At 40.5% G+C, this 71,002-nt stretch overlaps 6 protein-coding genes and 3 pseudogenes across 7 annotated transcripts; 2 read left to right on the top strand and 7 right to left on the bottom strand.

Annotated features, from left to right (window-relative positions):
• Positions 1–11,678: 11,678 nt before the first annotated feature.
• Positions 11,679–12,876, bottom strand: LOC127755445 (NAC domain-containing protein 77-like). The gene is made up of 2 exons (XM_052281124.1): positions 12,696–12,876; positions 11,679–12,556 (listed from the first exon to the last, which is right to left on the bottom strand). The coding sequence occupies exons 1-2, from the start codon at positions 12,874–12,876 to the stop codon at positions 11,679–11,681; spliced, it is 1,059 nt and encodes a 352-aa protein (XP_052137084.1).
• A 7,695-nt stretch (positions 12,877–20,571) lies between these two features.
• Positions 20,572–22,654, bottom strand: LOC127753935 (NAC transcription factor 29-like). Its single transcript, XM_052279387.1, has 3 exons — positions 22,286–22,654; positions 21,851–22,158; positions 20,572–21,607 (listed from the first exon to the last, which is right to left on the bottom strand). The coding sequence occupies exons 1-3, from the start codon at positions 22,455–22,457 to the stop codon at positions 20,912–20,914; spliced, it is 1,176 nt and encodes a 391-aa protein (XP_052135347.1). The 5' UTR covers positions 22,458–22,654; the 3' UTR covers positions 20,572–20,911.
• Positions 22,655–30,065: 7,411 nt separating this feature from the next.
• Positions 30,066–33,838, bottom strand: LOC127754355 (probable apyrase 3). Its single transcript, XM_052279857.1, has 8 exons — positions 33,528–33,838; positions 33,048–33,176; positions 32,105–32,161; positions 31,719–32,017; positions 31,355–31,446; positions 30,761–30,975; positions 30,424–30,607; positions 30,066–30,309 (listed from the first exon to the last, which is right to left on the bottom strand). The coding sequence occupies exons 1-8, from the start codon at positions 33,792–33,794 to the stop codon at positions 30,185–30,187; spliced, it is 1,368 nt and encodes a 455-aa protein (XP_052135817.1). The 5' UTR covers positions 33,795–33,838; the 3' UTR covers positions 30,066–30,184.
• A 3,183-nt stretch (positions 33,839–37,021) lies between these two features.
• LOC127754584 (probable apyrase 3) lies at positions 37,022–37,920 on the bottom strand (annotated as a pseudogene).
• A 461-nt stretch (positions 37,921–38,381) lies between these two features.
• LOC127754352 (probable apyrase 3) lies at positions 38,382–45,950 on the bottom strand. 2 transcript variants are annotated; one of them, XM_052279855.1, is made up of 8 exons: positions 41,833–42,950; positions 41,335–41,463; positions 40,295–40,351; positions 39,916–40,214; positions 39,500–39,591; positions 39,169–39,383; positions 38,805–38,988; positions 38,382–38,683 (listed from the first exon to the last, which is right to left on the bottom strand). In XM_052279855.1, the coding sequence occupies exons 1-8, from the start codon at positions 42,106–42,108 to the stop codon at positions 38,541–38,543; spliced, it is 1,395 nt and encodes a 464-aa protein (XP_052135815.1). In that variant the 5' UTR covers positions 42,109–42,950; the 3' UTR covers positions 38,382–38,540. The 2 variants fall into 2 exon arrangements, with proteins under 2 accessions (XP_052135815.1, XP_052135816.1); XM_052279856.1 differs by lacking the exons at positions 41,335–41,463; positions 41,833–42,950 and adding an exon at positions 45,688–45,950.
• Positions 45,951–46,657: 707 nt separating this feature from the next.
• LOC127754354 (probable apyrase 3) lies at positions 46,658–50,244 on the bottom strand (annotated as a pseudogene).
• Positions 50,245–50,725: 481 nt separating this feature from the next.
• On the top strand, positions 50,726–56,806 carry LOC127754583 (zinc finger CCCH domain-containing protein 55-like). The gene is made up of 4 exons (XM_052280159.1): positions 50,726–50,896; positions 55,569–56,119; positions 56,184–56,348; positions 56,467–56,806. Exons 1-4 carry the CDS (start codon positions 50,726–50,728, stop codon positions 56,804–56,806), a joined length of 1,227 nt encoding a protein of 408 aa, XP_052136119.1.
• A 1,717-nt stretch (positions 56,807–58,523) lies between these two features.
• LOC127754353 (glutathione transferase GST 23-like) lies at positions 58,524–59,637 on the bottom strand (annotated as a pseudogene).
• Positions 59,638–61,233: 1,596 nt separating this feature from the next.
• LOC127753859 (pentatricopeptide repeat-containing protein At4g18975, chloroplastic-like) lies at positions 61,234–64,006 on the top strand. Its single transcript, XM_052279310.1, has 7 exons — positions 61,234–61,374; positions 61,940–61,961; positions 62,048–62,164; positions 62,611–62,721; positions 62,878–63,021; positions 63,133–63,345; positions 63,536–64,006. Exons 1-7 carry the CDS (start codon positions 61,313–61,315, stop codon positions 63,743–63,745), a joined length of 879 nt encoding a protein of 292 aa, XP_052135270.1. The 5' UTR covers positions 61,234–61,312; the 3' UTR covers positions 63,746–64,006.
• Positions 64,007–71,002: the final 6,996 nt, after the last annotated feature.

Raw genomic sequence — 71,002 nt, 5'->3', positions numbered from 1 at the left:
GCAACGATCACATCCAAGGCGGTGGCAATGGTCACAAATGGCAGTGAGAGCAGACCGCCGCTTTCTTCACCTATGACTTATTCCCCAACGAATTAATTCATCTCCATCCAGTGTCGATGCCACCTGTTTCCGCAGCTCCATTGACGCCACACTCGCTGCTTCAGCACTCTCGTGGCTGCATCCGCTGCTTGTGGCAGACAGTTGTCTCCGGTGCCACTCACCATCGGTCGTCGCCGTTACCGTGGACGTCGTGGTCACCGCTACTATTCCTAGGGTTTTGGGAAGGGCATCCAACGTCGAGACAAAGTGGTGGCTTGGGTCAGGTTTAGTTGAACCAGATCCAACTAGATACATGTCACTGGCCTGAAGGGCATTTATGTTCGTTTGGGCTTTTTCTCTCTTTGTTTGGTCAAAAATGATAAAATAGTGATTGCAATGCATCCTCCAAAAAAAATACTAGTTTGTTTTTCTCTCCAGCTGTGTCATATTTTTTATGTGTCGAGCAATGAAGCAAATTTTCCATATCAAATTACTTTCTCTGTCCGAAAATTCTGGTCATTGTACCATCCCGAAGCTGTCAAAAAAAAAAAGATATCGTTTTATCAATTCAAATGTTTGAATCTGCTAATGATGGCTTTGAACAGTAACTCTACCACGTGTCCCTGAGTTGTGGAAGTATGGCAATCATAAAGTATCACTGGAACCTTCTGGGGATGCATGTACACTTAATTAAATAAAATGATAACTGAATCAAATGAACGAGGGTAACTTGATTATTTTTGTTGCTCACTAATTTGGGTCAGAAATCTTAAAGCGTCAAGAATTTCGGGACGGAGGAAGTAAATGGTTCTCCTACCAATCTTTCTCCCCAGTAGACGACTGTACAATGCAACATTTTTCAGTTGTACTTGGATTTTGTCCATGTGCAAATTAGAGAATAGAAAAAATAATAATACAAAATTAAAGTACATAGTTATGTGAGTCTAAAACATCATTGAATTTTGGAATCATTGATTTAGAAATGATCGATAAATCCAAAGTGTAGAACAGATCATCGTATAAAGCTGTCTCATGCCGTCAAGCGTGTCCAGTTAACCTTCATAAATCATGCAAAATGCAGGTCGTCGTCGTCTTTCTGCATGCATGCGCCTTCTCTCTCCATGCCAAAACCAAACTCTGATGATCAAGATTCAGTCAAGACTCAAGAGACCCGCATTAAATCCACGCACACAGCTAGGCGAGTGAAGATTAGTGAAAAGAAATCAATTATCAATTTCGCTAAATAACTGTTTCTAACATTTCAGATGGAAAATTGAAAACCACATTACTGTACTCCAATAACATTTCAGGATAATTTGGCCAGTATTCTGGAATTTCAGTTATCCGTTGAATAATGTGCAGTGACCTAGCTAGCTATATATCCAATCCGTAGATTAATTATTTCCCGATGTACAATGTACTGGACAGAGAAGCTTGATCCGAAAACTAACTGAACAGTTTTGACCCTTGAAAAAGAGTTACAGCGCTAAGCTAGCTAGCTACTTTGGAGAATTGAAATATATGGAATATTTGGCATTGTAGCCCGTATATACTTTCTGTGAACTGGACAGCTGGCTCATCTGAGATCCAACACGTCATCAGCTGCACGGCAAGATGTATGGCGTTGGATAGATGCAAGAAAAAGTATTCCATACCTAGCTGTACTACACAGTTCCCAAAAAAATAAAAAAAAAGTACTCCCTCCGTCCATTATAAAAAAATAAGTTTTAGTATTCAACGTTTAACCGTATGTCTTATTTGAAAAATTTGTAAAAAAATTTTAAAAGCTAAGTCACGTATAAAATACTATTCATATTTTATCATCTAATAACAACAAAAATAATAATCATAAAAATATTTTAAATAAGATGGATGATTAAAATTGGGTACTAAAGCCCACAACTGCGCTTATTGTGGGACGGAGGGAGTACTACACTAGTTAATGAAGAACCCCATGAATTTATCTTCTTTTCTTTCAAAACGTAGCAGTATATACACATGAATCTGACTGTATTATTTTAACAAAGCTAAATATAATAATATATAACTGTGGTAGTATATTGAGACATTGAAGAAAATGATAATTCTGAAATGTGTTTAAGGAATTTCTGGCCCAGCTCAGGAGTTTATCTTTCAACTGACTGCGCCTCGAAGTAATTAACGTTAATAAACTCTGGGACTTGGGCTTTTTGCCTCATACAGGTCTGTTCACTTTGATACTATTTTCAACCTTATCAAATTTTGGTAAAACTGTTAAAAAGTAGCTATATTTAGTTTGCTGCCAAATTTTGATAACTATATAAGAAATCCTGCCAAAATTTTAGTAAGTTATCAAAATTTTAGCAAATGCCAAAATTTTGGTAATGTCAAAATTTGGTAAGGTTTTTTTTTTTATCAAAGTGAATAGGCCCATAGTTTTATGGCCCAGTTTGCTATCCCAACTAAATGTCACACCCTAAAAATTTGACCAACAAAAATCAAAAACTCTAAAAATATGGGCCTTCAAAAAACTTTTTAACTAAATTGCATCATGCCGATTTGGTTCGACTATTTTATTGGATTTTGATTTCGGAGTTCATAGATCACGAATAAAGGAAAATTAATTAGGAATTAACCCTGAAATTAGATTGGTTAAAGAAATAAATAAGTTATAATCTAAAATAAAGATTATGTGAGGATAGAAATAAATAAAATATTATCGCGGCCATATTTGTATCAATTAGATTTAAATGCAATGGGATAAGAATTAACTCTAATTAAATTCAAGTAAATTACATAAAAATAAAATATGGGATAAATTAATCTAGAGTTAATCCATTGGTTGGAACAACACGAATATTGAGTAAGTTCATTTATGCAAAATTTAGAATTTATAGAATCAAATTTATATAAGAAATAGGCTAAAAAGGGGTTTAATGGAAAAAAATCACTATTCATCGGCCGCTAGGTGTTCGATCGCGTTCCCTAGCCCTAACCCCTCCACTGCCGCCCGTCGCGTCGCCGCCTCGCGCCTTGCGCTGCTGCCGCACCGCGTCGTCGTTGCATCGCCGTCGCCGTCGCGCCGAGCCCCGCGCCGCGCCGCCCGCCCGTCGCCATCGCCGCCGCTGCCGCGCGCTGTCGCCGCCACTGCCGCGCGACGTCGCCGTCGCCGTCGCTGTCACGTCACCTCGCGCCCTGCGCGCGCCGCCCGCCGTCGCGTCGCCGCTGCCGCCCGTCGCGTCGCCCTGAGCCCCGTGCCGCCGCCTCGCGCCTCGTGCCGCCGCTGCCGCGCCGTCGACGTCGCCATCCCGTTGCGCCGTCGCGTCGCTGCGCGTCGTCGCCATCGCCGCCGCCGCGCCGCGCTGCCGTCGCGTCGCCTCGCGCCGCGCGCCCACCACCTCGCGCCCCGCGCCCGTGCCTGTCGCGCGTCGCTCGCCGCCGTCCCGTCGCGCCGTCGCGTCGCCGCGCGCCGTCGCCATCGCCGCTGCCGCGCCGCGCCGCCGTCGCGTCGCCTCGCGCCGCGCGCCCGCCACCTCGCGCCCCGCGCCGCCGCGCCGTCGCGTCACCCGCCCTCCCCTCTCTCCCCTCTCCCCCTTATCTTTCCCCCTCTTCCCTATAAAAGCTCCACTTCTCCCCTCCGTTCACTCCATTCCCTCCTCCTCTCCTGTCACGCCCGGAATTTCTATCCAAAATTCCAAACGCTTACATGTGTGTTAAACCCTCGTCCAGGAATCAACCGAGGCACACAATAACAAATTGATAATAGAGTACAAATAAATAACTATTTAATATTCGCAAATAATAAATTATTACAGAGGTAGATAGTTCCTCTCAAAGAATAACCTTCTACGCAGCGGAAAAATAAAACTATAACAAACTACGGAACAGCTATGGCGACTCCACTCCACAGGCATCTTAACCAGAACAAGCTCAATCCTTCAGATCATCACCTTCGCTGAAATACTCCTCTTCTGATGATTGAATATTGCAAGAATGAGCATATGACATACTCAACAAGCCACACAGCAAATATGCAAGTGCACAGGATAACAAAGGATGGCATAATATAGCTCATTTGCATAACAGCATTTAACAAATATTTAAGAGAATAGTAAAACAGTTGTATAATTAATCAATATTAAATAAACACCATACAACACACCCGTGTTGCATAGGCCCAACCTCATTTGAACAACCAACCCCAGTTGAACAAATTAAACCTCCAAACTAGGAATATACCATTCCAAACCAGGAGTTACATTAACTAACACCGTTACCATTTAATGTGTAATATGAGACTAATCACGAAAAACATTGCTCAACTCACCCATAACCGCGGGTACGGCTATTCGAATAGATTAAACTCTGATCAGAGGTGTACCACTGTACCCACAAGACACAATCCCACAACATGTTACCATGCGCCTTAGTACCACCACGGTACCTCGGAAAAGAACTGTGACAATACCCCTCGCACAACACAACTCACCACAGTGCACCGTTCCTGGATCATAATCTCCCCCTCAAAACCAGAGGCAATGGACTCCCCAGCGACCCCCACGGACTTCTCGCCGCTTCACAGTCTGGCACACTATAATGAATCATGCCATACAAAAGATAAAGCCGTTGCCCACGCTGGCTTGTGGTTGGCACGGTAAATGTTTCACAACAGTAGCTCGCGAACCGGTCCTTAATTGTCATGAGCACAACCATCAAAACCATATGCTCACAACCCACCTTAACCAGGTTTTAATTAGCAATTATTTACCATCACACGATTAACCATCGTGAGCTACCATTGAATTTAACCATAATTAACAATAATAATTATATAATTTATATTTAACCCCTTTAGTTAGCTAATGTTTCTAAGCATGGCTAAGCAAACATACATATGGCATTTAGCTGAACCAATCCAATATATAAGGTTCATGCTAATCACATTATAACCCATAGGAAAATAAGATCATCTTCGGCCATTAATTAATTGGGAAAAGGTTCACCACCCGATGACATTCGAAAATAATGCATAAGTTGAAATAAAACATTAGCTTTAAACGGGTTCAACATGCTCAAAGGGTTGTTTGTGATCTGTGTGACTTGCCTTGGGCTTCCGCAAACGCTTCGGAACCTTCCTCAACGGAAACGCTCTCCTCCGGAACGTCGGAAACTAAAGCAATTAAACAAAAAATCAACAAAACAGTACAAAAACAAGCATAAACAGTATATGTGGATATTTTTAACATGTAGATCTTGATTTTAGAAAAATTTAGCAACTTGAACCACCTGAAACGGATCTACGATTATTTAGTTATGATTTTCCGAAGATTTAATCTATTAGAAAAACGGGAAAAAGAAAAAAAAAAAACCGATGATGACATGATGACATCATCAATGGTGGCCGGCTAGGATGGCAAACTCGCCGGAGATTGGATGATCGGCTGCGAATTTGGAGGACATGTACGCGTAGAGGACGACGAGACGAACCCAACGGTACTCACCCTCGAGTCAAACGACAAACGATGACGGCCGGCGACGAAGGGGCGGCGACGGCTTACACGGGGACGGCGGGCTACGGCGGCCGGCGGCTTCGGGGAAGGGGCGGCCGAGCTTCTCGTCGCTCCCACGCACCTAATGGCGGTGGCGGCAAGCGGCGGCGACGGCGGAGACGGCTGCGCGGCGGCGCCGGAGATGGCCGGCGGCGGCGGCGAGGCTAAGCAGCGGCGGCGCGGCGGCTAGGAGGCACGGGAGAGGACGGGAGTTGGGGCAAACGAAAGAGGAGGACTAGGGGGTCCTATTTATAGCCTTGGATTGAAGAGATCGGACTCCTCCCGCAAGAAATCGACTCGGGAAATCAAAAACTCGGTTTTAGAGATAAACTCGAAAACGAGTTCGATTCGGATAAAATACCCAACGATTTGCTCCGATTTTTGAGGGTAAAGATAGAGGAGAACGAGAGGATAAAAACCCCTCAAAAATCCGGACTAAAAGTGGAGAGATTGGGGCGGATTCGGAGGCGGAAGGCGGCTCGGTCGGCCGGCTCGGGCACGGCTGCAACCGGCCGGAGGTGGAAGACCACCCTGACAGGTGGGTCCCACCTGTCGGCGGTTGGGGAGGGAAGGGCGGCTCGGCGGCAGCTGGGCCGGCTTGGGCCGGCTTGCCCGCGAGAGAGAGGAAAGATGTTGGGCCAAAAACGGCCCAACCACTTAAGGAAGGGTTTTTTTTGAACTTTTTAATTAAAATAATTTGTGAAATGTTGTTCCAATTATTAAAAATACTTCCCTTGCTCAAACAATTCTCAGAAAATTCTAGAAAATAAAGGAACAAGCAAAGTATTTAATAAAATTTTATCTAGCTCATTTTTATGTTGAAAATTTTCCTAGATAATTAGGGTTTAGCTTGTAGGCTTTTAATTTTAATTTCTAAAAATGATTTAAACAATGTATTTTTACATTAGACGATTTTTAGGGCGTGACATCTCCTCTACCCACTCCACCGCGCCGCCGCCTTCGCGCCGCCGCGCCGCCGCATTTGAGCCGCCGTGCCGCTGCCCTCAGTGACGCCGCACCGCGCCGGGTGCCGTGTCGCCTGCGTCGCCGTCACCGTCGTCGCCGCCGCCACCGCCGCTGTCGGTAGGCCGCCGCCCCCTTCTCGCTTCGCCGCCGTTGCCGCCGGGGAGCGCAGCCGAGAGAGAGAGGGAGGAAGAGAGGAGCCGGAGAGAGAGAGAAAGAAAGAAAAAGAAAGAGAGGGAGAAAAAGAAAGAAAAAAAGAGAAAAGGAGAGAAAAAGAGAGAAAAAGAGAGAAAAGAGAGAAAAAAGGAGAATAAATAGGAATTTGAGGGAGATTAAGAAGTTTAGAAATTTTAAAATAATTAGAATTTAATTATAGATTAATTATAGTCTAGAATTGTAAAATATTAATATAATTATAGATTATTTTCGGTAATCTCTGTAAGTGATCGATTCGCGGTAGGAATTTAGATTTATTTAAGAAATAAATAATTATGTTGAATTCTTAGGAATGTACTTCTAAATCACAAAATGATTTGGGTTGAATGACCCTAAAATTGGAATAGCGTAGTTTCGTAAACTTTGTAGTCAACATAGAAAGTTCGATTCGCGTTCGACTTCTATTTTAGTTTATTCGCATTTTACTTGAATTCTAATTGAATTCAAATCATTTTGTCGCACGTAATTTTAGAGTTCGAGGGAGTTGTGGATCCGAACGAAGGTCAAAACCCGCAAGACTTCGAGCAAGGCAAGTCATCACTATTCCTTGATCATGTTGATCCCAATTGCGAAATTGTTTTGTTTACAAATAAAATTACATGCAATGATAAACATCCTACTTGTGATTATGCCATGCCTTGATTATTGTTTACCCTTATTCTTTCGTAACCATGTTTACGTATGAGTCCCTAGTCAATTATGACAATTGCTTAGAAATGCTATTCTAGAATCATGCACTCTCATATTTATCAAATGCTATATGCTCGGGCAATTACCTTTGGGAAGGTAATTGAGATGCGGCATGTGGAGACATGAGCGCCGCATTGCCATGATAATGATGACATGATTTGTGAAAGTAGGAATGAAATTAAACACTTGTTTTAGACTGGGGCGGACGGTGGATTTGGGTGGTATCTGGAAAAGGCTAGTACCGTCCCCGGTCAATTAAGGACCGAGCCATGAAGATAAGCATGAAACGACCCCCGTACAACCGCACTTCCGTATGGGTATAGACCTAGCGGACTAGATAGCCGAGCGGAGGCAGTATCTCTGCATAGATGGTTCACCCCTGAGTGAGGCAGGTGCGCTACGGTGGGACAGCCGTTGAGGTAGGGCCGAGAGGCGAGCCCTACATCGGTGTCGCCATTGGTAGGACTGCCATGAGTGTGTGAGAGAGAGAACTTAACTTGAACCCTAATTTAATATGTGTGTGAGACTTCTCTTTCCCGGGAGCGCCAGAACTCCTCTCACTGCTAGAAACATGGACGCCTAGAGTGCATGAGGATTTAAGTTCATGGAGCGGGTACTGCTAATGCGAGGTTATCGAAAAGCTTTGCCGTGACGCGTCTCATGTGTTGGGACGAGGCTCATGTGTTGGGCAGTCGCGGAGTGCGGGTAAAGTGTACATCCATTGCAGTGTGAGTAAACTAAATCTATTCGAATAGCCGTGCTAGCGGTTACTGAGCACCGGGACATGTATTACACTTGGCTAGACTCTAAATTCTTAATTTGTGTGGGATGGGATATTGCATGATGATTTCTATGCTGTTGGAGCCACTTCCTGAGAGGCTGGAAGGTGGACGTCCTCAGAAAACCATGACGACTCAATGGCGGGAAGTTATCCTCGGGATCACAATGGATGGTGGTCAGAACCGTCATTGTTTACTATGAACACTGGTACTAAAATTTGGTTAGTCTATGCTAGGTATTAGGTTTGTGAAAAGAATTACAAAACTTGCTTTGCGCAAAAGAACCATAGCCATTCCTTGAAATACTCCTACCATGTGCATTGTTGCTGTGATGGCTTGTTGAGTACGGTTGGTACTCACCCTTGCAATATATACACTTAATCAGAGGCCGGAGATGAAGCTTCGGAGGATCCCTATGCCTATTACCAGGAGGGTGATGAAGACGATGGCGCTCAGTAGGTCTTAGTTACGGTCGATGCCTGTGGCAATGGCGTGCCGCTGCCTAAACTTCGCTGCCTTATCTATTTCTGCTTTTGGAATGTATTCCGGACCGCTCGGTTCGATGATCTAAGACTACGCCTGCGGGCTTTTGATGTAATAATTCGCACTAGACTTTCGTGTATGTGCATTTGGTATTTCAGCTATGAACTCGTGTGTACCAGACTACTTGATCCAGGGAAATGGTACTGTTTACATTATTGATTCCTGTTATAAAAACGGAGGTCCACACTAAAACACCGGCCAGAGTCCTCTTGTTCTAAGCTAGACTCTGGATCAGAGTAAGGCAGTTAACAATGGTTAATTACGCTAAGCAAACATTATTAATGGCTAGTGGCATATATAATTACTGTTAGTTACTTCTAGAAACGGAATCAACCTTACGTCGATGTCATGGATAAACTTGTGACGTGGTGCTAGGGGGCGGATCTACAGTACGTGTAAGCGTCGTCGGTGTCCGACGTTTTTTTTTAAGTAAAACCTACAGTAAAAGTCTTTTACTTATCTATATATCATAACACTATAGTCTAAATATAATTAGCATGTTATAACACCGATAGATAGACTCCAACGAATCAATTTTTTTAGATCCGTCACTGCGTGGTGCAACACGAAGAAGATCCTAGTAAGCCCCATACATTTTTTAATTAGCTTTTAGTAAGCATGCATGCACAGATAATTAATCTATCATATGCTTAAGGCATCATGACTTTGCCAACCTGATTTTGGACGATTCAGGGACCGGGCCCTTCTTATCTGATATGATCGTCATCACTTTTTAGGCATTGCATGAATTGTTATTCTATCATAATCCGGCACTGTAATCCTATGACATTTCTTTAATGGAAATGCAGGACCATGTGCCCTTGCTCAAAAAAAAAGAAAATCCTAATCCGGCACTTAAACTAGGAGTAGTGCAGAAGCACCAATTATAACCGACCTTTCTAACATGCATGTGTGAGTGTGACTTAATCATCATGCTTTAGCTAGCTGTTTATTGGTGATTGCTTCAATTAATTATCAAATTCAATCCATGGGAGATTAGATGCTGTTGCTAGCTAGAGCCGTAGAGGTAGTAGACCGGACACACGATGGTTTGAAAGGGTTATAAGGATTAACAAAACGCTGTCTCCAATAGGGAGACGTGATTAAGCAAGTTGAGAGAATCAACTTAGTTTAATTTGGGCTTATCTATATATCTAATCATGCCAATCATTGTCAAATAACATGTCAGTAAGATTGCAATGTATGCTACGGATCGTACAGTAAGCATTACGTCATCCGTACCACATGCATGAAGCACTGATGAGATGAAGGCGATGCAACATTGCAACCTAAATAGTTTTTTTTTTAAAAAAATGCAACCTAAAAGCAATTCTCCTTTAATTTGCGTGCTCTGACGAAACCGTCTCCTGTTCCTTTTCTCTTGACCAACATCCTCAACATATGCTACCGGCCACTTGTTCAGAAATTTTTTCCTTTTAGAAAATAGGTAAAATCCGATCTCTTATCCAACCGGATCTACACTGCAGCTAGCTAAACCAAATTATACAAAACGCTAGAAATACTATATTCAGTGTGATAAATACACACGGCATTAATGAGAGCTCCTAGCTACTACTGTCCATTACAGTCTATTACTATTCTTTAGCTAGCTGAAACCGACCTTTTGCTGAAAGTAAAATTTTGGTTAAGCTAGCAACGCTTGAGATTTCCAATTGTCGGCAACAACGACGTACGTCATGTTGGCCCATAGATAGGTTGCCACATAAGGTGTTTGTTTCATTGTTTGGTTCTTGGGGGTCATGACCTGCAACTCTCAGCTGCAAGCTAGAAAGAACTGATCAAGGCAGGGTTTAATCTTTTGGTTTGGATGTTTCTATCGGAGGATGCCGATATACCGAAATTCCTAAAAGGGAACAAAATGTCAAAGCTGAGTAAGCAAGCACATCATGCTATCTAATTCTTCAGAGCTGCCAAGATCCAAGAATTCTTCAGAACAATAAATTCAGAGCAGCTAGATACAAAAGATTCATGTTGCACTACATGCTGTCATTGGCTACGAGCAGCTGGCCGGCTCTTGTATATATATTTTCTTAGCTACGAGTACTAGCTAGGTATTACTCCAGTACTAGATACTACGCGCCTTTCGTGGTTAATTTTTACGAAGCCAACTACAGTAGCTACTTGGGGTATATCACATGACAATATGACATCACCACAAGGCTTGCATGCGCCGTCCAACTAATTAACTTGCATATACCGGCCTGGCTGCACGTGATTATCTCGATCTAACAGCACTTAATTAGCTAGCTTGCACCAAGCTGTGTAGTGCTTGCTCTGCGCTAGCTGTGTTTGTTAACCTCAAGCCCTCTCCTAACTTACATGCATGACAAGATTAGAAAAAAGGAAAGAGTAATAAATTGATTGTGCTTTGCACCTGATAGATTCTTGTACTGTATATCCCTCTCACTTGTTTTCCTTAATTTGCACCACTTCTTTTGATTGCCATCAGTCGTATAATATGGTGCAAAGTGCAACATGTGCACAAAAGAATGATATGACCACAATATAATTAAAAGAAGTACTAACAGAAGAAATCTCATACACAAGTATATCCAAAGGCTATGGCAGTCCCAAAAAATCAATCATCAGTTCAGCACCACCAATAATTAATTAACAGAAAAAAACATAAAAAAACACGACCTTGGTATATACAAAAGGCACCCAATTAATTTAAACAAATGGAGTAGAATGATCTCTCTAGCTACCTACGAACTAAACAATGAAGCAATCAACAGAAATTAAACTGAACATATATATCCCTAAATCTCCATGACCATCCATGCAAATAAAGTACTCCATCCATGTCCATGTTCATGTTCAGAAACTCAGTATGCAGTAGCCGAGCACAAAAAACTCTCGAAACACAGCAGCAGCATGCAGTATATATATGTATATGTGATTACTCTCGTGATATGTAATGATCCCCATAATTCTCTATCTTGTACTGCGGCACGCCAAGGGGATTCTGCTGCGAAACTCCAGCCGTCGCCGACCTTATTGATGAACCCTTGTTGCTGCTCGGCAGTAGCGTACCATAATCCGGGACAGCAATGATATCTTCTAGGTCTTTCACCATTGCTGCCTGCTGCTGCTGCTGCTGCTGCAAGTTGTAGTAGCTGCTTCCAATTCCATGGGCTCCTCCAGCTCCAGGCGTATTATTCCAAGAGGAGACGTGCTGCTGCAGAGGCGCACTATAGCAGTTTGGCTGATGCTGGAAGCTACTGGCGGTAGTCGTACTAGTCATCGTCGTACCTGCAGAAACGGAGGAATGAACCGCATTGTTGTTGGGCGGCGCCGACAAGACGTTGGCAGATGAGTTGCTGAAGTCGTAGATGCTGGGGTCAGCGAAGATGTCATCTAGCTGAAAGATGTCGTCGTCGTCGGCTTGATCAACGGCAGGCTGCTGCTGCTGGTTGTTGATGGCTTCGTCTCTCTGCTTCTTGTGGAACACCTTGCACACAACCCATTCGTTGGGATTGAGACGAAGGTTTGGGTAGTGGTTGTGGAGGTTGGCGTGGAGACGGAACTCGTGCATCACCCAGTTGGTCCTGGTGCCCTTTGGAGCTCTCCCCATGTAGAACACCAGCGTCTTCTTCATCCCGACAAGCTGCTTATTGTTCTTGCTGCTTCCTTCGTAAATGGCAGGCTTGAAGATCTCCCTGTCCTTGCCGGTGGCCTTCCAATATCCCTCTTTGGTGGCTCGGTTGGTTCGCATCCCCGTCGGGTATTTCATGTCCTTGCGGCTGAAGTACCATTCATTGTTCCCCATCTTCGCCGCTGTAATTTCAATTCATCAATATTTGTATAGCATGAGATAGGAGAAATTAACATCGATCAATAACTAATTAATTATTTGTGCATCTACATCTAGAAGCTTTTGGAAGAAAGAAAAGAAAAGAAAACAAATTTGACTTACTTGGGAGATCCCATGGCTCGCACTTGTTGAGGTCGACCTCGTAGATGGGCAAGGAGGTGAAGCTAGGGTTGATGAACTTCTCAAGGAGATAGTTCAAGATAACTTCAGCGTCCGTCGGATGAAACCTGAAGCCTGGAGGTAAGAACAGGCTGCCAAGCTCCGATTTCACAGGCTCCACCATGCTGATGCTAGATTGAGGAAATTAAGCACTAGCTAGCATTAGTGATCACTAGACTGAAGAAAGAGGAACAATAAAAGCATAAATTATATTAAGAGCAAGTTTAATAGTATAGCTATATACTAGCTTCAAATCACTTATAGCCAATTTAATACATATAAACATATACTACACTATTAATAAATGGCACCCCATGTCATACATACATTATGTTTTATATTCTGTGTTGTAGCTAACTATAAATTGTAGCTCGTTGTTCTTCTCTCCTTTTTTATCTTCTTGATATATGTTTATAGGTGGCTTATAGTCTGCTATTGTATCTACTCTGAGGAATCGGAGTGGCCAGAGGAGAAGGAGAGTATAAAGCTGGTGGCACAAGCAAGAAAGGTGGAGACGATCGACGAGGCGATATGATGGATGGGAAATGGAACAGAAATGAAGGAGATAAAGGAGCTAGCTAGCTATATATAGTGCTTCGAGACTTTTTCCCTGGTTTTTTAGGGAGCCGCGTTAACAAGCCCACAAAAATCTTGGTTAGCAAGGAAGAGAAAGTCATCTCCGTTCACTCGGTTTCAATAGTGTTAGAACAAATTAAAATAAGTGGTATGTTGTGCCCGTCAAATTAATCGGATTTATACATGTTGTGCTTACATAGATCCACATCTAGTTTAGTCTAATTAACTAATGTTATTATATTCTTCTTGTATAACATCAATCTGTTTTGCCAGCTAATGCTGGTGGTGACAGCTACGGCTAGCCAGGAACGCGACCCAAAAGAAACTAACTGTCCAGAAGGCTTGTGTAGTTGTGTGGTACGGTAGGAGGCCGCTTAATTGACCTTATTTTCATGTGTAGTAGTAGCTTCTATCCTTTTAAAAAGAAAACTTAATTTTCATGTATCTGAGATACGAATCACTGTTCTCATCTTCTCATGGTAATAGAATTGTGTTCTCTTTCCTTTTCTTATCCATGGATTAATCCAGCTTGCTAGCTTGTCTAATTTTCTCCGATTAATTTGTACTGAGTTTAATGTGCATTTCATTCCTTAAAAACAAAAAAAAAGACGGTCTATATGGTTTGTCTATTTGTAATACTAATTGCCATCGTCACCTTAGATTATTACTCTCTTCATTATAAAATATAATAGTAATAACTATTTTTTTAGGTTTCGTAATACAAGACGTGCATACGTACATGATCGACATGATTAACTTGCACATCTCACTTCTCTAAATTCGTATTTTTAAATTCTACACCCTTAAGAACTCTAATTTTATTAGATGCATCAGTGCATGCATTGTCGTGTGATTAGTATTTTTTTAATTTTTATAAATTAAGTGAGAAGGCTTTTTTTTAATTTTTATGTTAGAGGTTTGTATCTTATATTTTATTTTAGGACGTAGGGAGTACCAAGTTAATTAACTGCATGTACTACTGCTTAATTACTGTATTTCTTGGTAATTTCTTGGTAATTGCTCTCATCTCTCGATCTCTCTTTGACAAAGTAAAGCCTAATTAACATAGTACTAATTAAATTTAGCGCGCTGAGTCAGATCCTACTATGTATATACGCCTACGAAGGGTCGTCAGCGATCAATTCATCCATGCTGGGTGCTGTATGCATGCCCGCTGTTTCTAACCTGGCCCTGTTGTTGCAAATGTCGGTGCGCATGCAGTGAGTACTCCCTCCGTCCCAAAAAAAGGCAAACTCTAGCTATGTATTTGGACATGATGCATGTTCAGATATATAGCTAGGGTTTGCCTTTTTCTGAGACGGAGGGAGTAGTTGAGTACAATCTATCTTTCTGCTTAATATAAGTCTCATCTCTCAACTGCGTGTATTAAGTGCATTTAGTTAGTAGTTAGGCCCAACAAGCTAGCTAAGGTAAGTTCTATATTATCGTTAGTTTAACAGTTGGACGAAGCATGCATGCATATGCGGCAGCAACATATATTTGACTGATACGTCTTAATTAATTGCTAGAGCAACGTCGGTGTATATATATAACTAGTTAGGTGGCCCACGCAATTGCGCGGCTAGCACCTAAATAAAATCATACATGATTTTACTTAAAATTTATAAATAGCTATCTTGTTGTCTTAAGACTTTGAAAGACCAAAACTTATCATCCCTGTGTTTCTAATTATATAGTTTTTTAAAGTCAAACCAGTTGCTACCCCTTAGTTCTGCCATCTCCTTCTTTATTTGCTTGCTCGATTTACCACTATTTCTATTCATTCTCTTTGGAACCTTTAAAAATTGGATCAAATAGTTTTTAGAATTTATTGTCTTGTTGGACTTCTTTTTATAATTTCTAGAAGTCTCGTCAAATGCTGTCATTATACTCCTATATGGCCCGTCCACTATATTTTCTCTTTACTGTATTGGGATTTTAAAAAACGAACATAATTATCATTCAGGTTCATTTTTTACTTTCTAGAAGTCCCGCCAAACTATCAGCGGCTTTGCCATTGTACTCCTCTATGACTCGCTCGCTGCCTCCCTAGCTTCTTTATTTATTATCATTGAGATTTTAAAATCGAACATGATTATCATTGGTTTTTTAAAAAAATTTAGAAGTTCCAAACCTTTAAAAATTGGACCTTATAGTTTTTAAAGTTTATTGGCTTGTTGGGTTTTATTTTTTATAATTTTTAGAAGCCCCATCAAACGATGCCACTATACTCCTCTACGGCCCATCCGCCACCTACTATTTATTGTCATTGGGATTCTAAAAATTAAACATAACTATCGTTGTAATTCATTTTTTATTTTCTAGAAGTCCCGCCAATCGTCGGCAGCTCTGCAACTATATTCCTATACACCCCTCCCGCTGCTTCTCCTTTTTATTGTCATTGAGATTTGAAAAATCAAATATGATTATCAATGGGGTTTATTTTTTTTACTTTCTAGAAGTCCCGGCAACCGCCTTACCCGTTTACTTCACGGCCTACCTGTCGTCCCTCCTTTTAATCGTCATTTGAATTCTATTTGATGTTTTATGAACAGTTTTTATATATCCACCACACTCTACTACTTTATAGGCATGTTATTTAATTTATCTCGTCATGTGTTTTAAATGGTCTTTTCTTTCAATAGTCTTTATTTTTATCACCAATTTTAGTTATTTATAAATTGTATTACTAATTGAAATATTTATTTCTTTTCGAATATCAGAATTTGTTTGTTTCAAATTTTAATTAATACTGTATAGTGTTCTTTTAATATATTTTATTTTTTAATTTCAGTTGTTTCAAAATTCTATTCCTACTTTAACTCTCTTTTAATTTAATTTTGGATATTATTTTATTTTTTATTCTGAATTTTAAATTGTATTCCTACTTAAACTCTTATTTTCTTTTTGCTATTTCAGATTTTATTTTTATTTTTATTCCGAATATTAACTAATCTCTCTTTTCTTTTTGCTAATTTCAGATTTTTTTTTATTTTTATTCCGAATATTAACTAATCTCGTATTCGGTTCTTATATGGACTCTTCTCTCATATCCTTTATTTTTAATTCCGAATTTAAGTTATTTTAAAATTGTACTCCTATTTGGACTCTCCTTTTATTTTCTAATTTTAGATTTTATTTTATTTTTATTTCGAATTTTGATTAATCTCGTATTGGGTTCTTATATGGATTCTTCTTTCAATATTGCTTATTTTAAATTCCGAATTTCAGCTATTTTTGAATTGTATTTCTACTTGTACTCTCCTTTTCTTTTTTTCCGGTTAATGTGGGAATTTTTAGTTCCCATAGCGAACGTGGTGCCTCGTTTCAAAGCTGTTTTAATAATATAATAGATAGATAGATAGATAGATAGATAGATTCCCTTGTGTATGTACTGTACTTTAATCATGCATGGTCAAGGAAAGGGATACATAATTTCGTTTCTACCCTTGTTTTAATGTCCAATATTAATTTTGTCCCTATTTTTTAGGGTTTTTATTTTTGCCCCACTTTTTTTTAACCGAAAGAGGCGTTTGCCCCTGGTTTAGACGGAAGTGAGTGGGATCGGGCTTATGGCACTAAATAAATAGAGATAAAAGGGAAATAAACAATTTTCGAATTGTTGATTGACTCTTTTACCCTTGGGAAATATCTAATAGAGGGAACTATTCCAGCCACTCACGAAAACCCCATCCGGCGGCATCTAGTAACGCGGTAGGTGGCGGCGAGTGGGCGTTGGCGAGTGGCTGTTGGCGGTGGTGGCAAGCGGGCATCAGCGGGTGGCGCCTCGGCACAAACCCCTCCCGCCGACGAGCAGGAGGTGCCCTACGCAGGGAGAGGGCACGGCGGCGGTGGCGGAGGTGAGGAGGCTCGGAGGCAGCGGTAGGGAGGGGGTTAGGTGGTGGCCGAGAGGGGGCTTGAAGGCGGCATGGGCAAGAAGCTTGGAGGTGGCAGCGGCAACTCTGTGCGAGTGAGGAGGCGACGACGACATCCCAGTCAGGCGGCAACGGCTCAGCGTGGAGAGGAGGTGATGGTGGCGGCCCAACCACGGGGCGACGGCGGCTGCAGCAGCGGCTCGACGCTGAGACGAGGCGGTGGTGGCGACTCGGTGTGGGTAGGAGGCGATGGTGGTGGCCCGGCCAGGGAGCGACGGCGGCGGCTCAATGCGGGGAGGTGGCGGCGGTGGCCTGGCCAGGAGGCGGCGGCGACGACTTGTAGCTTGCTATATGACCTTTTTTTTTTTTGCTAAATTTTGTCATTTTTTTGTTCTACATTTGTGTAGATTTATCACATTTGTATGTCAATTTTTGAAACAAAATTTTTTCGATATTATGTCAAAATTGTTATATTTGTAAAAGTTTTTGATTTACAAAAATTGCAAGATGCAGCTATAGGGATAATACAAAACTAATGAACAAAATAGGGGAAAATGTGCAACAACACAGTGAGGGTATCGATGTCTTTTCATTAAAGATTTAACGCCGTTAACATGTCTATCCAAAGTAGGGGCAAAACTTAGTTTTGTTTAAAAAAAAGGGGGGCAAAAACGAATGCCGTAAAAAAAAACTAGGGGCAAAACCAATATTGCACATAATAATAGGGGTAATAACGAAATTGCCCCTTAAAGAAATAGATTGCATGCAAATGACGGCTGTTCACACTTCATGCCTGCAGGCGGGCATATAAGGAGCATACATGCAGCATGCATGAAGCTGAAGCACACCCTTTGGGCTTATAATATTTGTTATTTCGGACAATGGTAAAATTAAACTTTAAATCTTCGACTATAAATATTTTTTAAAATTTTTTGTTTTAAAAATACGAAGACCAATATATTATAATAGAAAATAATGGTTAAAGATGATCTTTAAAGACCGTGTCTTCATCTAAAACGATAATTATTACAATTACTCTGGGGTCGAAGTTGGTCAGCTCTTAATTAATCTTGCACGTGCTAATATATAAAATGTGCACACATGTGCCTTAATTTCAAGAACACACAAATGTGTGGTCCATTTTATCTGTTCGGCGAGCAAGAGTTGGATTTTTGGAGGCCGGATCGAGTAGCATAGTAGCTAGCTCCAATTTTTGAGTGGCGAGACTCATCATATAATTAACTAGGTAAACTCATCATTTGCTCCGTGTCAAAAAAATAGCTCGCTACAACCCTATATGATAATTTTCTTTTGAAAAAATGGTACTACTAATTGGTCTATCCATCTCAATAAGTTCCACGTTTACTGATACTTTCTATAGATGGTGTAATGAGACAATTTTCAGTTGACTTTGGAGGTTATCCATATGAAAGTTAAAGGATAGCAAAAAATAATAATAATAAGGTACATATTTATGTGAGTCACAAACATCATGGTTTTTTTAAATTATTACTTTCATTCCAAAATGTAGCTATTTCTAACCCAACAATTTATTTCGAAATAAAACTATTTTTCCACCTGCCCTATCCCCCAACAATCATAACCATTTTCTTCACCCTATCATAACCTTTCTTCAATCATTCCTACCTTTTTTCTAATACTTGTGCTTACATAAGAAAATGCTTACAGTCTGATACGGAGAAAAGTTTAATTTAAAATGATCGATACCCAACTCTGATCAGGAGTCAAGACTGGCATTGAATCCAAAGTACGTACAGCTAGTTTTTTTTATGTGTAAGACGGAGGTAATAATACATAACTGCAGTATCTGTCAGCAAACAGGTGGAGTAACATCTTATACCGAGACATTGAGAAAAATGGATAATTCTGAAACGTGGTTAAGTAATTTCTGGCCCAGCCCAAGAGTTTACCTGTCAGCTGACTGCGACTCGAAGTTAAGAAAGTCTGAGCGTTGGGCTGTTTGGCCCACATAGCTCTCCGGCCCAGTTTGCTCTCCCAAGCCAGTTCACAATCCCCCGTTAACCTGGTTAATTACGCTAATCAACCAACCAATTATTAATGGCTAGTGGTAGTGGCATAATTACTGTTAGTTAAGTTACTTCTAGAAAGGGAATCAACCGTACGTCCATGTCATGGATAAACTTGTGACGTTGGTGCAACACGAAGATCCTAGTAAGCCCGGCCCCTCTCATTTTTCAATTAGCTTTTCGTAAGCATGCATGCTTACAGATAATCTATCATATGCATGCTTAAGGCATCATGACTTTGCCACCCTGATTTTGGACGCACATACCCTTCCTTCTTATCTACTCTGATCTGATCGTCATCACCTTTTAGGCACTACTGCATGAATTGTTATCCTATCCTAATCCTTCACCTAAACTAGTGCACAAGCACCAATTATAAGCAGCCTCTCTAACATGCATGTGTGAGCGTGACTTAATCATCATGCTTTAGCTAGCTGTTTCTTGGTGATTGCTTACTAATTAATCCAATCTATGGGAGAGATTGAAGGTTGTTGCTAGCTAGCTAGAGCCGTAGAGGTAGACCAGGACACACGATGAATTGTTAGGGTCAGAAGAATAAACAAATCGCTGTCTCCAATAGGGAGACGTGGTTAAGCAAGTGGAGAGAATCAACTTAGTTTAATTTGGGCTTATCTAGTGGGAAGATGTCATGCTATTTGCACGCTTGATCAACCACTCCGTTGAGCAACGTGCTCTGCGCCGCGCGCCGTCTTTCCGTTGTCCTTGAACGACATAAACAATGTTGTTTTGATTGTTTAATTAGGCCGCTGATGACGCGTGTTAATTAAGTAGGCGCCATTGCGTTTTCGGATAAATTGGTCTAGAAATCTGAAGCACAGTTCTTCCTCAGTACTGAATTGTGGACAAGACGACTGTTAATTTGTCATTTGGTTGGAGTCGTAGAGATTAGTTGATCAAGCAGCTGGTTTGTCCTGAAGTATTTGACAAATTGAGCAAGAATTTAGTCAGTATTATTGTTTGAAAGTACAATTGATCAGCGTACTATATGCACAAGTGGTGTTATGCAAGCTACTCCTAGCTGCAGGGCACTCGTTTGGCGCCGATGATCAGAGCCATCTCAATCTACAAAAAGGAATCTTGATCTGGCAAAGGTATATTCCGACCTCAACTGTAAAGTTTATCTAATCCTTTCAAAATGGATAAGGATTGAAACTTTGAAGATGCAAATGCTACCTAGCCCACCAACTAGTCCTTTGCATAGTACAAGACCAATTATATATCAGCACATTCAGACAAGAACAAATTGTTTAATTTGTAAGGTCCAATGAATCAACGACAAAGTAGCATGTTTCTTTCGTGTGCTTGATACCATAATAATTAAGAAACATGCATAAAGATTATCATTTAAATTGGCTTGAGTACTAGCTTGCACGATATTACCATTTATAATTTACATTCTTGTACATGAAAATGAAAACAAAAAAAAAACTCATAAATTAATGCCATAGGAAGAAATCTGAATCTTTCCTTGCATCGGTTACATCAAGAATTCCGTCTGTTTGTCTATCTGCCCATGCAACTCCTCAAAATAAATCACAAATGGAACAATCAGTATCTTCCTCTCTGAATCTGTAGTTTCATTCGTTGAAATTAATTCACCTCTCTTCAGATCGATCGGTAAACGGGATCTAGACGCCTACTACTGCATCTGCAGATGATTGTTCAGAGGAAATGGATGGCTCAGCAGATTGCCGTTCTGAAACTGAAAGCCAGTCGCAGTCTCTGAAAGCTGCTGGTTGCAGTAACCTCCTCCAAAACCACTACCCCTCGAATCACTTGGCAGCAGCTGCGGTTTCTTGACAACGGCATGCACAAAGTCATTGCTGCTGCTGCCATCATCAAAGGAAGTTGCACTACACGCCATCATTCTCTTCCTCCTCAGGCCATTAACATTATAATTGTTAACGTAACCATCGTGATGATCTAGGCGTGACTCGAAGGCGTGTGGCATGCTGCTGTTGCTGTTAATGTTATAGTTTAGTGTTTGGTAATTTGGATGAGGTGTTGTGTATATTAGGGGGCTGGGAGGAGCAGGAGGCTCAGCGATGGCGTCGGATGAGCCGTCGAGGAGAAACTGCGAGAGCGCGGCGCAGTCGATGGTGTTGAGGAGATCGGTGAGGGAGCATGACTTGCTCATGCTCATCATCGCCGTCATGGGCTGGAAATCTGACTGTTGGTTGTTCATGTCAGCTGGAGCAGGAGCTTCAGAGGAGTTGTTGTCATGGATGTCTTCAAGCTGTTCGACGGTTGATCCCTCGGGTTCTTGGTCGTGTTGGTTAGAGGAATTGAAGTCGTTGCTCTTCTTGTGGATTCTGCACAGCACCCAGTCGTCCAGCTGATGGACAATCACAAATGCAGTAAACAATAATTAGAAGCGTGCAAACTTTAACCCTTTTCTAAAAAATAAAATATATACCAAGAATAAAACAAGCTCAATCAACATCAACTCATTTGACTTTGTACTGAGTTAACTAAGAGCAACATGCACGTTGCTCCTTCTTTATGCCAAACAACAAGTAGCTTTCAAACAAGACGTACGACGAAGAGAAAACTAAATTAGTTAAGTAATTAATCTCACCCTCATGGTCATGGATGACGCTCTACGCTGCTTTGTGGTGGTGGTGCTGTTAGCTGATGTGCCGGTGAGACGGTACTCGTGCATGATCCAGTCGGTCTTGACGCCCTTGGGAGGCTTGCCCTTGTAGAAGACGAGGGCCTTCTTGACGCCGATGTTGTCGCTGGTCGGAGTGGAGAGGATGGACTTGTCGGTGCCGGTGGCCTTCCAGTACCCCGAGCCGGCGGCGCGGTTGGGGCGAGCGCCGTTGGGGTACTTGCGGTCCCTCGGGCTGAAGAAGTACCATTCGTTCTCGCCGAACAAAGCCTTACCTGCAACATCCCATATCCATTTTCAAAGCCCAAAATTAAATTTGGTCAGTTTGAAGGCATTAATTTGATCGAGTTTAATTGATACATGGATAGTATATATATGTATGGTGATTAGTTAGTTAGTTACCAGGAAGGTCCCATGGGTTGCACTTGTAGATGTTGACCTCGGCGATGATTGGCACGGGGCACTTGACGGAGGCGGCTTGGTTCATGAGGTAGTGAACGATGAGCTCTTCGTCGGTGGGGTGGAAGCGGAAGCCTGGTGGAAGGGCAGGCATGGCGCCGCCGCTGCTCGGCATGCTCAGCTTCAATCGCCTAGCTAGATTTTTTTCTTTTTTTTTAAAAAAAACAAACAGAATAACAGATGGTGTTTGGTCAGCGTGAGCTGAAGGAAGAAGATGACGACCTGGCTAGCTTAGATTACGTAGGAGGAAAACTGGCACTAGTGAAGGAAGGAAGCTAATAAGCTAAGGAAGAGGAAGGATTGAAATTTTTGAGATGGAGGGGGTAGGGCTCTCTTTTATAGACGCCATGGGCTTGGCTCATCTTCTTGCTGTTCGGGAGAAAGAGAGGTGGGTGGTGGGTGCATGGATGGATTACTACAATGCAATTGATTAACGAGAGCTAACTAGGGGCACAATAGACAATTAACTAGTTATTAGTAGGTGGCGTGATGTGAGTACCAAAGACTGGACCACATTTGACACTTTAACCATGTGAGATTAAATAACTTGAAATTTCAGCGTGCAAGCGATTTAGTCGTAAGTTCAGTTTGACATAGGTTTGTACTTGCTACCTCCTTTGATCGTTGCATTTTTTGTCATCGGATTACTATTTATTTGCAAAGTTTCACTATTTATCTTTTTTCAAAAAAGAAAAATATAGAAGATATCACATTATAAAAGTAGGTTAACCGTGATATTGTTCATAGTACTCTCTATGGCTTCATAATTCTTGATGTTATTAAAGTTAGTAGCAAATAATTCAAAAAGTCAAATCTAACTCTTATATAAAATTTAATTAGTGGCAAAGAATTCATAAGTAAATGCAAATGAAGGTAATAAGATGAGAGCCACACAAATATATATTTCAATCGTCTACTATCTTCATTCTAAAATAAATTTATTATATATATATATATATATATATATATATATTCAAAGTAAATTTATTATATTATTAAAACAGCTTTGAAAGGAGGCACCACGTTCGTTGTGGAGACTAGAAATTCCCACATTAATCGGAGAAAAAGAAAAGAAGAGTACAAGTAGAAATACAATTCAAAAATAGCTGAAATTCGAAATTTAAAATAAGCAATATTGAAAGAAGAATCCATATAAGAACCCAATACGAGATTAACCAAAATTCGAAATAAAAATAAAATAAAAACCAAAATTAGAAAATAAAAGGAGAGTCCAAATAGGAGTACAATTTTAAAATAACTTAAATTCGGAATTAAAAATAAGGGATATTGAGAGAAGAGTCCATATAAGAACCCAATACGAGATTAGTTAATATTCGGAATAAAAATAAAAACAAAATCTGAAATTAGCAAAAAGAAAAGAGAGATTAGTTAATATTCGGAATAAAAATAAAAATAAAATCTGAAATTAGCAAAAAGAAAAGAAGAGTTTAAGTAGGAATACAATTTAAAATTCAGAATAAAAAATAAGATAATATCCAAAATTAAATTAAAAGAGAGTTAAAGTAGGAATAGAATTTTGAAAAAACTGAAATTAAAAAATAAAATATATTAAAAGAAAACTATACGGTATTAATTAAAATTTGAAACAAAAAAATTTTGATATTAGAAAAGAAATAAATATTTCAATTAGTAATACAATTTATAAATAACTAAAATTGGTGATAAAAATAAAGACTATTGAAAGAAAAGACCATTTAAAACACATGACGAGATAAATTAAATAACATGCCTATAAAGGAGTAGAGTATGGTGGATATATAAAAACTGTTCGTAAAACATCAAATAGAATTCAAATGACGATTAAAAGGAGGGACGACAGGTAGGCCGTGAAGTAAACGGGTAAGGCGGTTGCCGGGACTTCTAGAAAGTAAAAAAAAACCCCATTGATAATCATATTCGATTTTTAAAATCTCAATGACAATAAAAAGGAGAAGCAGCGGGAGGGGTGTATAGCAGTATAGTTGCAGAGCCGCCGATGGTTGGCGGGACTTCTAGAAAATAAAAAATGAATTACAACGATAGTTATGTTCGATTTTTAGAATCCCAATGACAATAAAGAGTAGGCGGCGGATGGGCCGTAGAGGAGTATAGTGGCATCGTTTGATGGGGCTTCTACAAATTATAAAAAATAAAACCCAACAAGCCAATAAACTCTAAAAACTATAAGGTCCAATTTTTAAAGGTTCGGAACTTCTAATTTTTTTTAAAAAACAATGATAATCATGTTCGATTTTAAAATCTCAATGATAATAAATAAGGAAGCTAGGGAGGCAGCGAGCGAGTCATAGAGGAGTACAATGGCAAAGCCGCTGATAGTTTGGCGGGACTTCTAGAAAGTAAAAAATGAACCTGAACGATAATTATGTTCGTTTTTTAAAAATCCCAATGACATTAAAGAGAAAAGACAGTGGACGGGCCATAAAGGAGTATAATGGCAGCGTTTGACGGGACTTCTAGAAATTATAAAAAGAAGCCCAACAAGACAATAAATTCTAAAAACTATAAGATCCAATTTTTAGAGGTTCCAAGGAGAATGAATAGAAATAGTGGTAGACCGAGCAAGCAAGTAAAGGAGATGGTAGAAGTAAGGGGTAGCAACTGGTTTGACTTTAAAAAACTATATAATTAGAAACACGGGGATGATAAGCTTTGGTCTTTTAAAGTATTAAGACAACGAGATAGCTATTTATAAATTTTAAGTAAAATCATACTTAAAAATACACAGTATATGATTTTGTTTGGATGCTAGCCGCGCAATTACGCGGGCCACCCAGCTAGTTTATTATAAGACGAAGATAAGATGCCATGAGGAGAGGATATTGTCAAACCATTAATCATGGCATGATCTACTAAGACAAATATTACTCCGCGTACGTAGTAGTACCACCCAAGGACAATTGGTAATGCAAGAAGCTAATGCTGTCCTTGGCGCATGCATATATACACAGTAATTATAATTGTACGTACGTGGCTCCACGTCAGCTAGCTACCAGTGGGCAGGGGGGACGAACAACGTACGTGTGGTGTGGATAAACTCATGCATATGGAAGCAAAACAAATGGATCGATCGGCTTTAATTTGTTCTTTACATACTGTACTAAAGACGATGACGACACATGCATCCAGTAGTACATGGATTTATGTTGAGCCGTCCAGGTGTCAACTGCGCATTGCCGCCAATGATATGTGCACCGATATGATGGTTCCGTCTTGGCAGCTTGTGCGCGTGGCACGCTTTCGACTCTTTCTTCTTTTGTTAGGCCGACCGGTGGGCCCCACCTACCTCGTGGAAACCACCTGCATCGTCACTCCATTGGCTCTACCCTCGCTTACACTAGACGACAATTTGGTTGACGATTAATTAAAGGGTTAATTGGATCCATGCTACTTCAATTTTACCGATTTATTAAATCTATGCCATTGTCGTCAGGTTTGATATTATCATACAGACCTAAATATTTCTAGACGTGAGATCCACATGTCAGTCATATCTTCTTTCTCCATCCTCCCATTTTTTCTCTTCTCTACCGGACGACACAACGCCTCTCTCTGCATCTCGTCCTCCTTCTCTCGATCTCCCCACACCCCATCCGCTAGAGACCAAGGCCTCGGCCTCTCTCTCCATTTCGTCGTCCTCCTCCCGATCTCATCGCGCTCCACTGACTTGCTAGAGACCAAGGCCTCAGCCTCGGCCTCAACCTTCAGGACCCGGGAAAATCAGATCTGGAGGATGAAAGGCGGAAGCATGCTGGCCATCGGAGCTTTGGTGCCCCTTGCAACAAGCATCAGGATGACGGTGTTGATCAGGGAGCCGCGAGCAAGGAGAAGGGTGGAGCTCCGGTGCCTCTTGAGACAAGTAACAGGATGGCCGACTAGGGAGCGATGAGCAAGGAGAAGTGCACCGGGGAGGGGGGATGGTAGTGGTGGTGGATTGTCATGGCCAAAGCTCCTTCGTGCGGTTTACGGCACCTGGCGCACCAAAGAAATTTACTATTTGCCATCTTTTCAAAACGCACATGCCCAACTCTCCCAAATGTTCACTTGATTTGCCACCCGGTCTCATATGTCAGCCTCCTTCCACGTTTGGACAAATGAGATGTGGGATCGGGTGATGAAGGAGGCTGACATGTGAGACCGGGTGGAAAATGAGAATGAAAATTATGGAGAGTGGCATTTGGGCTTGTGCATTTTGGGAGGATGGCAAATAGTAAATTCTCCCCCTGACGCGCTGATGCCAAGCAACAGGACGGCGGTGTCGCCCAGGCGACACATCGTCTTGGCCTAAAAGGAACATCGTCTTGGCGACGAGTGCGATGACGGCTTCCGTAACGAATGTTACCGCCGGCTGCATCCATGCCGGCCTGCTCGTGTCCTCCACTCACTGTTGCGCTCTCTTGCCGGTTGAGGAATGGGGATGGGACAGTGTGGTAGAGAAGATGATAGAAATCATGAAGGAGTGACATGGTTCAAATTTTATAAAATTCCAGTAACACTCAACCAATATTTCGAATTGTAATAGCACTTTTTTGAATTAGCAAAATTATAATGGCATGGATCAAATTAACCCTTAATTAAAGCGCATGCATGCATCATATCATGATGTGTAGTACTCCATCCGATCCAAAATAACTCTATCTAGGATAGAATGTGATATAGCCTGGAATAACAAATTTGGAGAAGTGTTGTCGAGATTTGTTATCCTAAAATACGTTGTATTTTATCCAAGATTTAGTTATTTTTTTTCGGATGTAGGGTGTACTCTCTTCATAAGGTACCCTGCACCAAAGCCAAAACAAACAAATGAAGCACGCCTTGTCTTTGGTGTGTTTAGTTCACGCTAAAATTAAAAGTTTAGTTAAAATTGGAACGATGTGACGGAAAAATTGAAAGTTTATATGTGTAGAAAAATTTTGTTGTGATGTAAAAGTTAAAAGTTTAAAGAAAAATTTTGAAACTAAAGTCGGCCTAAGACGACTACGAATGCTCCAAATTGACAAGATCATGATCGATGGACCGATATGGACGATCCTGTTGTGCACATGCATGCAGCAAATTAATGCGGCATGTGCCATGGATATATAGAGCATAGACCAGCCGCCTGAAAAATGCACGTGAGTAACGTTGATAAAGTATGTCCCACGCGGCCGGAGCTAACTAGCTAGATGAGGTACACGTACGCGCGATGGACAACTTCAATACCAATACTGGTACTCTACTTAATTTGCAATTTTATATATATATGCAAATAAGTTTATTTTTCATTCATCTAATACATACCGATATATTTTTGAAGAAACTCAAGTTTAAAACATATCGATCAATTAGGACTTAGGAGACAGAAAGTACAGCGTGTGGCTGCTCAAATGGACAGGTCATAAATCTAAATCTAACGGCCAGAAAGGAGTCAAAGAATTCGGCCCACGTGTGAGTGTGTACATTGCTGGCTGACGGCCCAAGTGACGAAATGTGTGAAAAGGACATACTCCTACATACGTACGTCGTAGTACCAAATTAATTAATAATGCATCTAATAATTTTACCGAGTGAATACTACTCCTACGTACCAGTATAATTCTTCCTTGTTTCATATTCACCACTGATGGTTATGTTCTACTAGTACAATTGACATTCTACCACTGGTGGCTGCCGATATATAAAAAAACAGGTTAGCGAGTTGGGATGAAAAAGGTTCGAAAATTTTTCTACTCTAGATGTTCACATTTGTACTTAGTATTGAGGTGGTTAGTTAAATGGACGTTTTTTTTTCAGTCAGGTGTTTTAGATCATTTTTCTTTTGCCTAATCGCTATTTTTTTTTTGCTTTGTTACTACTTATAGTTACCAATTAAATAATTGTTGATTATTGTAGTTCTATCGGAGAGTGAAGTATACAATTATTTGTATTATTACCAATTGATGACAATCGATGAAAAGGTTCTATATGCAGATTGGAATATTTGGAAGCATCGAAATGGCTATATTAATTTTTGATAATGTTGCACCCTCAGTTTTCTCTTGGATGACATTCTTTAAGAATGACTTATCCCTTCTTGTTTTTCGTTTAAGTTTAGATTAAATATCAGCGTTTATCTCCTGGATAAGTTAGTTGTAGTACCTCTTATTTTAACCTCCTTTTTATAATATATTTACTATGGGGGCTTCCTCATATATAGTGCTTTCCTAAAAAAAAGATGATAGATTTATTATTTTTAAAAAATAATAAGCTACATCTCTTTGTTGATTTGAGAAGGCCAGTTAGAATTGTTTTCATATTCCGATAAACATTGTTACCGTATTCGCTCTATTTTAGTATTCAATAATATTCGATTTTAAACCGTGGTTTTCAATTCTGAGAAGAAATGAAAATAAAAATGGTGGAGCTAGTTTTCTATCTGTTTTTCGAGCTGTTTTCATTGCTACCAGTGATTATATATAATCTTAATTAATTTACTTACAAAATAATTACTAGTCGCAGGCACATCTGGGGACATATGACGTGCAAGGGCTCTAGGCGTCAAAGGGCTGGTACCTTTCTTCGTTGCCCGTGCGGATGGAACGGATTATCTACTACTGGAGTACTTGACTAAAACAAACATCAGATCCATATAGCTTTATATAGTTGGCCTTATTACACGTCACGATCTTGACACCCAGTTCAACAATCCTCTACTCATTTCTACCAAGAAATTCTAGCTTGTGATAAGTACCTATACCAATCCAGTTTGCATGCGTCCATTAGACTCTCCTGCAGTCAAAAGTTGTTCGTTCATATAGATCGATAGGGGCTATGTCAACTGTATATTATATACTAGTATATCATTAGCAAAAGTCGTACACAAAGCAAGTAAAGTCATAGGCCTTTTTTTGTCAGGCGCTATACAAATTAATTGAAATTAATGTTGAAGGGTCTTAAAATGCAGTACCGCATTCAGATGTGCACGCATATCCGTCCATGCATGCAAATATATCTATATTGACATCTTCGAATCGCACGCATAATAAGTTATTTATGATATCCATGCACGTACCTATTAATCATGTGACTCATTTTTGCACAAAATTACTACGATTCAAAAGTACTACATGGGTGCAAAGCGGTCGGTTTAACAAGAAACCTCTTTCTCATTAAAAAAAAAAAAGAAAAACCTCTTTCTCAACCTACTAGACCAACTTAAATTTCTAGGCCTACTAAGCCCACTTAGATTCGTTATCCTATCAACTTATTGGGCCATTCTTTTCAGGATAGTTATTGGGCCTTAACGTTGGGCCTACCTTTTGTTATTGGCATTGCACAACATTGGGCTGCCGGCCTCTTCTCTCTGTCGCCCCCAAGGCCGCGCCGTGTTTCGTCTTGTTCGATCGATCCATCATTCATATAGTATCCGTGCAATGCAAAGCTCTCCCATCGATATATCATGGATGCCTCTCTTTAGATGTTAGGATCTTGACGTGTTTATGCGCATAAATATGTATGTATATACTTATGATCGATGTATGGGACGGCTTATATATATAGTGGATTAATAGTTAGTTCATTTTAACTGGTTGATATGGATTCTTTCATTTGATCATTTCTCACGATTGGCAAACATTGTCATACATATATATATATATATATATATATATATATATATATATATATATATATATATATATATATGGCCACCGGCCTCCATGTAAATTAATAAGCTACCTCTATTATATTATTACTTAGCAACGGATATGCATGCATGTGTAAAATAAAATAAACCGGCACAACACATGCATCACACAACATAATATTAGTACATCATATCCTAGCTATCTCAATGGAAACTCATGTCTATTGGTGCTTCTTTTTGGGTGAGACAGCCTCAATGGCGGTGCCCAATGGCCACGCCGCTTCGATGTAGTACTCTCCATGCTTCACCTTCTCTACCAGCGTCATCTCCTTCGTTGCCTCCAAACCTAAATATGTCATATATATGGTCCATTCATATAATTTCTCCATCAAATATTCAAATATACATATATGCATTATTTATAGATATGAGTTCAATTTGTTTAATTATATATACATGCCAAAGCCATCGACAAGCAAGGTGTATTGGTAAACGAGGTCCATGCATAGATAAGCATGGTCACGAGCTCTGGGGTATGCTACTTTCGCTTCTTCAACACTCAAACTGCAAACTTTTTCTGCAGCAACCTTGTATGCTGCTGGTGTGGACTTAGCACTAGGAGCCACGCTATCGATAAACCTAATCTTTTTCCCCATCAATATATACATTGGACAAAACAATATCATCAGGTCGTAATATTCATATATAGAATTTAAATACAACCAATACCTGCTGTAGTCGACCCTGCTCATGCTGTTATGCAGATAAATTAATTAGCTGCTTAATTAATCACTTACATCCGAGGCCATGTAGTAGAAACTGGTCGCAACGTAGAGCTCGTCCTGCCCAGCGCCACCGCCGCCGTTCCACACTCCGTTGAAGCTGCAGTTGTTGGTTTCGCAAGGCGCGTCCAGGTTGAGTGCCTTCACCACGTCATCTCTACACTTGTGGTAGTCTGCCCCTTGTGGCGCTGCCGTTGCATCATACTGCTCCCCGTTATAGATGTACTTACCTTTAATATTCCAAGGATTGGCACAATTAAACCACTTGATTAATTATAATTACGCATTTCATATTATAAGGCACTTTGATTTTTTAGTCAAAATTTTTAAAAGTTCGACCAAATTTATATACAAATACAGTAATATTTATTGCACCAAATCGATTTTATTAAATCTAACATTGAATATATTTTGATAGTTTACTTATTTTATGTTAAAAATATTATTATATTTTTTTATAAATTTAGTAAAAATTAAAGAAATTTGACTTAAAAAAAATTAAAACGACTTATAATATAAAAAGAGATGTATTTTATAAAACGGAGGTATTATATATGATGCATCTTGAAGAAAAGATGCGTAAACAAATCTCAAGGAACAAGCTAGTACCGCTAAATCCACGCAGCATGCAGTTGCTAAATGTCCCATTCTTCCTTTTTAGGATCTCCACGCGAGAAGCCCGAGCACCATAGTGCAAGTAACTGCAGATTGATGATTATTGATCTTAGCTAGTAACTACAGTGATAAAAAAGTATGCATAATTCCTTCCCATAGTATCTCCAGTAAATTCAGATAAACAAAGCTTCAGTTATTCACCAGAGAACTGTTCAATAACGTAGCAGACTGAGGATTGATCTTAGTTAACTGAACGTTACACTCTTGAAAACCTTATTATTCAGCTGCTGGTAGTAGAGATTGAGATGCAAAATGAGATCGATCTTATAAAAAAATAAAAACGAATTAAGTTACTGACCTGTGCACATAAACATTGTAATCTCTTCCTTTGAGATACTCCTTTGTAATGTAAGGATCCTGCCCATCGGGCACTTCTGGAGCATTAGCAGCTGTGCCTGTTGAGATGGCATAGGCCATTTGCACGGATCCACCTCCGAGATCAATCACACCTACAGTTTTGGAGTAGTCACCTCCTAATCTATCCAGCAAATAGTTAAGTGCAACCCACATGTAAGATCCTTCTTGAGATCCACTAAGAACATTAATCCAGTATGGATTATATTGGAACTTGGTCTTGGTGTGGACAACATCTCTAACCTGTATTATGAATCAAATTACTGTTAGTGATCTGAAGGTGTTTAATTTGTAATTTGTATGGTACGATTATTCTGAAAGTATACTTGCCGCTTCAAGAATTTGGTTTGCCTTGTCATCTCCAATAAGTCTGAGTCCAGCAGTTGCCTACATGCTTGATTGGCAAGTTAAAAGTTTTTTTTGGTGAGTAATATTTGTTTCAATTTTTCTATTTTAATTTGTTCTAGGAGGAAACATATTTTTACAATGTTACGATTTTTACAATGTTACGGTAGGAAAATGGTTTCAACTCGAGTGATACTCCCTCCGTTCGCTCTTACAAGGCATGCATATTCTAACTCTAACTCTAGAAATGACTTTAAGACTAAATTTGACCATTAATTTCTGATAATATATATTCATGATAGGCATGAAACCAATATTATAGTAGTATATGAAAAGCTCTTTGAAATCTAGATCTAGTCTTATAAAACTGAACAGTGGAAGTATTCTAACTTATGGGTAAAGGATACAAGCAGGTTCATAATCCTAATGCCGAATCTAATATGCTCACGAGCGACATCATCGGATTTCATGTAATCCGTCAAAAAACTGATAAAAACCAATGAAATCTGGATAAATTTTATCAACAAAATAAAATTAACTTTAAACTTTTCAAAAAATTGATAAAAAAATCAAGTGGTTTGTGTTTACGACTTGGTCAACAAGTTCAGATTTCGCGAGAACTAAACCATATTTCATTGAAATTGGGAACCCTGGATACAAGAGACTACTTCGTCACATGGTCCAATAATTTTTTCTTGTCTGTATTGATGTCGTTCTCAAGTAGTTGCACCGATCTCAAAACCAGAGGCCAACTTAAATATTTGATTAAAGTCATAAACGTCTACTATATCTATACTTTTTTTCATTATCTAAAAAAATATCTATAATTTTAGAAAAAAAACAATTTAATTGAGATAGTTAAATTAGTGATGCACTAGGTTTTGTTAAATTAGATGGAGAGCAAATTAAATTTTGTTAAGTACGATACCCCAAATTCAAGGGGAGTTTTGTTCATAAGCCAGGTAGGAACAGCGTGGTTGGCCCTGTCAAGCAGAGGCATTATGGATTTTGCTGCCTCTTGCGGCCGCCCAGCGTACGAGCTCAGCCCGGGATCCACCTGCAACCAACACAAGAATTATGTTGGTATATCTTTAGTAATAGTAGTAATTAAGTAGTATGAGGACAATAATTATTTTTAGCAGTCCATAAGTACTCTCTTCAATTGATAATACTTATCGTTTTGAACAAATGTGAGGCCAAACTTTAAAATTTTTTATTACGAATAATTTTTAAAATGTTTATCTTATAAATATGAAAACTATATGTATAGATTACTTTAAAACAACGATTAAAGTTGTTTTTTAAGATCTACTGTATGTCTCTGTCCAAAACAACGCAATTATTATCAACTCGGAAGGACTAGATTAACCATAATTAGTAGTATAGTAGATTAGAGAGTGATTATTACCTTGGCAAAGACCTCGATGTCGTCGCCGATCTTGAGGAGGTCTATCTTCTTGTCGAACCTGAAGACGTGCACTCGTGTGCCTGTGCTTCCGGCGTCCAATATCACGGCGTACCTCCCCGGCCCCATCGTTGCTTCTCCTTCCACGGCATCATCGTCAGTCATGGCGCCGCCCTTCCGGCCGAGCACCGCCGTGTCGGCGACGGCCGGCGACGACGCCATCAGGAGAAGCATGGCTGCTACAATGCCCATGACGTGATGAAACGCCATTGCTAGCAATAATTCTTAATTACTACCTAGCTTAGCTAGCTAGCTGCCCAAGTGCAAAGTGCAAGGAGCCCGATCAAGAGAGGATGGGTTTTAAAGGGGCGGATCAATTAATGGCCGGGTTTATCAAATGGCACCTGACAAAGAGTTTACTATGCAATTTAGTCCCTGCAATAATTAATGGATCGAGTGGCTTATAGCAGTCCAAACACTAGTATTAATTATTAGGGGCATTTGCAAATTTACCACCGTTTTTTTAATATTGCAAGGATACCACTCGAATGATAGTTCTAGTGGTATTTTTACAATTTTCTAGTGGCAGTTTCGCAATAACGATTTAAAGTAGCGGTAAATTTACAATTGACCCTAATTATTTGTGTCTGTCATGGAGTGGGAGTTCCTATCAATGTGAAACTACTGTCACATAAAATACTCCATAAATGGTCATATCATATAATTTCATTTCATAGTCAGTATTACATTTTTTTTTCTAAAATCAGTATGAACACAGACATTGATAGCACGTGTATATTCACTCTTATAAAAACAAACATAAACACCTTACTCTTATACATGAGTACCTTGAAAAAATTATTAGTCATAAATACAAGTATTCTTATCAAGACTAGAACTTAAACCCTGTGGGTTGGTTTTATCACAAGAAATTTAAACGGTTAATCTATGCTCATTTCGCTGGGTAGGACAATTTTTTCACGCTTTAATTATATATCGATCGATTAGCAAATTGATTCTTTGGTGAAAAAATTGAGTGCCAAGCGTGAAACGCGCGCGGTGTAGACGTTTAGCTTATAATAATATTGCAATTTGGACAGACTGACTGCGTCTTTAATTAGTAGTTAATTAGTCTCTTACCATGGATGATTGGAGTGGAACAATCGTACGTGTTTATAATGCTGCAGCCCAAATGCCGAATCCTTTTGATGTGGTCGCCTGACGTATGCGATCAGCAAGCATTTTCACTCTTCCATGACCGGAGAGAGGGACCGAGTAGAAACTGCAAACCTAGCGGACGTTTTCTTTTCCTTTTAATAATGGAAGAAATGCACTGATTAGTGATTTATAAGCTAAAAAATATACGCGTTCCATGTAAACTGTTACATTCAATTAATTAATTATGTTCATTTTTCGCTTTCTACAGTGTCTGAACTCTAACTAATAACCTAGATACTAATTAGAACTTTGACTAACAATAAATTTTAAAATATTTAGTTTGAGGACATTAGAACACAAATGTATAAATTAGTATTAAATATTACTCTCTTCATTCTAAAATATAGCAACATACTATTGGATTAGACACAATCTAAACACCTAATACCGGATTAGACACAACCTAGCTACTAGGTTATGTCTAATGTTATATTTTGTGATGAAGAAAATGTTTCAATAGAATTAAATATTTTCTTATTTTTGATATATTAAATTGAAAATAATAATCAAATATATGTTTCGGAGACCATGAGTCATTGTCTAAAACGTCGCGAATTATGAAACCGGCGTGAGAAACCACTTTCACTGATTGATGATGAAGTTCACAAAGTAACCCACAAAAGAGCAAAATTAAATATAGAACAGTTGTGCACATAGATACTCTAGAAAGGGCTATATCATATCATATTTTCTTTCACGTGATGTATGCTTTATGGATCGATAGCTAATTGATTCTTTGGTGCAAGTTTTGATGCCAAGCGTGAAACGTGATGATTCGTTTTATGTCAACACGTTTAGCTTGTAGTAATTAATAGGGGTGTATGTCAACGAGTCTTTTACTTTTACGTACAAGAGATGCGTGCTCATGAGTCATTACACAGGATCAAAACTGATGACATCTGAGATAGTGAGAGCGATTATATATATACCAAGCTGCTATATATTCAAACGTACACAACTTGGAATATATCTTGGACAAAGAGCATGGCCGCCTTGATGTATTCTGCTAGCTAGCTCCACTATTAACATAGTGTATGTTACTCTGTTACTATAATAACCATCATATAAACATCGATCATACAACATTAGATATCCTAACTTTCTAAGTAAGTACTACATCCATCCTAAATATATAAATCTGAGATCTACTAACATCAGATCAAATGATATGTATTTTAGTACTATGAATTTGGATAAAAGATCTGTTTAGATTCATTGTACTACAATGTGTTCCATTTAGTATTCGATTACCATATAATTGGACAAAGGGAGTAGTAGATCTTAAAATCGTTCATATCAATCAATTGAAGCCCTTTTTTGGGTGATACAGCTTCAATAGCTGTACCCAATGGCCAAGCCGCGTCAATGTAGTACTCCCCATGCTTCACCTTGTTTACCAGCATTATTTTCTTATTTGGATCTAGACCTGATCACCAAAAATATATATTAGTGCACTCATGTCAATTATATTATCGGACATTTATGTCCTATATAAACATTTTTATGTTCCCAAGCCATCAACGAGCAAAGAGTATTCATAGATGAGATCCATGCAAAAGTAGGCATGACCATGAACTTTACGGTATACTGCTTTTGCTTCTCATTCTGCAAACCTTTTCTGCAACAACCTTAAACGTTGCAGGGGTCGACTTCGCACTGGGAGCCTCGCTATCTATGAACCCAACCTTTTTCCCGTTCCCACCAAAATATATGCATTGGAGAGAAAATTATCAGGTAATTAAATGTACATATTTAGGAGTATTTACATAACTTTTCAGCTAAGCTGTTGCGTCGTACTGCTTCTCGTCGTAGGTGAAGTTACCTTTTCTTTTGCCAAATGAGCAAACACAAATTAAATCACTTAGTTCATTAAGCACAAAACGTTAATTGATTATATGAATCCTGAAGGATTAATGGATCGATGCATAGTAAACATAACAAGTAATAAGCATACCATTGAATTCACGCAACATGCAATTGATAAATGGTCCATTCTTTCTCTTCAGGATCTGCGTGCGAGATGCAAAACCGCCATAGTGCAAATAGCTGCAATTTGCTGATTGATCTTAATAAACTATGGTTCAAAAAGATTATATATGCATTCTTTCCCATATTTTATACAGTAAGTTCAGATATTAACAGGCTACAACCTACATGCTTCAATAGTTCAGTTTATTCAGTATTCACCAGTATTTTGTGTGCAACGAATGAATTAATGTTGCACTTTCTAAGTAGTATATTATTCACTAGCTTGTAGTGGACTGAGATGTAAAACATTATCAAATTATACTTAACAAGAGGGTGAACTTATTAATTGACATGTGCACATAAATGTTGTAATCTTTTCCCTTGAGATACTCCTTCACAACATAGGGATCTTTTCCTTCGGGCACCTTTGGAGCATTAGCAGTGGTGTTTGATGAGATGGCGTATGCCATTTATACGGATCCACCTCCAATATCAACCACCCCTACAGTTTTAGAGTAGTCTCCTCCCAACTTATCCAGCAGATAATTCAGAGCAACCCACATGTATGATCCTTGCTGGGATCCCTCAAGAACATAAGAACATTGATCTAGTTCGGGTTATACTGATACTTTCTCTTGGTGTGGACTACATTCGTAACCTGTATTAAGACCCAGAGTACTAAAGGGATTATTAAGCATAAAGATTTATTAGAATCAAAGCAAGAAATGGTTTTGAGTTAAAATTTTGTATGATATGATGTATATCATTCTGGAATTATACGTACTGCTTCTAGAATCTGGTTTGCCTTTTCATCTCCAATAAGTCTGGGTCCAGTAGTTGCCTACGTATTTGATTGAATTAACAAAGAACAAAATTTATAGAGTGCAAGAAGTCAGGCCATTTTGTTCGAGAGGAAACATTATCATCATTAACATGAAAATAGTATTTTAAGAAACTATTTCGTCAGATAAAACATCATACAGAAACATCAGTACGTATCAATAATTTTTGGATTAAGTTCCTGATGTAGGTTTTGTTTGATAATTAGATGAAGAGTAAATCAATTTAGTGGTGTACGTACCCCAAGTTTAAGGGGAGTTTTGTTCATAAGCCTGGCAGGGACAACGGTGTTGGCCTTGTCAAGCAGAGGCAGTATGGAGTTTGCTGCAGCCTGGGGATGTCTAGCATTTTTGCACAAAATGATATTCATACTACTACCTCCATTTTAAAATGTAGCAATCTAGTAAGTAGTAGAAAAGATACAAACTAGAATTTATAGTACTAAAATATGTCTTATCCTGTATGTACTAGATTATTATATTTTGAGATAAAGGTAATTAATACTAGTCTAGAACCGTAGATTCAAATCAGCAAAATGCAGAGGCATACATATGCATATATCTCTCGAACGTCGAACATTCACGGAGGGGATCAAATTGGGGCCATAGCTTCGAGCCATCAATTTAATAAGGATTGCTAGCTGCAGCGGCGGAGGACGAGGTTGAACAACAAGGTTCTTTCTCAGCATACTACGCCTACTTGGCCCACTTAGATTCGTATCTGACCAATTTATTGGGCCATTTTTCTGTGGGGAACAATTTTTCTTTGGGGCCTTGACCTTGGACCTACTTTTGTCATTGCACAATATAATATTATTGGGTTGCCGGCCTCTGCTCTCCATCACCCGTCGTCTTGTTCGATCGATCAATCATCCGTTCAAGGAATGTAAATTAAGCTAAGCTCCATTATTACTTAGCAACAAATATACATGCAAGTTACAATAAACTGGAAACACACGCAACACACAACAATAGTACATTAATTCATATCCTAGCTACTCCGGCCAGGCTCTTGATGCTTCTTTTTGGGCGAGATAACCTCAATGGCAGTGCCCAATGGCCACGCTGCTTCTATGTAGTACTCTCCATGCTTCACCTTCTCTACCAGAGTAATCTCCTTCGTTGCTTCCAAACCTGAATATATCATGCAGTGCATATATTCATGTCATTTTTCAAGAATATATACATCTATATATACACATGGCACATAGTACAAGTTCTTCATTGATAGTTTAATTTGTCCATATGTACATACCGAAGCCATCGACAAGCAAGGTGTATTGATAGATGAGATCCATGCATAAGTAGGCGTGATCACGAGCTATTGGGTATGCTGCTTTCGCTTCTTCGATGCTCAGTATACAAACCTTCTCTGATGCAGCCTTGTACGCTGCTGGTGTAGACTTTGCACTGGGCGCCTCACTGTCGATGAACCCAATCTATTTTTCCCATTATTGGAGAGAACAATATATCATTATGTTGATCACAATATTCATAATTTACACAGAATTAAATCTAAATAGGAGTTATTATATATATGCTCATGTAAATAGCCAACTTTATACGCTGCCTGATAAATTGATTACTCCACTATAAACCGGTTAGTTAATGAGACGTACACCGGAGGCTATGTAGTAGAAGCTGGATGTGATGTAGATCTCGTCCTGCCCAACGCCGCCGCCGCCGTTCCACACGCCGTTGAAGCTGCAATTTTTGGTTTCGCAGGGCGAGTCTAGGTTCAGTGCCTTCACCACATCTTGTCTGCATTTGTGGTAGTCTGCACCTTCTGGTGCTGCCGTTGCTTCGTACTGCTCCCCGTTGTAGGTGAATTTGCCTTTTATTTGTCCCATGATAAAATAAACATCACTTGATTAATTATTAAGCATTGGCCAAACATTTGATTTGTCTATATTTGCATCTTGAACTAAATAAGGAAAACTAGCTTGACACCTTTGAATCCACGCAACATGCAGTTGCTAAATGGCCCATTCTTTCTCTTCAGTATCTCTACGCGAGAAGCCTGAGCGCCATAATGCAAGTAACTGCAGGTTATTGCTGATTGATCTTAGTAAAAGTGTAAATCCTTAAGGAGATACCATATTTTCTAGTGTAAAATTTGGTAGCTCTAGATACCAGGTACTTCGAGGTAGTAAAATTTTTAGTGAAAAATCTTGATATCTCTAGGTACTTCTCAAAGATCATAAAATTTCTCTAATAAAAACTATGAATAATTGCTTCCCATATATTATTTACAGTAAATTCAGATAAAAAAAAGCTGCAGGTGTTCATCATCACCAGTTATTCACCAAATTGTTGTGGACTGACATGCATCTAAAACAATACTATCAGAGAAGGAAATTACTTACCTGTGCACATAAATGTTGTAATCTCTCTCTTTAAGATACTCCTTTGTAATATAGGGATCCTGCCCATTAGGCACCTCTGGGGCGTTAGCAGCAATGCTTGATGAGACGGCATAGGCCATTTGTACGGATCCACCTCCAAGATCAATCACGCCTACTGTTTTAGAGTAATCTTCACCCAGTCTATCAAGAAGATAGTTAAGAGCAACCCACATGTAAGATCCTTCTTGAGATCCCGTAAGAACATTGATCCAGTTTGGATTGTACTGAAATTTGCTCTTGGTGTGGACAACATCTCTGACCTGTACTATGAATCAAATTAAGTAAGTGGTCTGAAGGCATTTCATTTATGTAGTATATTTTTTTCTGAAAGTATACGCACCGTTTCAAGAATCTGGTTTGCCTTTTTATCTCCAATAAGTCTGAGTCCAGCAGTTGCCTGTAGGTTTAAATGTTTGATTAGCAAGTTAGAAACATTTTACAATATTTTAGTAGGAAAATGGTTTGAGCTTGAATGATCGATACTCCCTCCGTTCAGTTCTATAACGACCCGTTTGGTTGGAGGGAGTAGGAGAGATTGGGAGTTTAGAGGGATGAGGCTATTAAGTGTTTTGTTTGGTTGGGAGACATGAGAATTTTGGTGGGATAGGGATGGGGAATTGAGGAAGAAACTCCCTCCTTTTCAATACCTGGGTAGGGGCAGGTAATTGGGAGGAAATTCATCCTTTACTTTGTCTAAGCAAATCTCAGCCATCCGTTTTTATTAATGACCTAATCTCCAACTAAACTCCCTATCAATTTCCATCTCCTCTACCAAACAAGATATTGGGATTAAAAATCAAATTCCCATCTTAATCTCATCATCAATTCCCTTGTATAAACTCCCAATCCCCTTCCATCGAGTTACCAAACAAGCCGTAAGGTGTATTTCGAATAAAAAAACTCTTCGGGACTAAACTTTGATCATCAATTTCTCATAATATATATTCTTAATGGGCATGAAACCAATATTATATATGTGAAAGCTCTTTGAAATACAAATCTATAGGCTTAACTTTTATAAACTAAATTTATTTGTACGCTTACTAATCTTTGGTCAAAATCTTCAAAGTTTGAATTTTTAAAAATCAAATATGCCTTATAAAATTGAACGGATGGAGTATTCAACTTCTGGGTAAAGGATCCAAGAAAACTACTTCATCACAGAGCCCAAAATATCATTGCCTTTTCTTGTGTATATATTATATTGATGTTGTTTTCAACTAGTATCACAGATCTCAGAACGAGGGGCCAAATCAAATATTTAATTGAATCCTGTTCTTTTAGAAAACTTAAATTTTGTTATAATAATTGTATGGCAGTGGTGCATGTTTTGTTAAATTAGATGAAGAACAATATTGAAATTTGTTAGGTAAGTAGTACCCCAAGTTTAAGGGGAGTTTTCTTCATAAGCCAGTTAGGGACAACGTGGTTGGCCTTATCAAGCAGAGGCTGTATGGAGTTGGCTGCCTCCCACGGTCGTCCAGCGTACGAGCTCAGTCCAGGATCCACCTGTAACAACAAAAAGAAACTTTTTTTATTTATCTTTACAAGTACTTTCTCTATAAAAAAATATAAAAATATATGACTTATTTTAGTTGGTTAGGATGAAACTTCCACCGACAGTCGTTACTATACTACACATAAATGTGTAATTAAAATTAAGTATTTTCGAATATACTCACATTAATTTTTACCACAAAATAATATCCTATTAGAATACGGTACTTGTTTATTAGTGTCTTATTCTAACGAAATAAAATTAATACGTTTTATACTTTTTTATAGAGAGATTATGTTTTTTTTCTTAAAAAAAATTCACCAAGGGAGTAATCAATAGAGAGGTAGATTAATTATAGTAGTAGTAGATTAGTTAATTACCTTCGCGAAGACCTCGATGTCGTCGCCGATCTTGAGAAGATCCATCTTCCTGTCGAACCTAAAGACGTGTACCCTCGTCCCCGTGCTGCCGGCGTCCAATATCACGGCGTACTTCCCCGGCCCTGTCGCCGCCTGCCCTCCCACGACATCGTCGTCAGTCATGGCGCCGCCCTTCCGGCCGAGCACCGCCGTGCCGGCGACTGCCGGCGACGACGCCATCAGGAGAAGCATGGCTACTGCTGCTGCGGCGATGCTCATGACATGATGAGCCGCCATTGCAAGCTATTATTGCCCAATTCTGGAGTGCAAAGACTAATGAAGAGGGTGGATTTTAAAGAGATGGATGGAGTGGAACTTTCACATGCATGGCACCTGATAAAAGAGTTCACTCTGTAATTTTGTCTATAATTAATAAAGTAGCTTAGCAAACAGTCCAAAGCCAACTATTGTGTTTGTCATGGAGTGGGAGTGCTATCAATGTGAAGCTAGCTAGCTGCATGTTGTCACATAAATACTTTGTTTTCGACGGAAAAAGGTAGAATCAGTCTACGTAAAAAAAGAAGAATAAAGGTAGAGCAAGCAACATATATATATATATTATTATATAAATACTTTCTTTTTGACGAGAAAAGATAGAGCCAGTCTACGAAAAAGACCTGGATCTGGATTGGTTGGGCCAAAATTTTCAAAAGCCATAAAAGATATACAATTGCGTTCGCAAAACAAATGATATACAATGAAAGAGGAAAATTTGAGTTTGTGTATCATGTGGAGCATAGTTAACCTTGAAAACTCTATGGGGCAATCAAATAACATATTGGTAAAGAATCATTCGAAGAACTTACGAAGCACTCTACAATGCATCGACACACCATGCAAGCTAAATCCAATGTATAAATTGAACTCTAAGAAGCATTCATAGAGAATTATCTGTAAGGAGTTTTTACAAACTATGATGATGTTCTCTAAATCCACTGAGATGAGAAACCGAATGGATGGACATGGATGAATTTGTGTCGAGAAAAAGAGAAGTCCACTATGCTCACCAGATTCATCAATGCATAGGTTTCCCAAATTCATCAATGCATACACAATCATAATTAGGAAACTAAGTACAAACATACCTTATTTCCTTTTGCTAGCTCTAACTCCTCAAATTTATAGCAGCATAAACTGATCTGTCAACCCGTGCACCCTAGAAACTTGATAAATTCTCAGTCAAGCACCTGTAGCAAGCCTCATTTGCCCTGATAACCGCTCAATTTATATTAGCCCACTGCTCACTGAAGCACTGAATGTACGTACATTGTTTCATCTCTACCAGAAATTAGTGCCGATCAAAATAATTAGTTACTCCCTCCGCTTCTAAATATTTGACACCGTTAACTTTTTAGCACATATTTGATCGTTCGTCTTATTGAAAAAATTTTGTGAAATATGTAAAACTATATGTATACATATAAGTATATTTAACAATGAATCAAATGATATGAAAAGAATTAATAATTACTTAAATTTTTTGAATAAGACGAACGGTCAAACATATTTAAAAAAGTCAACGACGTCAAATATTTAGAAACAGAGGGAGTATATGTACTGAGCATAGTGATTGCAGAAGCATTATATTGAAGTAGCTAAATTTTGCACATACGTAACAGTCTTATGCCACACGTATATATCATTTGGTTACTGCTAGCTTGCTGCCTGTCATATGGGCAACACTGTGTTTTATTTTTAAGGGAAAATTACAAAAACCACCCTCAAATATCACTCTGAGTTTGAGAGATGCCCCCTCATTAGAAGATTTGTTGCAAATCCCCACTTCCTAATTCACCTTGGTTTGATTTAGGCACCTTTTTTCTATACATGCGTGTTTCCTAGAGAATCTCATGGTGAAATCAATCGAGTCCCACTCGGCAGGAGCAAGAGGTTATATTGTTTGTTCTGGATAAGATGATCTTTGTGCAGTACCAAGAAATCAACAACACCCTAAAACAAAATTTCCATTGATTACATTGCCAAAACCAAAAAAATAACCACTTGCTACCATGAATTTCTACTCTAACGAGGATGTAATCTGATAGTGCTACATATGAAAAACTAACTCTCTGTAAATTGTAATGCCAACGAAATCTCAAATTTTACCAACACCCAAGAACTTACTGTATGTCCGTTCCGCGATCGTCGAAGTGGAACCCTTTCTAGTCGCTTGGACAAGAGAAAGCAGCACAATCGGTGGCGATCTTCGCAGCTGTTCCGCCCGCTACCGCCGCCTCAATCTCCACTCCCGATTCAAACTGACTCGGAGGGAACGGTGTGATTAACTAGGTCTCGGCGTCTCTCGCTCCCGCCAAGCGGGACTTGGCTAATTTCGCCACGAGATGCTCCAGGAAAAACGCATGTGTAGAGAGAAGGTGCCCAAATCAAACCAAGGTGAATTAGGAGGTGGGGATTTGCAACAAATCTTCTTATAGGGGGCATCTCAAACTCAGAGTGATATTTGGAGTGGTTTTTGCAATTTTCCCTATTTTTAAGGAAGTCAGCTGCAGTGCCCAATTTTACATTAATATCGCATATGGCCATCTCTCCCATGAGCTAACAAGACCTAATTTTTCAGACCAATCAGTTCAATGAATCAGAGAATGATGAATCTTGATAAAATTGTGGTTTCCAGTTTTCCACGTATTCCTAGAAAAATCGTCATTGCTGCAAGCTTACACCATTTGAATTATCTAGCACATGGCAGGATTGGTACCTTTTATATCATTCTACTACTAAAAAAATTATAGCTTAAGTAAATAAATTCAAGACTGAATTGTGTACTCCCCCAACATGGTCATATCTCTGAATGCAGTGCACCCTCTTTTCAGCATGCTCATATGTGAAACCACCTAACTGTATTATTAATGGCCCTGTTATATCATACACTAGCAATATGTATGACACCTTCAAAGAGCAAGCTATAAAATGAGTGCAAAAAATTTTATGGCTGGAGGTACGTAGACAGACTACATAATCATGAAATTAAATTGCATCTAGCAATTGTTAATTGCATCCTCACCAGTAAGAGTGAACAATCGAAATCGTAATATGGTGATTTATGATTTTTTTTTTAGATGAAATACTGCCTGACATTTGCCGAGCAGTGTTGTATGGTGATTTATGACTGAAGCAGTCTAATTCCACAGTTAGTAAATTTAAATGTACTGATAATGCAATAGAAATGTAAAACCAAATAACCATAAACAACATCCAGTCATTCAGTGTTCATCAGCACTGCTGTGCTTAACATTACGTTAAATTGTCTATGCAGAAACTGTATACATTTCTTTGTGTCAATATGCTTTTTATCGCGTCCAATTTGATGCATAGTACACTTTAGTTTTGACTGTGCTAATCCAGGTCATTGAGTAATTAGTTCCTAATCTATCCATCTCCTACTTATTCTTCCTGTGATCATTGCCACCCCAAACTCTGAGGTCCTCATCGATGAAAATGAGGAATGAGCACAGGAAGGATAAGGGGAGCCGGGAACGAGATAGATTTAGAGTTGATAAAATGTACAAGGACCATCAATAAATTAGGGAACATAGATAGATTCAGAGTTTGGGGTGATTCATGCAGATGCACTAACATAACTCAGAGAAGACAAAAGGTACAACATAGATAGATGCAGAGATGACAAAATGTACAAGGACCATCAATAATTTCGCTACTAACATCCCGTCAAGCCAAAAGGTACAACATAGATAGATGCAGAGATGACAAAATGTACAACGACCATCAATAATTTCGCTATTGACATCCCGTCGAGTTGCTTAACAGAAGATAGAGTAGAGGGGATAATATGGTCACCTGGTGGAGTTCATGGTTGGTGTCTTCAACGAGGATGTGGCAGCGAAGCAGGAATCCAAGCCCAGTTTCAGTAGGCCAACATGCAGCTGGAGCAAGACTGTAAGAGGCGGCATCCCGGTCAGGTGGCCTGAGATGGATCAGATGGCATCGCATAGGCACTATACTGCCGATGATGGCGCCGGCGGGCTAGGGCGCATGGTGGTGGCAACGAATTGCATTCGGCGGAGTGATGGTTGCTGGGAGAAGTCGGGGAGAGGAGAAGCTCTATTTTAGGGTGGTGCAGTGTGGGAGGTTGGTAACGATCGCTATTTTTGTTTTTAATTGGTGGTTACGTGTTGCGGAGGAGGAGATTGCTAATTGTAGGGACGGATTTAACTCGCCACATAAGCCATTGGATGAAAATATCTAATGGTTAAAAGAGAATTATGTACAATTTAGTGGAAAACTGTTACATTTTATATCAGTATATCTCTACTATATTATAAAAATTGAAGATGTTTCCGCTGGAATTTTGATACGTCATTCGTGTTGGTTTTTCAGTTTGTTGTACATCGTCTATACACAATTCGACGTAAGTATAGAATAGCTATTATACACTCTCCTCCTATCTCAACCACTCCTCCTCCTAGCCCACCCCAACTGGCCCACACCATCCTATCAGCCCATCCTGCGTGCCTCCACTCAGAGCCGCAGGTGCCACTCCCCATGTCAGTGTCTTTTTTCTTTCCTTTTTTTCGTTTTCTTTTCTCTTGATCATCCTGATCCTCTCCCTATCCTTCCAATCTCTGCTCTTTTCTCTCCATGTTCTCTTCTTTCCTCTTAGTTATCTCTTTCAAATTTCTGTTGTCATAAAAATTTTTGTTTTGATATTATCAATATTTAAGGTATATGTGGCAAGTTTGTAACTTTAGAAATGTTTTTCATCTATATTAAAAAAAACTTTCACTGATTGAATAATCAAAATTTCAATCTTTGGTCAATGAGGTATAGAGAAATACGCATGCGTCAACTTATGGAATAGCCACCCAACGATTTGTGAGGCTATGGAAATGTGTACAAAAGAGATTCTTTGTGTGATGCATGAAGCGAGCGCAACTAGGTTCAATGCTATATATGATTCCTGATTTTGTTTTGTTTGTCTTATTTCGGTTTGTCGTTTAAATTAGTGGAGTTTTTATCAATCATGAAAATTATCTTCACTTGTTGCAGTATTTTTTGCTAGTATACATATAGATATAAAATTGATTCTTTGGTGCAAGGTTTTGTGCCAAGCATGAAACGCTATGATTCGCTTTGTCTCTTAACTCTGAACGCGCAATACATTTAGCTTATAGTAATATATGCTTCTTTTATTTTACTTTTACACTATCTGAACTCTTAGATAAAAATGATTATGATACGATTGTGTCAGGTCAAATACTCAAATGTGCACCAGATGTTCAGTCTTTTACATACAAGACATGCGTGCTCATGACACACGAACACAACCGATGATTTCTATGATAGTAATTATATATAGAAAGCTGCTATATATTCAAACGTACACAACTTGGAGTCTAGGACAAAGAGCATGGCCGCCTCGATCTATTGATAGCTCGATCCGTTATTAACATACTACTTATATATCATGATACTCAGTTATACTGTAATAACCAGCACACATACATCGATCATACAACAATCGATATCCTAACTTCCAAAGTAGCTAGTACATCGATCTCAAGATCATTTGTATATTTCTCGAAGCCGTTTTTTGGGTGACACAGCTTCAATAGCTGTACCCAATGGCCAAGCCGCGTCAATGTAGTACTCCCCATGCTTCACCTTGTCTACCAGCGTTATCTCCTTACTTGGATGTAGACCTGACATCCAATTATATATATATATATATATATTAACTAGTAAACTGCATGTTAAATAAATTGTTCAACAATTTACACACCTATATATGAGTTCTTTTTCTTTAGAGTTAATTTCTTATCCATGGATATATACTGTATCTCCATTATTAGAAGCTAGTGTACGTACCGAAGCCGTCAACGAGCAAGGAGTATTCATAGATAAGATCCATGCATAAGTAGGCATGATCACGAACGTTGGGGTATTCTACTTTTGCTTCTTTGACACTCAGTTTACAAGCCTTTTCTGCAACAGCCTTAAATGTTGCAGGGGTCGACTTTGCACTGGGTGCATCGCTGTCGATGAACCCAACCTTTATCCCGGTCCGATCAAAATGTATGCATTGGAGATAAAATTATCAGGTAAAAATATTAATTTATATATGTAACATAATTATACAAACAATTAAATGCACATATTTATGGGTATATATTTACATAACTAGTCAGCTAGTAGCCAGTCTGAAGCATGCCTGAGAAGTTAAATAATTTAGCTGGTTAATTAATTAAGTAATCACGACGTACATGGGAAGCTATGTAGTAGAAGGCGGACGCAACGTAGAGGTCATCCTGCCCTGCTCCGCCACCACCGTTCCAGACGCCGTTGAAGCTGCAGTTCTTGGTTTCACGGGGCGCATTCACCTTTAGTAACTTCACTACTTCTTCTCTGCACTTGTGGTAGTCTGCACCTTGTGGTGCGGTCATTGCATCGTACTGCTTGTTGTTGTAGGTGTAGTTACCTTGTTTTTTCCAAATCAACAAAACAAATTAAATCTCACTTGGTTCATTAAGCACTAAACGTTAATTGATTATATGAATCTTAAAGGATTAAAGGGTCGATGCGTATAGTAAACAGAACAAGTAATAAGGTAGTATCTAGGTACCACTGAATCCGCGCAGCATGCAGTTGCTAAATGGTCCATCCTTTCTCTCCAGGATCTACACGCGAGAAGCAAAACCGCCATAGTGCAAATAGCTGCAAATTGTTGATTGATCTTAGTAAACTACGGTTCAAAAGACTATATATGCATTATTTTCCATATTTTCTACAGTAAGTTCAGATATTAACAGGCTACAGCCTACAGGCTTCAATAGTTCAGTTTATTTAGTATTCACTAGTACAATGTGTGCAACAAATGAATTAATGTTGCACTTTCTAAGTAGTATATTATTCACCAGCTTGCAGTGGATCAAGATATAAAATTAAACAAAGATCAAATTATACTTAACAAGAGCATGAACTTATTAATTGACCTGTGCACATAAATGTTATAATCTTTTCCCTTGAGATACTCCTTCACAACATAGGGATCTTTTCCTTCGGGCACCTTTGGAGCGTTAGCACCGGTGTTTGATGAGATGGCGTATGCCATTTGTACGGATCCACCTCCAAGATCAGCCACCCCTACGGTTTTAGAGTAGTCTCCTCCCAATTTATCCAGGAGATAATTCAGAGCAACCCACATGTATGATCCTTCCTGGGATCCCTCAAGAACGTTGATCCAGTTCGGGTTATACTGATATTTGCTCTTGGTGTGGACTACATCCCTAACATGTATTAAGACCCAGAGTACTAATTAAAGAGATTATTAAGAATAAAAATTTGTTAAGAATCAAAGCAAGAAATGGTTTTGAGTTAAAAAAAATTGTATGATATGATGTATATCATTGTGGAATTGCACGTACCGCTTCAAGAATCTGGTTCGCCTTTTCATCTCCAATAAGTCTGAGTCCGGCAGTTGCCTAGTACATGTTTGATTGAATTAACAAAGAACAAAATTTAGAGAGTACAAAAGGTCAGGCCATTTTGTTTCAGGCCATTTTGTTTCAGAGGAAACATATCATCATTAACATTTTGTCAGTAGTTTTAAGAAACTATTTCGTCAGATAAACCATCATACGGAAACATCCGTACGTATTAGTAATTTTAAATTAAGTTCCTGATGCAGGTTTCGTTTAATAATTAGATAAAGAGCAAATCAATTTAGTTGTATACATACCCCAAGTTTAAGGGGAGTTTTGTTCATAAGTCTGGCAGGAACAACGGTGTTGGCCTTGTCAAGCAGAGGCAATATGGAGTTTGCCGCATCCTGAGGACGTCCAGAGTAGGAGCTCAGCCCAGGATCCACCTACAACAACACACAAATTAATTAGTCAGTCAGTAGTAGGATTAAAATAGCTCAATTAAGTAGGTAGTAACGAATCATCATATTAATAAGTACTCCCTCCGTTTCATATTATAAAACTTTCTAGCATTGCCCACATTCATATATATGTTAATGAATCTAGACTTATATGTGTGCCTAGATTCATTAGCATATATATGAATGTGGACAATGCTAGAAAGTCTTATAACCTGAAACGGAGGTAGTAGGTTAGATTAATGTGGTTACCTTAGCGAAGAGCTCGATGTCGTCGCCGACCTTGAGGAGGTCCAGCTTGTTGTCGAACCTGAAGACGTGCACCCGTGTGACGGTGCTGCCGGCGTCCAATATCACGGCGTACCTCCCCGGCCCCGCTGCCTGCCCTTCCACGACGCCGCCTTTCCGGCCGAGCACCGCCGTGTCGTCAGCAACGGCCGGCGGCGACAAAGCCAGCAGGAGAAGCATGGCCACGACAAGGTGATCAGCCGCCATTGCTAGACAAGGTGAGGCGCAGGTGCTCATCAACAGAATGCAAGGGGCAGGTTTTAAAGGGAGAGGGGGAATTAATGGATTACTAACGTGGAGTTTACTCTGCATAATTCAGTCCCTAATCACAGTGTCCACCCATTAGCATAGTACAATAATCAATCAACTTTTACACGGGACCATGCATGCTGCAAAGTTTCACTGTGAATCCACATGTGTAATCCTAGTGCGCTAGCTTTATTGCTTTTGATTGATTAGACGAACTGTTCTTTGGTGCCCAGCGTGAAACACGATGATTCTATCTGTCTCCAACTCTCCTTACATAACATGTTTAAATCATAAATATTTTCTTGGAAAGAAAATCAGTTGATTGTAAAAGAAAGAAAATCAGTTGATTGTAAAATATAGGATTCCATTTCTGTCACCGGCCGTCAGATTAGACCCCTAACATCTTAGCTTCCTCTCATATGGTTGGGTCCGTCCGTCCATGACATCAAGGGGGCCCTTTCGATGCAGGCGCTGCACTTGTGGGATCGGCTTGAGACAATTCAGCTACAGCCGGATTCCCGGGACAGCTTTGTGTGGAAGCTTTCGGCCGACGGAAACTACTCCTCAGCTTACTCCATGTTTTTCATGGGGAAAACAAAGGCGGCATGGGTGGAGTTAGTCTGGGGGGCTAAGGTCTCTCCTCGCTGTAAAATGTTCATGTACCTGGCGGCTCGGGGCAGCTGCTTGACCTCCGACAACTTGGACAAACGGACAAACGCAGGTGGCCTTCCTGCCCTCACTGGTGGAGAAACCCTTATTAGTCCCGGTTTTCAAATTGAGACTACCAATCCGGGACTAAAGATCGAGCTGCCTTTTTTTTTATTATTTGCATGGCCCTGTTGCTGCATGCATATATAAACCACATATATATATATATATATATATATATATATATATATATATATATATATATATATATTAAAGCACTTAACATTTTATATGCATATGTATGACCAAAATATATATTTACTTCTCTAACTGATCAGACAAACCAACAAAAAGTTAACTATCCTAACTCTCTTCCTTTCAAATATATTCCATTATATTTGGACGCATGTATTGGCGCTCAAATCTTTTACATGTTCGCTTGTATCAAATATCAATCATAAAGGGTTAGAAATAACTAGTTGTTGTTAGTGCTATCTATATTCAAATTTTAATTGTTTGTCAAATATGTTGATTATTTTCCAAATTATAGCAACATAGATTAAAAGAAGAGTCTATCCACATTAGTATTTCTTGAATTGTTACGACTTGTACCTAACAGTCCATATCAGTTACAATGTGCTAATTATAAATTTTCAAGTTTGGAACTAAATTAATACGATATAAAATTGAGGGTCTAGAACACGTTCAACTTCGTATTATTAATTTTAAATTTCCAATTTATGTGAAAACTATAACTAAAAACATCCATGGTATTTTCAATGGCATGTTTTATTTAATATAAATTCTTATTAAGATCTTCAATCATGATAATATGACCCATCTAATTATTAATGGCAAAATCTTTCTAGCATACAGGATCATATATATGAGGAGACAAAGATAAATGCATGTTATATCAGCATGAGTTTGTCTATGATGCATGTTCATCCATTTTAGCTTTTATGAGTGCTCCAAGAATATTAGGTCTTTTGACCACTCCAACTAAAAGGAAGCCATAGGCAGGACAACGGCACTCCAATGTAATAGATGTAGACATATAGTGATGACTATATTATTCTGCAAAGGTTTTCACTCTTTCATCAAATTGGATGGATAAGAAGAATTAAGAAAAGGAAAAAGTACGAATTACCCCCCTGAATTATCGTGGTCGATCGAATTACTGCCATAAACTCAAATACCAGATATTTTACACCCTCAATTATTCATACCGGACGAATTTACCCCCTAACACTGTTTTAAGCTGTTTTGACTAGGAGTTTGCACATGTGGCGTCAACGTGTCAATCCAGTCCGCAAAAATAATAACAAAAAAAATTGTAGGGTCCACCTGTCATCTATTTCTTCTCTCCCTCAATATCTCCTCTCCCTATCTGTTTCCCACTCTATTCAGCTCGGATGGGCGGTGGCTGGACGGAGGAAGCGGGAGAGGTGGGGCTCAAGATGGGGGCGGTGGCCAGTGGCGGAGGCAAAGAGGCGGCACTCGGGATCGGGGGCGGCGGCCGGTGGCGGAGGCAGAGCTCGGGATAGGGGTGGCGGCTAGTGGCAGAGGCGGGCGGAGGCAGCTAGAGGTGGGACTCAAGATGGGGGTGGAGGCGGTAGGAGGTGGGATGGGGGCGGCGGTGGGGCTCATCTCCCTCTCTTTCCTCTCGGTTCAACCCCCTCTCTTCGGCGGTTGGGAATAGGGGCGACGGCCGGTGGTGGAGGCGGGTCTCGGGATGAGAGCGGCGGCTGGGGTGAGGCTAGGAACAGGGTGGCTTTGAGCTCACTATGGAGGCGGCGAGGTCAACGGCGAGCTCCATGACCTAAGCTCCGCCGCCCCTATTGTCCCCGCCTTCCCGAGCCGAGCAACGCGAGGCGCGAGTAAGAAGAGGAGCGAGAGGGAGATTGAAGAAGAAGAGGTGCAAGGACCTCCGCCGCCGGCTGCCCGAGCGAGCTCCGTCCACCTCCGTCTAAGCTTCTCGCAAAAGGCCAAAGGGGAGAAGAAGGCATCAGCGACCGGATTTGAGGGAAGCGGCTCGCTCCGCCTCCGCCTCCATCGCCGGCCACCCGAGCTCCTCTCCCCTGCTCTCTCATCCTTCTCTCCTCGAGGTATGAAGACGCCCTCCCATCATCAACAACAGTGGAGCAGCGCCCTCCCAGCGACTCCGCCGCCTCCAGCGCCATTCTCGGTGCACTCCTCCGCCAACCGCAGACGCCGCCGCCAGTCGGCCGCCCGAGCTCTTTCCTCCTCCGCCTCCACCGCCGGCCACCCGAGCTCTCTCCCGTCTCCACCGCCAGCTGCCCAAGCAAGCTCTACCTTTGCTGTCAGCCGCTCAAGCGAGAGAGAGAGAGAGAGAGCAGGGGGATTGGGGAGGGATTTGGTTGAGGGAGAGGGATGGCAGGTGGGTCTAGGGAGTTTTTTTTATCTTCTTTGCTGACTGGATTGCCACGTTGGCGCCACGTGTGCAAGCTCAAGTTAAAAACCGCTTAAAACAGTGCTCAGGGGGGTTATTTGTTCAGTTTGCATAGTTAGGGGTGAAGGATGTCCGGTTTTATAGTTCAGGGGGTAATTCGATCGACCACGATAGTTCGGGGGTGGGGGGGTAATTCGTACTTTTTCCTTAATGTGTTCACGTGTTTTTTCCTTGACGACAAGATCTACTCATTTAGAAGCCAACAACTACATCGACTCTGGATTTTTTACTTTGAATTTCATTGTTTGTTTACTTTCTACGTTGTCTAAACCTAACAAGGATCAGTTCATTATAACATATGCTTGCATAACATTAGATAAGTCAGATGGACCATTGGATCTTTTCATCTTAACCTTGTTGTTCGCTTGCAATGATCAGTCAGGTTTCCTACAATGTTAAAACAAAATAGTTCAACACTTGTTCTTGCTATGTTCAAAATTATGAGGTAGAGGCTACTGATCACAGATATAAACATTACTTTGCGTCAATTTCAGTCTATTACTCAAGATGCATAAGCATGTCTAAACAAACTCTCTTTGTACCATAATTTTCAAAATCAACTGGAACAAAAAGCGAGAGGTGAGAACATGCATAGCTTAGGAGGAGAGGGGGTGGTAATGGTTGAAGATCTCATCCATGCACGTCCATCCATTTTAGCTTTGGTGGCCGCTCCAAGAAACTTCGGGCAGCATGCAACACACCATGCTTACTATCTCTATGCAATAGGTGTAGGTAGTAGTCAACACAACTTAATTTGGCAGATACTATATCTGCGATACGGTTCATCTACCTTGTTCTCACCTGAATATGATTGATGACATATTTTGTTTTTTTTTGCCAAGCTTTTGAAAGTCTAGTGACACACTACACGCGTGACTTGGTCGATACTAATAATAACTGAGGTACGCAATCATGCATATTTATTATATATATATATTTCTTGGTTTGGAACTAAAAACAAGTGGAGTACTAGAGACAAGCCTTTAGTGGCCTCATCATCAATCGTTTAGTGATTGAAGTGGTCTCTTTATCACTGTACATAATGGCAGCAAGCATCAAGCATATGTATACTCTCGTAACCATGGTGCCCATGGAAGAAAATGGCTTAAAGAAAGAATGGAAGAAAAATGGCTCCTAGATGGCTAGCCATTTCAAGCGAACAATTGAACATACACAAAGCCAACACAACAAAGTTTTTAAATTTCAAGTTTTGTATGCATGACTTCCATATTGTGTTGGACTTATGAGTGATCAGTGCAACCTGCTCGTGTGGAAGCATCTTTATTGAATGTTGATCCTTACTGAAGTTTAGGTTCAAATTAGAACGAAAAACACTTACGAGTTGTGTATTCTTAGGTTCATTATGGGACTCTATGCAGATAAGTATTTAGGGAGTAGATACATACTCACATCACAAAATAGTAAGCACGTTACTAGATGCATACACACCATCATACTCTAGTTATGTGAAGCAAGCAATCAAACGTTCATAAACCAAAGTAAGCAAGGCTCGAATTTAGATGTCATATGTGCCATTGTTGTATTCTTTTCTTAAGGGTTCAAATTTGGAAACACGTACGTTCAATGCATATGCGTTGTTTCGATTTTAGTTCAAATTGCAGGGAAACAAAATGTGTGCCAACTGTCTTCTTGGTTGATTATGTTATGCCCACTCTTTTCTTGGTTGTGCATGAACAACTAAGCAATTACTTAAATCAAACTATATGTGTCATGCTTTTGTTGTTATGTAATTAATGAGCAAATATATTATTTTAATTATTCAATTCCAAGCATCAAACCTATAAATGTCCATTCTTAATTCAAAATCCAGACTCATAAATAATGATGGAAGACACTATTACTTTAACGAGTAGAATGCACTGCTCTATGTGGAAACCTTAGGTGTAATCAATAAATCACTAAACAATACTAACACATTGTTTTTTTACACACAACTAAACTCCCAATTCATGTTGAATAGTCCACTAACTTTGTGTAGAAAAGTCTAAAAATATAGGGAAATAACAAAAGTCAAATCCCACATGAAAGTAACGCACAGAGCAATAAAACTAAAACTTGGGTCAAGCATTGAAGAAGGAGCCAAAAAAAAGGGGAAACCGCCCACTTTCCCTCTTCCCAAAGCCAAGCGAACCATGCTATTTAATCCACTACACTATTTGTGAGCCTTTTACAACTGTGCTCCCACTCCGCTCCACTCCACTAGTTTTTTCCATTCCCTGTGTCCCCTTTTCAGATCTCCCTTTCCCTCTCCAAGAAAAGAAACCATCAAAGAAGACGCAACGAGATAGGGGGGAGTGGCTACTATCAATCTCCATGGGCGCCTATGAGGCCACCAAGGTGGTTTTTGCCCGGTTGCAAGCACTTGAGCCCAATCTTGCTCCAAACATCATTGGCATGCTCCTCACCAAGGATAACAATGAGATGGACATGATTCATCTCGCATGTGGCCCTGACAACCTCCTCCAATCTATCATTGCCAAGGTGCGCACCGACCTCATCAACAAGCCTTCCCCTCCTATGGCCTCCTGGGGCTTCCCGTCCGATATAGGTGAGGAGGCATCTTTCTCCATTGACAAGGTGGGGTGTGATGGAGGTGAAGAGTTCTCCTCTAAGGAGTATGATTGGAAGTTACCAATCGGTGGCAATCACCATCGGAGCTTTTTGTCAAGCACCGTCAACACCCCTGGGTGGAAGCCATGTCTATACTACCAAAGGTTCCATCTTCAACCCTATAATATCACATTTCTTAGATCCACACACTAATCTCTATTGTACCAGCGGAATGACCACCCATCTTGGTAGCGACGACATGCAAGAGTACTCTTCTCGACCACCTCAGATAGACCAAAGTGACCTAACCAACAACTGCAGTGCACGACAGATCTACTTGACCTTCCCGCCTGATTCCATTTTCAGCAAAGAGGATGTCTGCAACTACTTTAGGTATCACATGTTCCACCACAGTGCCCCTATTGATGTGTCTTGTTTCAATATTGGAGCATTTCATAATTTAATGAATGCAATCTGTTTTGGCTTGTTTGTGTTGTGTGGGGACAACCAGCATGTATGGGATGGTGCAAGATGTGCGTATCCCATACCAGGAGAAGCGCATGTTTGGTTTTGTCACCTTCGCCTACCAAAAGACAGTGAAGCTAATTCTTGCCAAGGGCAACCCACATTACATCTGTGATGCACGTGTTCTTGTCAAGCCATACAAGGAGAAGGACAAGGTCCCCAACAAGTTCAGGCATGTTAATCATTGCCTAATTCCACTTTGTATTTTTGCACATATATTACCTTTTGTGAGTACTTCTATTGTTTTTCTTAAAAATTGCATAAAGTCTATTGATTTTATTAAAATTGCAGAAAGTTTCAGCAAAGTGACTCTTCTAGCTACATGAATCACAATAGATTGCTTTATTCTAGGGGGCCCTTTGACCTGCGACGACACCAAATAGGTGAGCAGTGATATCTATGTGGTGCTTGTGTTTTGATCTCTTTTTTTTTAACAATTTACAAGGAGTGTTACATTGTGTTAGGGCCGAGAATTTTGTATAGGGACATGGCTAGTCATGAGGCATCTTTTAGGATGAAGCAAGATGAACAACAACATGCGACCGAGCTGCAACGCCGTTGCTTAATGAGGCTTCCGCTTCTCAATCTTCAGGATTGGGGCCATCATCTCAGCTCTCCCATGGGTTCACATGTGCTTCTAGGACAAGTTGATAACAAATATAATATTAATGAGAATGACAATCCCATTCATTTGGAGGATGTCACATTTCGAGGTCTAGTTCTTGGTCGTTGTAATGTCTTGTCTATTAATTATGTTTTTTCGGAAAGTTTATTAATTATGTTGTACTAAGATTGTGACTTCTTGTTTTATTTATAGACAATAAGCTGAAGAATGAGTTTGCTATGAGGGAAATTGCCTCTACTGCAATCTCCACAGAAGCCAAGCGCACGGTCATCTCTACGGAAGAGGGGAAGAGAGAATATGGTCCCAAGGCAGCAACACCTAATGATGCTTGTGGATTCCTGGAAAGGTAAGATGATGATAGAAAAAGGTTTGCTAGATGAACACTAAAACGTAGGATATTTATTTTGGAAAAAGGACAGAATATACCATTAAACTTGTTACCTCTTTTATTTGCTATATTTTTCCTTTTTTTCACATGTATGTTATATAATTCTCTCTGACTTAAACAATTCTTGCTTTAGAAGCAAATACAAAAGAAGATAACGAGTAGACAAGTAATAATGTTGATCAAATGTTTTTCTTGATTAGAAGGAACCAATGGGAAAAGAAATGCAAAGGCAAGGATAGGATAAAGCAGTTAAGAAACTAATTAGCACAATAAATGCCTATTATTAAGTAGTTTTTGTGCAAGTCATGCTAGTTGCCGAAGGACTTTCTGGTATTGATATGTTTGTTGATGTTTGTTTTTCTGGTATTGACATGTTTGTTGATGTTTGTTTTGTAGTGGAATAGAGTACAATTTGCCTCATAGCCCCTTCTCATCTCCCACCAAGGCTTCCAATGTTGCAGCAACAGCTCACACTAGTAACATCAGCAGCAATAGTAGCCCTCATAAGGTGGCCTCATCTCTATTCCTCCCAACATGCACCCTTGAGCTGCCCCCTACAACTCATGCTTCCTTCAAGCGCCAAGGTAAAATCCCAAACCAAATCTCTTCCCTAAATCACTGTACATTTGCAATTCCATGTTGCATTTGCAATTACTGCAGTTATATAAGATAGACTATTTTGTTATATGTCTTCAGATTCTCTCCTTGCTGAGGAGTAGTTGGTCTATAAGACTACACATAGTAAAGGAGAGGGTGCTTCATCTTTGCTGAGTAAGTATCAGTAATTCCATCCTTTTTGGAGTGAAATAGGAATCAACTAGTCAATATTATGTACTATATATAATCTGCCTCCTGTCCAAATCTTGATGATCGTGTTATTGGTTTGTTGGTGTTATGTGCAGGGAAAGCATTAACAGATCATACATAACGAGAAGAATGCCGGCAAAGAAAGGAAAAAAATTTAGCTTGTTTTAGCTATAGTTCTTGGGTATATGGTATTACTATAGTACCAGTCTTTCAGCTCGGTGTCAAGAACAAAGTATCAACTTGTATGCTCTTTTAAAAGTATGAGACAATATAATAAAAATATATCGTAGCTCATGTAGTAATAACAAATACTAGCAGTGTGAAGTGGCACTGCTACATATACAAACATTGAAGAGAGCAGTATATCAGCATCTGCTACTAACCAACTGTTTCTATTTAGATAAAAATGCTTCACGAATTGCTTGATACCTGGGTCGTAGCTTGTCCAGAGGTGGCAGATGTTCCTTCACGAGTGGCAAGCCCAGAAAACCCTCCATCCATGCAGACAGCCAAGGGAACTTGTCGCTGGTGATCAGCCTGACACCGGTGATGTCCTCATATATCGGAATCACATACGACAGAGAGCCCAGAGACAAGTCGACGAACCCGATCCTCTCTCCACCAAAGAATTTATTCTCGTGGAGCACCTTTTCCAGAACCAGCAGCTGCTCCATGGCAACTTCCTATGCGTCCTCCTGCTCCTTGCCTTGTGTGGTGAACCACTTCCAAATCGGAGGTGACAGCTGCAATTGTGGATCAATGATTACTTGAAAGTTTAGACTTGCGAAAATAAACAAAAAAAATCGCTGACCTTGTCCAGCCCAAATTTGGACCAGAAACGTGCCATGGCACGTTCATAGGGATCTTCAGGCAAGATACGGTGGCCGGAGTCAGTGGCGGATCCACAAAATTGATTCGTTGATATCATAACGTGTCTATCGGTGTCATATTATACTAATTATGCTTAGATTATGATGTTATAACATATGGATAAGCAGTTTTGCTATAGGTTTTACCGAAAGTCATCGGTGTCGCCTGACTCCGACCTGAGTACTGTAGATCCGCCCCTGGCCGGAGTCCTTCCAAACGTCATCGATGAACTCGATTATGACGTCTGATTCTGCAATCGGTTTGCCTTGATAGATCAGCACAGGGACCTTCTGATGCACGGGGTTGCACTCCAGAAGCAGGTTGCCCTTATTCCTCAGATCTTCTTCGATGTCATACTCCACGTGTTTGATCCTTAGTGCCCATATCACTTTGACAACGTAGGGGCTCGACCATATGCCCAACAGCTTCACCTTCTCAGCTCCCTCTTCTAGTTCTTGGTGATCCATGGTTAAGATTGCAGAGCAATGCTGTGGAGTGAGGGTTTCAGTTTGATTAATCTGCTACATAGTGCTAATGGTTTTCTTGTGAAGGAGATTAGTTTCAAAGTGTAGCTAACTAGCTATGAGTTAGCTTTGGTGGCTTGATTTTGAAGTACTCTGTCTGCACTCTGCAGTGGCTTCTTACTTTGACTTTTAAGTAATATGTCTGCATCATGTTAAGTTCCACTCTATCCAAACCTGAATAAGGCAATAGGTGTAAATTCCATCATTTTTATTACAGTATTGAGATATTTGTTTAAAGATGTACAATTAATAAACTTCAATTGGATGCGTTGAACACTTCATAATCTATCTGCTCATAATTCGTAATAGTAACTGCCACTTAAAAGGAGCAAAGAGCAAACAAAGGAGTCAGACATGAGCACAACTATCTTGCGCATTACGATTCAGATTAAGAGCAAAAAAGTTAAAAGAAATAACAAGTTCAGGATATCAGTTCCAGGAGATTATATATATCAAAACCATACTAATTTTCTAAGGTTTATCTAAAGGAAGAAAAATAAAATGGAGTCACTGGGAATCAGTGATGCATCTCATTTGCATTTTGCAATTTGTAACTTTTCCTCTTTCAATCTTGATAACATTTGGTCGACCTCCTTCAGCCAACCCGGCAAAAAATAAACGTCAATTTACCTACAGTTGCAAATGTGGGTTGCAGCATATCTGCTTGATATAGATTCTCAATAGCTACTCAAGAAAAAGACAAAGATTCAGAAATCATGAAATATATATGTTTGATGGCAAAACTCCATCTTTCAGAAAGTACTGCCAACTGAAACTTCTAACAATCCATCAAGTGGTCAAAGATACACTTCACTAAATCAACTTTAGTTCTTATAAAGGGGGCACTCTAGGGCTTAAAGTGGTTAAGTGGGTGTGCCCTAGAACAAAATTCATCAAATTAACACTTGTAATTTATAATCTGCCACCGAATTATTGTCATACATGTAAAAAAAAAAGAAGCTAAGAACAAGTAATATGAAGAAGATTTCCTGAAGACCAGACAGTAAGAAGAAAGCGAAATGTCCAAATGTTTTGTTTGGTGAGCTATTCTCCTCGTATAATAATATCACAAATTCAGCTATCTAGTTCAAAACTTGAGACTGGCAACCTCTTCAGCTATCTCCTAAAGTTCCAATCCTAAACCCTTCCTGTACATACCACAGATATTTCAGCTATCATTTATCATCTCAAAAAAATGGATTTATGGAGCAAAAAGCTTCAATCAAATGCTAAATTCCTATGTGCATAAGATAAAAATGTGTAGTTACACTGCACCGACTCGACTCCAGAGGACAAGTGATTAGTACCCAAGTATTTTGAATTTCTGATACATGTAGAATGAAGTGCAGAATAACTGCAAATATGTTTGTTTGGTTTTTTCTATTACCTCGAGGTGGAAGATGTGTGTCAGCCGGCGGCCGTGCCGACAGCACCGCCGGTCCACGCCGAGGATGTCTGGATGTGGGCTTTCTTTACATGGGCTTTGTGATGGGCCTGGCCCATCACCGTCAGCTTCTCCATCCGGGCGGCCTCTCTTCCCTTCCCTTCTCCACACGAATCGGACTTCGGGGGCTCTTCCGCCGCCGCCGCCCCGCCCTCGCCGCCGGCGGCCCGGACGATGTTGGGCTACCTCCGGCGATCCTCCCACCGAGTACTCATTGCCAACCTCGCCGTCTACTCGTAAGAGCGATTCCTTTTCGCTGTTCCTGTGCTAAAGCCCTTTCTCTTTTTATTCCGCCCCTCTTTCTTTCTCCAAATCTACTAGTTGCCGGACTACTGCTTGCCTGCTTGTGTTCTTGCTCCATTTACCAACCCAGATAATGTCATGATGCAGCCTTGTTTTGACTGTAGGCACGCCCCAAGTCGGCTCAACATTCTATTATTTGTTTTACTGGGCACTAGTTGAACTAGTGAAAAACATAGGGGTTTTTATTGTCTTTCCTCTAATTCTCCAAGCAGTGTGAACACTTTAAGTAACTAACCCCTACCCTTTGGAGGTCTTCAAGATTCTCACATCGACAGATTAATGTAACAAGCACTTTGCTAACGGTAGTTTAGCAGTGTCTGAGAGATTAGTCTAACATGTTTAAGTTGTTATTGATCCAACATGCATTCTTAAACTGGAGAATAAATCAGGAGTTTTTAGCCTTTCTGTCACTGTAATTTCTTGAAGAGATTGCTTCTTGCTACCTTTGAGCCATTGGCTAATTCTATTACTAATCTCACTGCTCTCTACGTTGTGCAGGATACAGAGTTCACAAATTGAGGTACTATTCTCCTTTGTCCTTTCCTTCGGACAACATTTTACACCCATTTTACAAAGTCATCCTTCCATTTATACACCTGTTTTTAGTTCATAGCAGGCTGGTGTAGCAACCATACCACCAGAAATTTCTCTGCAGATACAAGTAATAGAGTTTCAAATGATCGAGGGCATCAATCAAGGGAGTTGAAACCAAGTCTTGTGAAGGTATGTACACAAAGTTAAAACTGTATACTTATCTTTGTGTGTCTTTCATCCACAAGTTTTTAACTTTATGGGTATTTCTTAGTTGCTTAGTGTGCCAAATTGGTCCAGTTACATATTCCTGTCATCCTTATGGAGTTTTGGGATAATTTTCTATTTCTTCACAGTTAATCTACATCCCATGTTACCATGGCACATTCCCTTGTTTATGTTCCAGGTTACTCCCCTAAGGCTTAACATTCAACCCGTTTCATTTTTCTAATCCAACAGTTTCACTAAGATTTCTGTCATTACGATGGTTTTGTTTTTGTCTATATTATGACTCTTGTCTTTTGAGACTGCTAAATGGTTGTTTTTAGACAATAGGCATAGACTGCTGGATGTTTCACAGTCCTAGAGTTCTAAAAGATCGATGATTGATTATTGAAGAAATTGTCTTTGTATTGCAGGATGATGTTGCAATCATCGAACGCATACAAAACAGTACAAAGGAATTGAGACAAGGCCCAGTTGGGAAAAATCTGTCATCGGCGGAGAAAAGGAAATTTCTTGTCAACACTGTACGTGCAGCTAGTTTTCCATATTGTCTGGTTTATTGTTTGACTGCATCAAGTCTCACCATAATTAGGTTTATAATTGCTTCCTGGTACACATCAAATCTATTTTATTTTTATGAGTACATAAATCTACTAACTACTGGAACTTCCAAATTGTAGCTGCTTGACCTGGAAGATTCAAAAGAAGGTGTTTACAGCACTCTGGATGCTTGGGTTGCCTTTGAGCAGGATTTTCCTGTGGCCTCAATAAAGCAAGCACTTGTAGCTCTTGAAAAGGAGGAACAGTGGCATAGAATCGTCCAGGTTTCGGACATTATGATTTGCTTGATTTTAATTTAACTTTGTGGATCTAATTTGAAAAGGAGGCTTCGTTTGTGCACCCAGAATTAAATAAATGGCTAACTGCATGGTTAGGTGATAAAATGGATGTTGAGCAAAGGACAAGGGAAGACTATCAGAACATATGAGCAATTAGTGTGTGCACTTGAGAAGGATAATAGAGCGGATGAAGCTTGCAGAATCTGGGAGTTTAAGATAGCCCATGATCTACAATCAGTTCCATGGCGGTTTTGCCGTCTTATGTTGGGTATTTACTACAGAAATAATAAGCTAGATAGACTTGTCAAGGTATGGATCTCAAGCCCTTGTCCATCAAGTAATTTTTTATTGTTGTATTTTAAGTTGATGATCCTCTGTAGAAGTTTGATGGGTCTTGAGTGATCAATGATGCCGCTTAGTCTCTTACAGATTGCATAGTATGATAAAACCTACTTACGTGGATTACATTACATTTCCCTGTTTTTGGTGATGATATTAGCTCTTCAAGAATCTTGAAGCATGTGGCCGTAAACCTCCAAGCAAAGATATCGTACGGAAAGTTGAAGATGCATATGAAATGCTTGGTTTAGTGGAGGAGAAAAAGGAATTGCTTGAGAAATACAAGGATTTGTTTGACAAGCCATCGAGTAATGACAAAAAGAAAGGCCGGCAGTTCAAAAAGGTTGAGAAGAACATCAAGCCGGCTTAGACATGTGATGGGACACGCCTGCACCTCTAAGCTTAGAGCATAGAACGGAAACATCTGAATAGAAATCTGCCAGTGAAGTTGTTACTCTTTCCTTTGGGATGAGAATCTAATTGTCAACAGTTAAGATTAGAAGTATGCATGGTAGTGCAGTTAACATTGTTGTGAGTCATTTTCCTTCGTCCAGATTTGTTGCTGACAGTGCATCCATATATAATGGGATGAGAACCTAATCTAATGCAGCAAGTAATAGTATTTGCCGTATGCCCTCTGATTGTGAATACACCTTGTGTTTGTTAACTGATACCCCATGCTCAATCTCTGGCCGCGATCCTTCATCGGCACTTAGAAAAAAGAAGGCAAAATTTGCTACAGGACATGCAAAAAACATGTAATTAGCTAGGAGACACCACAAAAACGTGACATGGCTGATGGATACTAAAAAAAAATCGTGTAATTGACTGTAGGATACTGGTCACATTATTTTATTATTTCCAGATCAAAAGAGGTGAGATATTTTCCTAAATGGCCGGATTGTCTCTTCTCTTTCCTTTTCTCATTCGCCGGGAACGCGCGCGGTGGGGCGAGGTCGGCGCGAGCTCGACGGCGATAGCGGGCGGCAGACGCACAGCGCAACGGCGAGGCCGGCGGGGCCGCCGCCGACGACGGCGAGGTCGACGGGCCTGGAGCAGGCGGGGCGCTGAGTGTCCGCTGAGGAGCTCGCGCCGAGGAGCGGGACGAAAGCGTTGAGTGAGTCGGTGTTCGCGGCGAAGGCGCTGAGTGTCCGCGGCGAAGACGACAACGACGGCGAGGGCGGTGGCGCGTCGCCACCAACTCCCTCTCCGGCAGCAGCTCACGGCCCATCAACATCTCCCTGGACAAGAGGAAAACTGGCCAGCTAGTAGCTAGCAGCAGCCAAGCACACGCCGGCGAGCTCGCTCCACCAGTAAGAAGATGGCTGCTAGCTAGCTCCTTCAGACTTGAGAGCTTGAGCAGGCAACAATGGTGAGCTCCTTCAGACTTCAGACTTCAGAGCTTGAGCAGGTAGCAAGGAGGCAGCTGCAGCCGGCGAGGGGCTCGATCTGGTCTCTAATTTGCAAGTCGGCGCACGCACAGACGCCCGCTTGTGCGTGCCAGCAGGCAGTCCGTCGTCAGTCACAGGCTCATAGGTGCGAGCCAGCAGACAGGCCGACCGCCATCGAAGCCGCCGCCGCCGGACATATGTGGGCCGCAAGCCGAGCGGCGCGGATGGGCGCCCATGCGACGTCTACCACGCGGAAGCACCTGCCTCCAACACCGGCAATGGCGATGGATCAAATCGATGGAAGTGTCCGAGCAAAAGGGAAAGAAGAGAAGCGGCAAAACTATCATTTTACATGGTTTCTCCCTCATCAATTCAGTGGATACTATATTTTAATATGCACAATGTCTTACAGTAAATTACCACACTTTTAGAGTGTACTCGGACAAATTCACGTCTTTCGGGTATCCCACAACTAATTACACAATTTTTTAAGTGTTCTGTAGCAAATTTTGTCAAAAAAGGAATATTTCAATGTGCATATGTCCCTCTCTTGACATTGCAGTCGTGTCGTGTGTACGTAGAAATAGAAATAGTTGCTCCTAGTTGATATCGGATTGTGTTCACCCTGATTTCTGATTCTTATTCTGAGATCGAATCGGATTTGCTTTGATCTCCGATTTCCTTCCTACATGTTGTGCAGATTGCTATACATGTGTGTATATATACAAAGGCATAGCACCTGGCCGATCGGTTGAGGTGTGCTGCGACCTGCAAACCGGAGGGAGACAAAGAACATGGCGATTACGGAGGAGGATGTGCCGGCGGCGAAGAAGATGAAGACGAGGACAGAGGATGATCATGAGGAGGTGTTGCTGGCGTATCCCCCGCGCAAGAAGGAGGATGGGAAGAAGATGAAGAAGGTGGTGAAGAGGCTGGGGAAGGAGGAGGTGGAGAGGCTGCTGTCGGTGACGGTGACCGTGCCGACCCTCAGCAAGGAGGCGATGGAGGAGGACGATGAGGAGGATGTGCGGGAGAGGGAGATGCTGCTCCGAGCCGACCGGACGCTGAGGGAGGCCGTCATGAGCATGCGCAAGGACCAGGACCTCATCCGCTCCCAGTTCGAGGCCAAGGGCTACTTCGACGTCCTGGACGAGGTCTCCGACGACGACGACGACATGGAGATGGAGCCGTTGTAACATAACCTCACCTGTAATCTGAAATATACTGGAATAAAACACATACCGACCGGCAATTTCTTTTGATTACGGATTTATTTTTTAAGTAGTTAAGATCTTGATTAACTAGACCCGTCACATCAGCGTCAACTCTAAAACCTACAGCATCGAGCTTCACAATGCAGGTTGGAAACATCTGAATATCTGCCAGTCTCTTGCCCTTGAGCTTCACAATGCAAGTATGTATCCCCCGGAAAAAAAAATATGGAGTATGTACGGTAGCACAGTTGTTGGAATATAAAGCTGTGATCATTGTTTCCTAGAACTGTCGCTTCAAGCATTGTTGTCATTCCTTTTGCCTCCGTCCAGATTTGTTTCTGACAGTGTACGTATCCATTACTCAGATAAGAGCCTGATGTGGTGCAGCAAGCAATGGTATTTGCTATGCCTTCTGAATGTTAATACATCCCGTGTTTTTTAACTGATGCTTCCAACAACGGGAGTGGATTCTAATCGCTCGAGGGGATATCCCCTCGTATACTTTTTTCTTCCAAATTTGATGCAAATAGTTGTGAAAAAGTCTAAAAAAAATTGACAATATAGAGTATAATAGTACCTGCTAGCTAGTACACCAAAATTCAAGTTCAAATTCGATCTACACATCGAGAAACAAAAAAACAAATTTAGATATAAATAGTGCGCTAGTATTCATATGCTGATTTTTTCTTTTTTATATCTCGACGTGTGAGTTAGGTTTGGACTTAAGATTTGGTGGAGTTGTATATATGTGGTGTATGAATATTATCAAATTTTTCCGGATTTTTCATAACCGTTTAGATGGTTTTTATGCAAACGAGGGAACATCCCCTTGAGGGATTAAAATAGTTTCCCTCCTTGGGACATTTGTTATTCCGTCTTCCTCTGTCCAGATGTGTTACTGAGCGAGCATCCAGAATTACATGAGAACCTGATGTGATGAAGCGAGCAAATTGTTGGTATTTGGCGTGCCGTCTGAACATGTTCTTGTTCTCTTGTTAATTGATGCAACCATTGGCACATGGGTTAATGGGCCAACCCAAAAAAAAAATTACTAGCTTGCAGAGCCAGCCGATTGATCTGTCAATCTGTATGACAGGATTAATTGAGATGGAATCGTATTCGCTGTTGTCTCCTATTTCCTTTGTGTACAAGTTGTGCAATCTACGGTGTATATAATCCGATTCAGGAGGTGTGCGGCTAATATAATCCGATACGATTTCGTATTCACGACCCAAGAATTTGTATATAATCGGATCGAGGTGTGTACATCTGATATGTGTTGAAGATCCCAGACTGGCTAGCAATCTGACCCAGAGGAAGACGAAGAACATGGCGATGACGGAGGAGGATGTGCCGGCGGCGAAGAAGATGAAGACGACGACAGAGGATGATCATGAGGAGGTGTTGCTGGCGTATCGGTCGCGCAAAGAGGATGGGAAGAAGAGGAAGAAGGTGGTGAGGAGGCTGGGGAAGGAGGAGGTGGAGAGGCTGCTGTCGTTGAAGCTGGCCGTGCCGACCCTCAGCGAGGAGGTGGTGATGCCTATGCCTGACGACGACAAGGATGATGTGTGGCAGAAGGAGGTGCTGCTCCGAGCCAACCGGTTGTTGAGGGAGAGCGCCATCAGGATGCGCAAGAACCAGGAGCTTATCCGCTCGCTCTTCGAGGCCAAGGGCTACGTCGACGTAGAGGATGAGGTCTCCGACGACGACGACATGGACATGGAGATGCAACCGGTGTAAACAATATTTCTAGTACATGCTCATGGCTTTGTAAATAATCCGCTAGCTTCTCTTGAAGCCCTCATGTCCTTGTCTACAGAGAATATATGAATATATTTCTAGTACTGGAGTATTATTTATGACTTTCTTCACTTTGATGATGTATGTTATCTTCCTCTGTTTTTCCCATCCATGACAAAGTGCTGGTGATCGAAATCTTGGAGTAGAACACATACCGGAAAACATGGAACTTCCATTTGTTGGCCAATTTAAGCCCCTTGTGTAAGGGGGTGTTTAGATCCAGGGTGGGGGTGTTTAAATTCAGGGGTGAAAAGTTTTGGCGTGTCACATCGGATATATGGACACACGTTTGAAGTATTAAACATAGTCTAATAACAAAACAAATTACAGATTCTGCATGTAAACTGCGAGACAAATTTATTAAGCATAATTAATCCGTCCTTAGCAAATGTTTACTGTAGCACCACATTATCAAATCATGGAGCAATTAGGCTTAAAAGATTTATCGCGTAAATTAGTCGCAATCTGTGCAATTAGTTATTTTTTAGCCTATATTTAATACTTCATGCGGTGTTCAAACGTTCGATGTGATAGGGTAAAAAATTTTAGGGTAGGATCTAAACAAGGCTTAAATCGATGAGGATCTAGGCTTCAAAATTTAGGAAATTTCGGTTATATTGTCCTCCATCCGATACGAAATTATTTGGCCGAAGTTTTGGACTCTTTTTTTAAAAAAATGGCAAAGTTTAACCAAATTTTATATCGGTATCCCCAGTACCAATAACGAAAATGATCGATAGTTTGAACCCAGCGAGGATCTGCTTGCTGTCAAGTGTGAACAAGGTCCTTTTATGACCATGAAATAGACAATGTACTCCCTCCATCATAAAATAAGTGCAGTTTTGCACTGTTTATGTCTCACGTTTGACCATTCGTCTTATTTGAAATTTTTTTATGATTAATATTTTTATTGTTATTAGGTGATAAAATATAAATAGTACTTTATGTGTGACTAACTTATTTTAATTTTCTCATAATTTTTTCAAATAAGATGGACGATCAAACATTGGATACGAATTGGCTGCACTTATTTTGGAACGGAGGTAGTACTAGCTAGAGAATTACCACCAAATCAATATTGGTTTGAATTCTTAATCAGTGGCGGATGTATAGTTGGTTGGGGGCTCCATAACAACAGCTAACAATGGTGACAAAAATCGGCTTTGTCAGTTCAGGGACTGGTTGTATCTGGTTTTTGGATTGACAGAAATCGGATTCGGTGTAAAGCTAAGGGGCGTCAAATGAACTTATTCCTAACAATGTTGAGGATGTGTGATTGCAGAAGTCCGGGTGTGGTCTAGTAGGCTGGGCTTGTCCGAGTCAGATTACGTCCGAGCGGAGAGGAAAAAGTACACCGAAGGTCCCTCAACTTGTCATCGACTTACAAAATCATCCCCCAACCGCAAAACCGAATATAACGCATCCCCCAACTTACAAAACCAGTGTAAACTAGGTCCCTCAGCGGTTTTGACCCTAGTTTTATCCGACGTGGCAACTGAGTCAACGTGGGACCCATATGGGTCCCACATGTCAGGATGCCACGTCAGCAAGCCAGCCTCTCCCTTCCTCTCCTTTCCTCCTCTCTCTCTCTCACACACACTCTACACACAACGTGGGACCTGGAATGGTGGGGCAGGCTCATGGGTGCCGGGCACGACTACTACAAGCGCGCCACCGCCGCATCGCCGGCGGGCCATCTGACCTCCTCGCCCCGCGTCGCAGCCGCTGTCGTCACTCTGCCACCGCGAGCCCGCCGACGCCGCCTCGCCCTACTGCCGCCTTCCCCTTCTCCCGTGTCTCCGCCGCCGCATCGCCAGCCGGCCGTCGGACCTCCTCGCGCCGGCGACCTCCTCCCCACCACCGGTCGGCCTGCCCAGAGTGTAGAGAGAAGAGAGTGTGTGTGTGTGTGTGAGAGAGAGAGAGAGAGAAGAGGAAAGGAGAGGAAGAGAGAGGCCGGCCTACTGATGTGGCATCCTGACATGTGGGGCCCACGTGGGTCCCACGCTGATTCAGCTGCCACGTCAGACAAAACCGGGGTCAAGACCACTGAGGGACCTAGTTTGTATTGGTTTTATAAGTTGGGGATGCGATGTATCCGGTTTTGCGGTTGGGGGATGATTTTGTAACTCGATGACAAGTTGAGGAACCGAACTTTTTCCGAGCGGAGAGGATGCCAAATATTAAGCCCAACCCAGAGGTGGTGATCGAGTCGAGTCGAACCAACCAAAAGAGAGAAGAAGAAGCAAGCCCCCCAAAATCCCTAGCAATGGAGAAGGAGTTAGATGGGGAGAGTACATGTGCTGCTCCATGCGAGAAGAAGCGGCTGATTCCAAGTTGTTTCGAGTGGGGTACGGTGCCGGCGACGAAAAAGATGAAGACGGAGGAGGATTTGGAGGTGTTGCTGGCCTATCCATCGCTCGGCGAAGGGAAGAAGAAGAAGAAGGTGGTGGTGAAGAGGCTGGGGAAGGAGGAGGTGGAGAGGCTGCTTCTGTGAGCAAGAAGGTGCTGGGCAGCGACGTGGTGCCTGCACAGCACAAGGAGATCCTGCTCTAAGAGCAAGTATACTTGTAGGCTATAAGCCAACTATAAGCTTATGTGGATGAAAGAGAATTTGAAAATTGGAGAGGGTTAGCTCTCATATAAGAGCTAGCTATTCACATACTTCAAGATAAATACATTAAATGTATAGGTAAGAGATAGAGAGAGGAGGAGAAAAAAAAGAGATAACCTTGTAGCTCACTTACTATACATGTTAACTTTAATATAAGAGAAAAACTACTGTACGGGATACCGTCCGAATGGAATAGTTTAAGGAAGTATTCTATGACTTCCTTGATACGGTCTGATTTCATGCACACATGCCTCCAGCGACACGCGGACACGAGCAGCTAACCAAAGTGTGTTGCAGACCTGCAACCCTCATGAGTGCTCGTGGGCACGTGACACGAGCAGATATGTCACATCAATATCTGAGTTGGTGACAATACAATATGATAAAGCTAGGCAAATCAGTGTATTTATGGGTGCATGTTCACACTGAGAAGACATGGGACTTTAATTGTGCTTTTCTCATTCCGGGAATTGTACAGGACCATATCCCGTTTGGACAGAAATATGTATCAGTTTTTGATATCTTTTAGGTTTCATGATATCTAACCGGTATCAGGTGATACCTCTCAAGTATTACTTGATACTTGGTAGAAATCACGTGGTCCCTGATTG

The sequence above is a fragment of the Oryza glaberrima genome, chromosome 11 (assembly GCF_000147395.1).
Source record: "Oryza glaberrima chromosome 11, OglaRS2, whole genome shotgun sequence".
Classification (NCBI taxonomy): Eukaryota; Viridiplantae; Streptophyta; class Magnoliopsida; order Poales; family Poaceae; genus Oryza; species Oryza glaberrima.
Note: the sequence above shows the minus strand (reverse complement) of the source record. Positions and strands in the feature narration are given on the sequence as shown.

Coding starts and splice junctions, on each gene's coding strand:
- LOC127754355 (XM_052279857.1), bottom strand. CDS start 33,794: ATGGCGTTTCATCACGTCATGGGCATTGTAGCAGCCATGCTTCTCCTG. Junction 33,177..33,527: donor ACATCGAGGTCTTTGCCAAG/GTAATAATCACT, acceptor TGTTGGTTGCAG/GTGGATCCCGGGCTGAGCTC. Junction 32,018..32,104: donor CAAACCAAATTCTTGAAGCG/GCAAGTATACTT, acceptor TTCATAATACAG/GTTAGAGATGTTGTCCACAC.
- LOC127753935 (XM_052279387.1), bottom strand. CDS start 22,457: ATGCCGAGCAGCGGCGGCGCCATGCCTGCCCTTCCACCAGGCTTCCGC. Junction 22,159..22,285: donor CAACCCATGGGACCTTCCTG/GTAACTAACTAA, acceptor GGGATGTTGCAG/GTAAGGCTTTGTTCGGCGAG. Junction 21,608..21,850: donor CGTCATCCATGACCATGAGG/GTGAGATTAATT, acceptor ATTGTCCATCAG/CTGGACGACTGGGTGCTGTG.
- LOC127754352 (XM_052279855.1), bottom strand. CDS start 42,108: ATGGCGGCTCATCATGTCATGAGCATCGCCGCAGCAGCAGTAGCCATG. Junction 39,592..39,915: donor TACAACATTTATGTGCACAG/GTAAGTAATTTC, acceptor AATAACCTGCAG/TTACTTGCATTATGGCGCTC. Junction 39,384..39,499: donor CATGTTGCGTGGATTCAAAG/GTGTCAAGCTAG, acceptor GACAAATAAAAG/GCAAATTCACCTACAACGGG.
- LOC127753859 (XM_052279310.1), top strand. CDS start 61,313: ATGTTGGGCTACCTCCGGCGATCCTCCCACCGAGTACTCATTGCCAAC. Junction 62,165..62,610: donor TGAAACCAAGTCTTGTGAAG/GTATGTACACAA, acceptor TTTGTATTGCAG/GATGATGTTGCAATCATCGA. Junction 62,722..62,877: donor GGAAATTTCTTGTCAACACT/GTACGTGCAGCT, acceptor TCCAAATTGTAG/CTGCTTGACCTGGAAGATTC.
- LOC127754583 (XM_052280159.1), top strand. CDS start 50,726: ATGCAGGCGCTGCACTTGTGGGATCGGCTTGAGACAATTCAGCTACAG. Junction 50,897..55,568: donor AGTTAGTCTGGGGGGCTAAG/GTCTCTCCTCGC, acceptor ACTATTTGTGAG/CCTTTTACAACTGTGCTCCC. Junction 56,120..56,183: donor CCATGTCTATACTACCAAAG/GTTCCATCTTCA, acceptor CTATTGTACCAG/CGGAATGACCACCCATCTTG.
- LOC127755445 (XM_052281124.1), bottom strand. CDS start 12,876: ATGGTGGAGCCTGTGAAATCGGAGCTTGGCAGCCTGTTCTTACCTCCA. Junction 12,557..12,695: donor CGAGCCATGGGATCTCCCAA/GTAAGTCAAATT, acceptor TTGAAATTACAG/CGGCGAAGATGGGGAACAAT.